Source organism: Lottia gigantea (assembly GCF_000327385.1).
Source record: "Lottia gigantea unplaced genomic scaffold LOTGIsca_71, whole genome shotgun sequence".
Classification (NCBI taxonomy): Eukaryota; Metazoa; Mollusca; class Gastropoda; family Lottiidae; genus Lottia; species Lottia gigantea.
The window spans coordinates 1157933-1230021 of record NW_008710397.1 but is presented as its reverse complement, the minus strand read 5'-3'; the positions used below and the strand labels follow the sequence as shown (position 1 = coordinate 1230021).

At 33.8% G+C, this 72089-nt stretch overlaps 7 protein-coding genes across 7 annotated transcripts in view; 4 read left to right on the top strand and 3 right to left on the bottom strand.

Moving 5' to 3' along the window:
• Window positions 1-28918: 28918 nt before the first annotated feature.
• On the top strand, window positions 28919-30765 carry LOTGIDRAFT_168042 (hypothetical protein; the record flags this gene model as incomplete). Its single annotated transcript, XM_009065900.1, has 2 exons — window positions 28919-29618; window positions 30218-30765. The coding sequence occupies 2 exons, from the start codon at window positions 28919-28921 to the stop codon at window positions 30763-30765; spliced, it is 1248 nt and encodes a 415-aa protein (XP_009064148.1).
• Window positions 30766-31872: 1107 nt separating this feature from the next.
• LOTGIDRAFT_130804 (hypothetical protein) lies at window positions 31873-32175 on the top strand (the record flags this gene model as incomplete). Its single annotated transcript, XM_009065899.1, has 1 exon — window positions 31873-32175. A coding segment is annotated over one exon (303 nt), but the record flags the coding sequence as incomplete, so codon positions are not given.
• A 1884-nt stretch (window positions 32176-34059) lies between these two features.
• Window positions 34060-34623, top strand: LOTGIDRAFT_69227 (hypothetical protein; the record flags this gene model as incomplete). Its single annotated transcript, XM_009065820.1, has 2 exons — window positions 34060-34239; window positions 34486-34623. Coding segments are annotated over 2 exons (318 nt in total), but the record flags the coding sequence as incomplete, so codon positions are not given.
• A 4189-nt stretch (window positions 34624-38812) lies between these two features.
• Window positions 38813-53562, bottom strand: LOTGIDRAFT_168040 (hypothetical protein; the record flags this gene model as incomplete). The annotated part of the gene is made up of 3 exons (XM_009065898.1): window positions 38813-38916; window positions 44324-44474; window positions 53440-53562. The coding sequence occupies 3 exons, from the start codon at window positions 53560-53562 to the stop codon at window positions 38813-38815; spliced, it is 378 nt and encodes a 125-aa protein (XP_009064146.1).
• Window positions 53563-55372: 1810 nt separating this feature from the next.
• Window positions 55373-55597, bottom strand: LOTGIDRAFT_88616 (hypothetical protein; the record flags this gene model as incomplete). Its single annotated transcript, XM_009065897.1, has 1 exon — window positions 55373-55597. A coding segment is annotated over one exon (225 nt), but the record flags the coding sequence as incomplete, so codon positions are not given.
• A 13030-nt stretch (window positions 55598-68627) lies between these two features.
• On the top strand, window positions 68628-69299 carry LOTGIDRAFT_73074 (hypothetical protein; the record flags this gene model as incomplete). Its single annotated transcript, XM_009065821.1, has 1 exon — window positions 68628-69299. A coding segment is annotated over one exon (672 nt), but the record flags the coding sequence as incomplete, so codon positions are not given.
• Window positions 69300-71065: 1766 nt separating this feature from the next.
• LOTGIDRAFT_195998 (hypothetical protein) overlaps window positions 71066-72089 on the bottom strand; it is a 9016-nt gene continuing 7992 nt past the window's right edge. Inside the window, exon 9 of the mRNA XM_009065896.1 lies at window positions 71066-71809. Within this exon, the coding sequence (XP_009064144.1) occupies window positions 71638-71809 (172 nt within the window). The 3' untranslated portion in view covers window positions 71066-71637. The remainder of the gene's footprint in view (window positions 71810-72089) is intronic.

Sequence of the window (72089 nt, the reverse complement as noted above, 5' to 3'; positions counted from 1 at the left end):
ACCAATAGATATTTCCGTTTAATCCGCAGTCTTCCTATGCGTTATTTTAGCTTGCCTTTCATCTGAAGTAAATTATGATTCCTTTTTCGAGAATATATTAGAAGGGCTGACTTTAAAAAGAAATATTTAATCAAAATGATAAGTGTAAACAATTCTTACAAGAATATTCTTCTAACCAGCGGCATTCACATTTTTATAGTTTCAGAAATTTAATAACCAGTCAAAAATGAAAATGAAATGAATGTAGTTTTACGTCCTACTTTTCTACAAAATAAGCAGTCAAGCAAGCTGAAGTTATTATAGTTACCAAATAGACTTACCAGTCACTGAAATAATGTACCAGTCACTGAAATATTTACCAGTGACTGAATTAATTTACCAGTCAGTGAAATACTTACCAGTCACTGCAATAATTTATAGTCAGTGAAATACTTCCAAGTCACAGGAATAATTTACCAGTCACTGAAATACTTACCAGTAACTGCAATAATTTACCAATCACTGAAATACTTACCACTAACTGCAATAATTTGCAGTCACTGAAATACTTACCAATCACTGCAATAATTTACTAGTCACTGAAATACTTACCAATAACTGCAATAATTTACCAATCACTGGAATACTTACCAGTAACTGCAATAATTTGCAGTCACTGAAATACTTACCAATCACTGCAATAATTTACCAGTCACTGAAATACTTACCAATCACTGCAATAATTTACCAGTCACTGAAATACTTACCAGTAACTGAAATAATTTATCAGTCACTAAAATAAATTTACCAGTCGCCGAAATACGTTTGTCAATCTTGCACTAAGGGTCACACATAAAACTACTAATATATTTAAATATTAACTACTAACTGAAATACGCTTACCAACTGATGAAATAAATTTCCCAGAACTTACCAAATGATGAAATAAATTTACCATTACCTACCAACTGATGAAATAAACTTACCAGAACTTACCAACTGATGAAATAAATTTATCAGCACCCACCAACCGATGAAATAAACTTATCAGCACCTACCAACTGATGAAATAAATTTACCAGCACCTACCAACTGGTGAAAAGATTTACCAGCACCTACTAACTGATGAAATATACTTACCAGTTGATGAAATATACTTACCAGTTGATGAAATATACTTACCAGTTGATGGAATAACCATTACAGTCCCTGATATTTCGTACTGTCGTCCTGCAACGTAAAATAATCATAATCATAATATCAGATCGGATCGAATCGAATATTCATAGTGTTCCGCCCTTTATATGTATTCGCAAAAACACTTTAAGGATCACATCAAATTATGAGGCCATGAGTTCGAAATTATCTGGTTTTTATATGTGAATGGGTCAGTCAGCTTTCAATCCATGCCAAATATTATGTTGAAGAGTGGTAGTCATATCAAATTTTTGTCGAGTTAGTTACCAATACTCGAAAAAATAGTTAAAATTAACAATATTGTAATTATATTTAACTACTAATGGTTATCTATACGAGCAGTGGTGGACAAAGAGGGCATGTTTGTACCCCTTAAAATATCGAAAGTATGCTTTTATACGTTTAGCCCCAAATTATGCGCAAGGGCCAAATTAATTCTATTTTCAAAGATATTTTCTCGAGCGAGAGTCCCCTCTGACGCGTCATACGCCTATGCACAATGTCGGAGTTGCCGAACTTTGAATCTCAATCTCGACATTTGTCCCAAAAATATTTCAAGATAATTAATTTTTTAAATGTTTCAAATCTAAACTAAAAGGATATACTTTTAAATCTAAACGGTAGGGGTTTTCAAACTTTTTCTTTGTATTACCACTTTCAGGGTCGTTGATCCCCCTCCTTTCCCTTCTAAATCATTACTATTTCTCTTAGGTTTTCCCTACATTCTTTATTATGTAAGAGAGTATAGTTTGACTGAAAAGAACGATTTCAATTATACCCCCTCATCCCACAAAAAAAAAATCAAAAATTATCTCCAGTTGGAAAATCCCTGACCTACGATATCGTTTGATTTTCATTTTAAGATATAGACCTATTTTTTTTTCAAGAAAACGTATACCGCAGTAGTTGCTTATCTTGTTAAAAGTCTTGAAATTTTTCCCACAACAATAGTATACCTTTTCTTCCTAAACCCACTACATTATATATCCAATATAATTTAATCAAAAAACTTCAAGGTGGGGCGGTACTGGTGTTTCTGGTTGCTAAAATTCTTAAAGACATTTTACCACCGAAATTATAATTTTCATCTGATATTCCAAAATTAGAAGAATTTTTGGCTACATGTTTCATCTAGAATTATGATCTAAATGTACTTAATTTTTTTGGCAAATATGTTTAATTTATTCGATGTCTCATTGTGAGATATTTCTAGGAATAAAGAGTATTATTAATTAAGACATACATCATTTTTAGTTTTTGAAAAAATTAAAGTGCGACTCCTCCTTGAAGATGATTACAAGAAAACATAACTACTGTTTGATAAAGCAATAATTTAATTAGAGACAATACAACATTAATGTTCAATTGAGTGAAAAGGGTGTTCTCTTTCGCTTCTTTCAACGAAATAACCGATGTTTTTCTTGATCTGAACATAGCTAATATCTCATTAGTACTTTATGAGGAGATTAATGTACTTTCGTTTCGTTTTGTATCCTACGGCCAAATTTTTCGACGCAACCGATGAGAATTTAACTATTGGATAGGAGTCGCGTGTCTCTAGTTATAATATAAGCTCTGAGATTAGCGTTTTATAGTCGTAGAAGGCCCGAGGCCATCGGCCTGTTACGATCTTTTCTTCATTTTATCAATTACAATCGATGGTCACTTCAAGTTGATCATACCGCCATTACTGATGTTCAAAATTATATTAATGTTTCAATGAGGCGAGATTAATTGAGGGATCACCGCCCATTATATGTTTATTGCGTGTGCGTGCCTTTGATATCCACCATGTTCAAAACAAAATCATTTACCATCGTTTTCACTCCATTACTTCTTTAAAACTTTTTACAAATTGATGAAGATCTCTTTTTAAATGTATACAATAACTTTTGGTCACTTTGAAACAAAGGCATATTTAGATGGCAACAACTTGAATATAAAAAAAAATTTAAGGTGCTAAAAAAACACCAACTGTTCAGTGATTGGAGTGAGGTCAGGACAGGACAGTTTTCGAACTTTTTTGTCGATGAAATATGCATCAGACGGCAATATAAACTAAGAAATAGTTTAATTTGAAAGGGGGGCTTCAAACCTTTAGAGGAGAGGAGGTGGGGGATGTCTGAACTCATATCGTGCTTAGGGTTGAAAGGTAACAAGTTAGGGGGGTTAAAGCAGTAGCGTTATTTTTGCTTGGAAACGCGGCATATCTTTGGAATGCCGATACGCGCAACTGAAGACAACTATCATGGCGGATTCCAGTCGTAGTTAGAACATCTTCACAATATCAAGCTATTACCAACTTTGTACTTATACAATATCCACCTTTTATTCTATTACGAAATCTATGTTATGATTAGATTGTACGCTAGCGGATACAGCCAATCAAAGACTTCGACAGAAAGGCTGTAAACTCTAATTGGCTGTTTTCGCTAGCGTACAATCCAATCAAATCGCTCCAATTACAATCTTCTAAGTTCTATACATATTATCTATTTCTTGTTTAGTAAACTTGTAACTAAGTCCTGTCTAACATTCAGCCCATGTGGGCAACAAATTGGGTTCACAGGGATCCTTTCTACCAGTTGGTTCTTGGCAAAACCTTTTGGCATTGATCGAATAATCCGTATCCATTTACAGCTGCGTGAGTAGACTGGAATACCGAGGAAATATGAGTTTTTAAGGTAACAAAATTAAGCACCCACGACCACCAATTGGTCGACGTCAACAAGCAAATGACGCTAATTCTGTCGACTAGGCTACAGTCTGTCCTAGAATATCAAATATTGAGTTCATAGACTGACTCAGAAGGAGTTATGCCACAGCAATGAAACTTGGTATACATTAAATTCAACATTTCCTGATAGTAACAGCATTTTTTCTTTTTAAATCAACAGATTGAGTGATTCTAGGCTTCGAGAAGTAGAAACCAGAGACATCATATTGATTTCCACCGCATCGACCGCCGTTTGATCTCTGTACCAGAGTGATGGACCCAACACTCATCTTAAGTGAAGAAAAGTTCACGGGAATTGGCTGGATCTACTTCAAAAAGTGCCAGAAACCAAACGGCGGTCAATTCAGTGGAAACACCCGTCAACCTCTGCAATAAACTGTGTAGTTTCAGTTTCCAATCGCTTTAGTTGAAAGCAACTGGATTTTAAACGACTGCTAGAGCCAGATTACCACCTCATTGTCTTTTCTATCAAAAATTGAGCCCCCCAAAACAGTGACCATACTGTTGATCATCGAAAAACTCTTCCTTCTCCTGTTTTTAAACCTGTTTTTTTACGGCGAACTCAGAACACATTTTCTGTGAATATTGAAAATGAAATGAAAGAATTGAATGGAGATTTACGTCCTACTTTTCCGTACCATACGGGCTAATGAAGACGGACAACGCCATGCAGGGTACAATGGGGAAATTTTTCTCAGGATATCGGCATTAGCCTGCTCTTTTACGATTTCCAACTGTCGACGAACATTTAATGTGCAGTCTGTTGTGAAAATTGAGTGGCTAAAAACCTGTTGACGAACCTTCGAATGCAACATGTATTTAAGGTAAGACAACTATACATTACGGAAACTGTAGAAAGCGATGATAAAATTTTTTAAACATCCTCGTTAATCATGTCTTAAAGAAACACGTCAGTTTTATGAAGACATACTTTAAAAGATATCAGAAATTCTATCCTATTATTACCATTAACATAAAAGCCATAATTTTCTTTACAACCCCATTGATTGGCGTGTGAGCTGAAATTTGTATTTTACGTGTTTGATATAATATAAGTTGACATCATAGCGCTAACGGTGACAATGGAAGGGGACAAAGTTTAAATGCTAGGTGAAAACATCTCAAATAATCCCCGCGGCTAATTATAGCCTGTGCACGTGCTCTAGACACGCTCGTCTCCCTTACCTCGTTATCATTCACTGACGTCAAGTGGATTCTTTTCAACTCATTCCCAAAATACTAGTCTCGATCAAAAAGGCATTAAATACTGCTTAAAGGCAATGTCGGAAATATGAGACTAGATGATCGAAATTAGACTTGATCAAAGAGAGGTAACTCATTCACGGGTAATTTTCTTTCATCAAGTACAGTGTTAATGTGAGGTTGTCAATACTCTTCGTATCTCTTCTCAGTTGATCAATTGTTTAAAAACCTCTACAATTCTACTTAATGAATTTTTGATTAGCAATATGATGAATATTTTATATGATTTAATGATAAAGTCTTTTATGATTTCTTAAAATCTAACTAACAGCGTTCGTGATTTTTTAACATCGCGATTTTTTTACATGGTTTATTTTCAATCAGAAACACCTGCTTTTTTCCGTGCTTCATTTTCTTGTCGTTAGAAAGAGAATTTAGTTGATATTTATAAGGAAATGATTAACTTTAACAATAACAGTTGCTACTATGATAACCATGTCCCCTGCAGTCCATCCCGCAGTTAAGGTCTAAAATAGAAAGTGCTTAGAAGCCCATAAAACTTTAATTTGAATCATATCTGAATATAAAATCTAACTTATTGTAATCAAATTTAATGAATTGAAAGAGATAATACAGCATTTATGACGATGCCCTTTTTACAACTTTATTTTCAGATACTTTTGATAATTTTTTGTTCCTTTTTATGGATATTATACAGAAATGTTTATCTTTTCCAGCAGAATTGGTAAAATCCTATTCCAAACGTCCCATTAGGACTAGTATTAGTTAATAAATAATAGTAATGATAATAAAAGTAAATGGATAGTTTTGATATACTAATGTCAGTATTTTCTTAATAAATAAAATAATTTTGATATACTAATGTCAGTATTTTTTTTTAATAAACAAAATAATTTTGATATACTAATGTCAGTATTTTTTTTTAATAAACAAAATAGTTTTGATATACTAATGTCAGTATTTCTTTAATAAACAAAATAATTTTGATATACTAATGTCAGTATTTTTTAATAAACAAAATAGTTTTGATATACTAATGTCAGTATTTTTTTAATAAACAAAATAGTTATGATATTCTCATATAAATATTATTAATGGCTATGGCCATGATATAATGAAATTATCATAACCAACAATAGTTATGATTACGAATATTAATATTAATGCTAAAATTATTTATGATTACTAACTTCAGTATTTTATTAAGAAAATGATATACTAACATTTTAACAACAAATAGTTATGATATACAACTTCAAATATACTAACAACAAATAGTTACGATATACTAACATAGTATTATTAACAACAAATACTTAAAATATACTAACATAGTATTATTAACAACAAATACTTAAAATATACTAACATAGTATTATTAACAACAAATACTGAAAATATACTAACATATTATTATTAACAACAAATACTTAAAATATACTTACATATTATTATTAACAACAAATACTGAAAATATACTAACATAGTATTATTAACAACAAATACTTAAAATATACTAACATAGTATTATTAACAACAAATACTTAAAATATACTAACATAGTATTATTAACAACAAATACTTAAATATACTTACATATTATTATTAACAACAAATACTTAAAATATACTAACATGGTATTATTAACAAAATATGCTGACACATTATTAATAACAAATACTTACTTATATACTAACTTATTGTTATCAATAACAAATAGTTATGATATACTATATCTAAAAATATTGTTGATAATATGATTGTCATGATAAACTTATATCAGTATTATATCCAAAAATACTTCTTATACATTGACTGAATAAGTATCATTAATAACAAATAGTTATGATATACTAATATAATAATATATAACAAATATTTTTGAAATACTAATATCAGTATTACAAATAACAAATAGTTATCCTGTATCTAAAAATATTTTATTGGATAATTATCATTTTTTAAAATGTGCTCAATGGCGAAAAACTACTTAGTATAAATAAATTTATTTAAGTGTTAGTATATCAATTTTTTGCATGTAATTGTTGCCACTTATATGTTTTTATCTCTAGCCAACTAACTCATAATAAATATAATACTCCTCCAAAAATTTGAAAGATGCCAATAAAATATAAGATAGATATTGATCTTTGAAAATGAATGTTTTGGCTGTTTGACATCAAAGGTTGAATTGCTGTCAGGTGTTTCAAAATCTCCTGGAGTGAGATTAGAATTTTCTCACACTTTGAAGAAATTGACCACTACTTAGGTTCATCGTTGAGTGATGGTCACTTTTTCTCATACAGAAACATGGATAGCATAAATTCACAAAGCTGGCTTTATAATACAAAATAACTGTATACCAAGCATAAAAAGAGTGTTTTCTGCTTGAATTAACCAAAAAGGGAAATTTGAACCGAACTTGTGTGAGTCCTTCATAGAGTTAATTCTATTAAACAGGCCATTGTGCTAGGGCCATAAAGCTGTTAATGTTGTCAATTTAATGGTCACTTCCATTGTCCACCTAGTTGTCACCAAGTGACCATGGTCAAGCTATCTCAATAGATTTATTTTGTTTTTACCTTTTGATCAGAGAGCGAATCTTGTCCCCGTCCCTTGTAGTTTGCTCTTCAATAGATGTGTGTTTTAATTTCTAACATGGAGGTGAAAGGGGTGAAAAATATGGATATCTATTCATTCATATTCTGCAAAGATAAACATGATAAAATCTTAAGACTAATTCGTGTGAAACTTGATATGCTATTTTTCTATTGTTGTTGCAGTTGTATTTTTCTGCAGTTTTAAATATCGACTTCTTCCTTGTCACAACATTCGTGTATCTCAAGCCTGAAGTACGAATACTTAAAATCAGATAACGGGTCGGTGACGTCACGAGGATTTTTACTGAGGGGCTAGTGACTTCATTAGGTGTATCCCATAAGGACACTGACTTGAAATTATTTCATTAGAATTACTAATATATTAAGGTTAAATTAGGTGATGGGTTTCAATGTACGCTTTATAAAATCTTGAACACTAGACACTGCTTCCAAAAATCAGCACTTTCGTCAACGCATTGCTACAAAATCGAGATTTTCTTCATAATGATACTGTTATGAGACTCTTATTCACTGGTTGAAGTTAATGTTAACATTATTGATGATTACAAATGAAGGAGTTACTTCCCTTCATACAGAGAAAAATAGCGAGCATTTCATTTCAATCTCTTGACAGAAAACTAATAATGCATGCATTTTGAGAGAAAATAATAAACAAAGGATGAAGTTTAAGTCAAACATATGCCATCCGATATTATTAAAAAGACTTGTAACTGCTATAATTTGGAGAGCAAATAGCATGAAAATGAATAGATTAGACGTTGAATGCTCATCAATAGTCAATAGAATTAGTAACAATATCGAACCCCCTACTAAGATGATCGCCTCATTATCGCTACAGATGGTGAAAGCAAGGCAAATTAACTTTTTCTAAAAAATGAAATAGAAATAATAATTTTTTCAAATCTTGTTTTCTTTGTTGAAGAAAGTCTCTGTTAGTCTGGATGAATATATCATCTTGAAAATCAATTGATAAAAAAACGGTAAAAATGATTTTTTGTTGCTTTTTGTAGGTAGAAAATTGAAGTGCTCAAATTAACGAAAATTATAGACAAATCCATTTTTGTGAGCTTTACCTTGTCTGAAAGTAAAAACGTAAAACATTCTGCCGAAACTAGTTTTACGTAGGTTTCCACCAGGATTACGTACACCTTTTAGAGTCGCTATGGTTTTTGATTGGAAAACTGATGTACGGATTTAAGCAAAGTAAACGGAAAATTCTAGAGAAATATGTCTCCTACTTATCCTAAAGATTTCAACTAAATTAATGGAGTTTTTATAAGACCAACACCAAAGTAGGCTAAAATTGCACACCGTTTTTAATTAACTCTTTCAAATTCAAAAAACAAATTCAGGTTGAGCAAGTAGGTACATAGATGTCAAAAACCATATTTTAGAAGCCTTTTTCATGTATAATTTACAACCCGCTAACGGATTCGTACTACTTCTGGCACAACTGTGGACGAAGGGAGTCTAATACTCGAACAATATGCCATAAAGTTGAATATTACCCACATCAGATATATCAGGGACAGATTTACGTTTTATGTGACTAAGCAGCTCGTTGGAACATTTGGAAGGGACGATGTCTTTTTAACTGGTATAGATTCCATTTAAAGAAATGACCTAATTATTGTTTAGTAATTGTTTAGTAATATTCTCAAAGATCATATTTATTATGTCTGTCCTTGGATAATTTAATTGTCACTTTATCGATTTATAGATTCGCTTAACAAGCCTCAAATTTATTGATAGGTATTTATATACTTGTAAATAGTGGTTTCTATGGAAGTTTGGGCCAGAAATAAAATAGTTTGCCCTCGAGGCGTTACTAAACGTTTTTATCTTAAGGTAAAAACAAAGTTGCAATAACAATCACTGTGTAAATAGTTAATCCGTGTATCCGGAAAATTAACAAAGAAATACTTAAATTCTTTGCAAACGAACAATTTTGTGCAATATCTAATTAATGAAAAGTTTAATTCACGTGATATAACTGCTAAAATATGGTCTACTGCTATAATGATATATATGAAACATTATATAACTGGTAAGATGTGGTCTACTAATAACATTATATAACTGGTAAGATGTGGTCTACTAATAACATGATATAACTGGTAAGATGTGGTCTACTAATAACATTATATAACTGGTAAGATGTGGTCTACTAATAACATGATATAAGTGGTAAGATGTGGTCTACTAATAACATGATATAACTGGTAAGATGTGGTCTACTAATAACATGATATAAGTGGTAAGATGTGGTCTACTAATAACATGATTTAACTGGTAAAATGTGGTCTACTAATAACATGATATAATTGGTAAAATGTGGTCTACTAATAACATTACTTAACTGGTAAGATGGGGTCTACTAATAACATTATATAACTGGTAAGATGTGGTCTACTAATAACATTACATAACTGGTAAGATGTGGTCTACTAATAACATGATATAAGTGGTAAAATGTGGTCTACTAATAACATGATATAATTGGTAAAATGTGGTCTACTAATAACATGATATAATTGGTAAAATGTGGTCTACTAATATTATGATATGACTGGTAAAATGTGGTCTACTAATAACATTATATAACTGGTAAGATGTGGTCTACTAATAACATTATATAACTGGTAAGATGTGGTCTACTAATAACATGATATGACTGGTAAGATGTGGTCTACTAATAACATGATATAACTGGTAAAATGTGGTCTACTAATAACATGATATAATTGGTAAAATGTGGTCTACTAATAACATGATATGACTGGTAAGATGTGGTCTACTAATAATATGATATAACTGGTAAAATGTGGTGTACTAATAATATGATATAACTGGTAAAATGTGGTGTACTACTAATTGTTCAAAATGTAATATTAAAGGTGGGCCGTATAACGAGTTGGATATAATCCCGAAAAAAATCAAGAATTGAATGTTGTTATGGCATAACTTGCCGATTTGTATCCTGCATAAAATGATGTTTACCTTAAATTAGTAAGGACAAGGGCAGAGAGGCAAATGCAGAAATTGCGCCTGAAAGTTTTATTTTATTAAAATCGAATCCTACAAATCACAAATCCTTACATTCAATTTTTTAAAAAAAAAAAACCGCGACGTGTCATACCTAATTCATAATGTCATTCACTTTTTGTACGTGACCCTCATACAAAACGACAAATGACCCTATATCTATAATTGACTTTTAAAAAACAACCCCAACCATTTGAAATACTTCAAGTTGACCATTCAACAGCTCTTAGTCAAGATGTCATCGTTTGTGCTCAGTAATTTGTATTCAATGGTAATGGTTTTGGTGATATCGTGATTGACATTCGTTCTGTACTCTGGGTCCCTTACTATATTTATCTCGGTCTATCTTTGTCTTCTGTGTGCTCATTAAAAAAGTTCATTACAATAGTTGCAATCTCTTTTTTTTATTTTTCTAATAAAATATTTTTTTCTGATCAATTAACGTCAATGAAGATCTTTTTTACAAATAAAAAGCAGAAATGTCTGGGATACCACCACCCAAAACATTTTCCGTCAAATTAGTCGATCAAAGAAACAAGTTTGACTATATTGCCATCATGTAAGAAAATGGTTTACTAGTGGCGGCGCCAGAGGGTTTACAGGGGCGGTGTCATTTATCTGTCTAGAAAAATAGTTTGTAGCCCTTAATATGTGTCAGAATGCATCAAATCAATTCTATTTTTCAAATGTTTTCTTGTGGAGAACCCTCACAGACGCTTCATAGGAGGCTTGTACATATGGTAACTATTTGCATCTGTTCTAGTTTCTAATTCTTCGGATGTTGGAAAGTGCAGAAATCAGATGAAACATGCCGTTTAAAAAATGTTCTGGGTCAGTAACATAATTTGCCACTTTCGACCTAAGCCCATCTTTACTGTCCTATAAAAGGGTTAATCTTAAGGTTTTCACGTGATCTGAAGACATTGCGTGTATTTTTACACGCACGAAAATTGTGGACCGAAAAATCACAACATAAATTAGTTTAACATGGTTAAAAATGAATAAAATGTTCATTCGGATACTTTAATATGGTACTCCCTAGGTAGGCCATTCATCGACTCTTTTATCAGTGAGGTACGAAACTGGCATCATGATGAATGTAGGGACCCATAAAACAAAGATGTCCGCCGTGAGATATGTCGTAAACACGTAGGTTATTGTAACCACGTAATTTGGCGTGAAAATGATGCACAGCTTGACCAGATGGAGGTTAATAGAAAAAGTAGTCGCACAATAGAAAAAAGTAAAAATAAACAGCGACTTAATGATGGGAAACTATTTTACGACATTCAATCAAGCCATAAAGAAGTATGGTTTTTGTCTTTGACCTTTTCCTGTCACCTGTCTCAGGTCGGTGTTAAAAATTATCGCGGTCTACTTTGAAGAATTGAAAGAAGACATCATAAACGTAATGTTGTGGTTTATAACAATAATTGATGAAGAGATGAGAAGATAAAGAACTGTATTGGGACTATCGTGCTATCATCCAATCATGACTGTTATATTCGACCACAGATTGAAATCTATATATAACATTATTCACGGTCGTGGATTTCAAAAGACCAGGTCCATGTTTTTAAAAGTGAAATGTAAGCCTCAGATTTTGATCGCATCAAGTATAGTCTGAGTTTATATACGGGATTCATTATTCTAAGCTAATGATAATGTTCTTGGGTCACTTTTTTGCATGTGCATCATTCTAATTTATCGCTCTAGAATAACATGACCAGATATTGCGTTTGTATTTTGCTCAAAGGGAAGGTATGCACATTTTTTGAGTATAATGATAAAACAAGCCATTTACTTTAGTAATGACCTGAACATTTTTTCAGTTTATCGATGTATAAACCGAAAAAATGTGTACACTGTTTAAATCACTGTATTGTCAATGCATGTCAGTCAACCTTAGGCCATCTTTATATTATGTTGTGAAGTGGCGGTGTCAACCTCTAAAAACTGGGGTCAAAATAAGGGGCAGACTGGCCTAACAGGGGACAACTGTCGAGGCGTCATAATCTAAGTGTCTAAGTGTACAAACCATTTCTCAGAAGGGGGAGGGGGGGGGGGGGGGGCTTTAAGCCCTTGTGCCGCCACTACCAGAGAAAAGTACTTAAAATGAGCATTAAAGTAACATCGATACTGATACGTGATGTTACTGGGAAAAAGTAAGCTTGTTTTTTTTCACTTTGCTGTAGTAATCAATAGCTCTTATTCGTACTTTGAAATATTTTTAACTAGCTTCTCAACATTATTGATCAAAAAATATCACGCCTTTGGACTTGTTAACAGTAATGACTGTTTTGTTAGTCCGATAAATCGATGTAATTCCTTCAAAAAGACTTGAGAAAAAACTGGTATTTCCACCTGGTTACAGGTGTCGGGCCAAAGCATTTTTTCAAACTTAGCATAGCTTTTAAAGATGGTTTTCCTTATTTTTAGTGTCAAATTAAGCAAACTATTTGATTAATTGGTGTTTTTAATGAATTATCATGTATTCTTAATCTTATCATTATGTTCTTATTGCATATAATTGCCAGTTTGGCACATTTATAGCTCAACGGGAAGGGAACGGGGTCGAAACTGCAACAGTGCCAAATGTCTATGTGTGAACAGTCTGGATAACAAAAACAAAAAATACTTTTTGACCTTTCTTGATCTGTCACTCATTGAAATTCTGCTGGTAATTCTCTTCTAATTTAGCTAATTATGAATAAATTATGGACAAGTGAGACAAACTGGTATTTTTCCGAGTCATAAGAACACCTCTACTTTCTATTCATATAAGTATTAGCATTTTCATTTTCATAAATAAAAATAAGGGAACCCATCTTTAACCAAAACAATTACTGATTGTATCAAAGAAACCTTTTTTTATTATTAATTTATTCCTTATGACACACAGTCGAATATTGAGCGCTATTTTAAGAGTGCGAATCTTAATATACGTCAGTGAATACGAGAATTGATTAACGTAACGAACGTTTTTCATGAATTCACGATAGTTTAGACTAATCGAATGCCTCCTACTGTTCAGTAACTTTCCAACAAACGCACGACTTGATTTGTATATATATATATAAGAACAATAGATGAAATAATTAGTAAAACAATCCGATAATCAACATTTATTGTCTTTTGAATTGGTCTTTAGAAAGCTACTCGAGGTTACCATTAGAAAGAAAATCAAATACGACAATATAATTGTAGAGAAAATGGTCTTTTGGTGCTTAGGTCTGTAGACAGTAAATCAACAGTTGGAAATCCCAAACGAGCAGATTAATGACGCTTTCGGGCCATTCTTCATTGTACGATAGCGTGAATCCCCATATTTCCTATACTTTCTGTATGAGTTTTGGAAATACTTATAGCATCTGTTTACACCTATTTTGTCCTCGTTCCAGAAATTCATGATCAGAAAATACCATCTAAGCCAAATATTGTCAGTGACAAAGACTATATCTTTAAAAAGAATATCTACTTTGAAACCATATGAGTTCTTTGGTACAAAAAGAGAGTCCGACCACCATTTCGCCCCGCGTCTCATTCAGTATAGAATTAGATTGAAAATACTTATATCGGTCACTGATCTTAGACATCGATTAACAAGTCTGAAAGATTCTATTTCTACTTTTATAGTAAAGTAAGACTAGTTGTTCGTCACATTTGTTTAAAGCCAAAATCGATTTGAATTTCTTCAGCACCAATTGTCCTCGGCTGTGCACTCGTGCATGAAAACAATGATTTCAAGATGGATTCTCCCGAAAAAATATTCTTGTTGACACGAAATGAATTTATACAAGATGACAAAGTCAGGAAGTGGGCAATGAGGAAAGTTTAAGCAGTATATTGGCACAGGACTATATTTTTCTAAATCAGTGTTTCTCAACCTCAGTGAGATCAATCCAAGTGTACTCCTCCCCAAAATAAAGCAGTCATTCTGAAACGTTTTTCATTCGAAAATGGATATAAAATCATACACCACATATCGAGATAGTTCAATGTAACCCTTGGGCCAAATGTTCGTTCACGATTTTCTGTATGTCCCGAGGTGAATGATGCCAATTTCAGTAGTTGATCACCATGCCCCCAGTTTCCACCCAGGTCTGACTATTCCTTCCCATTTCCCCCCTTCCCCATGGTCTTTCAATTCCCCCTGTTGAGAGGCACGGGCCTAAATATGATTATTTAAGACATCATTTGCCTCCATTAACTGATAAAGCCCTATTTTAGTTATTTATATCATTTTTAAGAATTGAAATCTGATGTTCTGATCTGATTTTTCGATTTATCAAGAATGAAGAGAAATCACCCTTTAAATATATAATATCGTATATCTAATATCATGCTCTTATATTCTACATCCTTGTGCACGAGCTAGAGCGATTGCTCTATTCCATTTTGGGTCTTTGAAATAGTGTTATAGGGTTTTATACTTAAAAATGATATTCCTCGGGTATGGACAAAACCGTTTAAGAAATTTCTGGAAATGAAATTATTGGAGTTTTACGTCCTACTTTGTGCACTTTTATTGGGGTAATTGGAAATTCTGTCAGGACAGTGGTAATAAGGTGGAAATAGACGATGTACGGTGTCCCGGGTGTCCGATTTACGGTGCGGAATGATCGATAGAGTAGAAAAAAGGAGAAATGAACACATGAGGTACGGGTCCCGATACGGTGCGTACACGATTCGTTTCTTCTATTTTCTATTGTATCGACAATTCCGCACCGTAAATCGCACCGGACATCGTACATCGTGTATTCACACCTTTAGTCTACTCTAAGGCCCGGGTCTGCTTAGAAATATCAATAATCTTCATTTTGTGATTTCGAACTTCAGCTTACAAAAGGAATCATACTGACCATTAAAATATGTCAATAATACATCGATCGGACTCTTATTGAGTAGCATGGGCTGAGAGTACTTGAGTTAAATAGAGTATATTAGTAGATATGATGTTATTTATACTGTATTTTTCTGTTTTAAGTGTTTTATTATGTGGATTTATAGAAAATATTGGTAAGATTTTTTTTTAATAAGAATTTGACTAAAAAAAAAAAAAAAAAAAAGAAGATATACATAAATCAAATTTATTAGTGAAAAGAATCTCGAGCGGTTGTATTAAGGGGATTGTAAAAAGGTTTTTCTAAAATTTTTATGTGTATCGGGGACATTGATAGCATCAATTTTCACCATTTAGAATGTCAATCAGACGTCTGTGGTTCCTGCAATGCCACTAAAACTAGATATTTGTTGAAGGGCCTTGAGTGATGAAACATTTTTGGTGATTTGTGACGTCGTCAAGTACTTATATTGTGTGGAATTGCAGAAACTACAAACGTCTGATTGAAAATTGGAATGGTGCAAATCAATGTCCCTGATACACATAGACAATTTAGAAAAACTCTTTACGCTTGATTTTTGCAGGTTGTGTTCAGTGTTACAACGGTTACTGTTACATGATAAGTAACGATAGTATTAAATATGACAGTCTTTTAACAGAATGTACTGATGGTTATAATGTTTTAGAGATACATTCTCCTCAAATGCAGAGTGATATCGAGGTAGTCCTAATTGGATATGAGTAAGTAAGCCTTCATGTATTCATAAGCATACCAACTCATTTCTGACGAAATACCTTTGAAATTTGAACTCCTCCATCATCTACTTGCATACTAGTTGGATCAACAACACCCTGTCACATAACAAAATCTTATTATATGAGCATTACGCTTTTTTGTAAAACATTTTTATTATCAAAAACGTCGTAAATTATACCTGAAAGTATGCTATTTATATCAATGTATCTACTTAATCAAACTGAATTTGAGAGAGACAACTAATTGTTAATTTAGCAGTTTGACCAAGTTTTGGTGTTTCGCTTTACAATGGCTCGATATTATAAGTTTAAACCTTTAGAATACGTGAAAGAAATTTTTTCTCTAAAATTGTGGTTTTTTTTACATATTGTTTTTAGTAGTTTTCTAACAGCTTCTAAAAAACATAACGAATTTTAAAAGTTTACTTAAACTTTTAAATAGCTTTGGCGTTAATAAATCAACAGCTGGATTTTTGTAGTTAAAACTTTAAGAAGCGTTAAGGGACTCATTTCAATAGATTTTGTGTATATATAGGTATAGGATTCACAAATTTGAGCATTAATTTTTTCGACCTATAAAAACAAACAGAATGTCCCTAGAAAACAAACGTTAGTGTATCTTGTTCTCAAGCCTATTTCCTAATCTTTATCATGTTCACAAGCAAATGTCCCAATCTGTATCGTGTTCAAAAGCCAATGTCCTAATCTTTATCATGTTCACAAACCAATGTCCTAATCTTTATCATGTTCAAAAGCCAATGTCCTAATCTTTATCATGATCACAAACCAATGTCCTAATCTTTATCATGTTCACAAGCAAATGTCCTAATCTTTATCGTGTTCAAAAGCCAATGTCCAAATCTTTATCATGTTCACAAGCAAATGTCATAATCTTTATCATGTTCAAAAGCCAATGTCCTAATCTTTATCATGTTCAAAAGCCAATGTCCTAATCTTTATCATGTTCACAAGCCAGCCAAAGTTCTTTTTTAGATTCTCCGAGTTTGATTTTTATATTGGATTAACGGATTTAATCATAGAAGGTACCTTTGGTTGGAAATCTGGAACTGCTGTTTCCTACACCAACTTTTCGCCATCGAACTCAAATTCTAAAGGAAAAGATTGTGTGTTTATATCGTCAAGTAATTCGTGGCAATGGTTTTCAACTCCATGTACACGAAACCTGAATTATATTTGCTTTACAGAGGGTAAGTCTTAAACTAATTATTTGATGACGTCATTAATCGCGATGGGCCTTATGTGATAAAGCATATTTTTTGACTAGTGGCGTCATCAAACACCTTTTTTTTTAATGGAATTGCAGGAATCACAGATGTCTGATCGAAAAATGGTGTAGTGCAAAAGGATGCTATCAGTGTCCCCGACACACATAAAAAATCGAAAAAACCCTCTTTACAATCCATTTAAGACGCTTGATTTTGTTCTGTCTGGAAAAACTCTTCACAATTTTCTAATAGCTATTTTGTTATTTCAAGTTCCTATTTTCAATTTATAAATTCTTATTTCTTTGAGCAAAATCGTTGTTACTCACAGAAGTTTTTCGGAGATAAGAATTATTAAGTATAATATGACGTGATCAATCAAATAACTTAAAGTCAACCTGAGAATAAAAATATCGTGTAATATATATTATCATATTTGTTTAAGATGGGTTCCCTTATTTTTCATTTATGAAAATGAAAATGCTAATACTTATATGAATAGAGAGAAGAGGTGTTCTAATGATTTGGAAAAATACCAGTTTGTCTCACATGTCCATCATTTATTCATGATTAGCTAAATTAGAAGAGAATTTCAAGCAGAATTCTAATGAGTGACCGATCAAGAAAGGTCAAAAAGTCTTTTTTTGTTTATCTAGACTGTAATACATGGACATTTATGATTGGTTAAAACTCTTAATAACATACAATATAAGAAAAATAATGATATGATTAAGAATTCATGATAATTCACCAGAAACACCAATTAATCAAATAGTTTGCTTAATTTGACACTAAAAAATGAGGAAACCTATCTGTAAAGATAGCTTGCCAGACAAAATAACAAACGCCCACTGCATCAGCTAAGAAATACAAATACAAAAGGCATAAATATCGACCTTCGATCGAACGGATATCTCAACGTGAACTTGTAACTTGTTCTAGATCTACGATTAAAAAGGGGTTTAATAATTTGAAACACTACCAACTTCTACCTCCAGCTAAACTCTTACCAATCCACATAAAAATACCAAAAATTCACTCTCGCCTGTATAGTTATAAAAACATCGTCAACTTCAAATCTGATCTAACTACGTGGTCATACCGAGTTTCATCTAAATCGGTAGGAGACTGTTCACGTGGGCGTATAAAAATCATCGACAGTCCACTATCAAGAGTCATTGTATCATGCTATATTGATAACGCACTTGAGTGATTTCTAAATACTTAATATTGATCGCCCTAATCATAATATGTATATCGACTGGCACAGAAAAAAACGTTTTTCATTTCAGGATATTTCATAAAGTATCAAAGCTAAAATCATAATATTTTAACCTTTTAATTATAGATATATAAGATATTTTATTTTTACAAAAATGAGCTTCATAGGCTAAAACAATTTGAAATGGCAGCATTTTCAAAATTCCCTCGAGTTTATAGGTCAAATCTTTGGATTGCCAACCTGGTTTACCCTTGTCAATGATGCAGGTCACAGGAGCTGCAGGCTGTGCAAGTGATCTCTCGACAGTTGGAAATCGAAAAAGAGTAGGCTGTCCTTGCAAAATTTCCCTTATTCCACACTGCATGACATTGTCCGTCGTCATTACTCCATACATTGCAGAAAGTAGGACGTAAAACTACATTCATTTCATATTAATTTTCTGTTAATTTGAAGGAGAGGTAAGATACCCCCTGACATTATGAGGTTAATTTTGCAAACGAATTCAAGTTAAAGAGATTGTAAAGAGATTTTCTAAACTTTTTATGTGTGTGGAGGACACTGATAGTATCAATTTGCACCATTCCAATTTTCAATCAGACGTCTGTGGTTCTTGCAATTCCACTAAATCTTACACGTTTTATGACGTCACTAGGGTGTTACCGGGAGCTACTATTAATATAATTATGCAGTCCTCTAGTGACGTCATGAAACGCGTTAGTTTTAGTAGAATTGCAAGACCCACAGACGTCGGAATTGGAATGGCGCAAATTGATGCTATCAGCGTCCCCGATACACATACAAAGTTTAGATAACCTCTTTACAATCTCTTTAAAGAGAAAATGGAAATTCGTGAATTATTTTTAATGTAATTGTCAAATGAAATATTGTAATGCAAACGTAAGAGATAAAACAAATATCATCCTTTAACTGCTGCACAGTCTATAAATATATAATAAGTTACAGAATGAAAGGTGAAAATCAAGGTTGAAGTTCTATTGTGAGAACAATGGTATGATAATTTTGTAAAAGTGATTACAACTAACAATGTCATGTTAGATGGATTGTAAAGAGGTTTTCTGTTTGTAATTAAGTACCAAAAATATAACATTTTGGTTTCAAATATCTTAATGGTCTTTTGCATTTAAAGGAAATGACACCGTGCTTGAAACAACAACATCTACTGAACCGGAAACAACATCTACTGTGGCAGAAACAACATTTATTGAACCCGAAACGACCACTTCTGAACCCGAAACGACCACTTCTGAACCCGAAACGATATCTACTGTGGCAGACACAACATCTATTGTGGCAGAAACAACATCTACTGTGACAGAAACAACATCTACTGAACCCGAAACAACATCTACTTTGACAGAAACAACATCTACTGTGGCAGAAACAACATTTACTGTGGCAGAAACAACATCTTCTGTGACAGAAACAACATCTACTGAACCCGAAACAACATCTACTGTGGCAGAAACAGAATCGGAAACAACATACACTGAACCCGGAACAACATCTACTGTTGCAGAAACAACATTTACTGTGACAGAAACAACATCTACTGAACCCGAAACAACATCAATTCTTCCAAGTACATCAACACTTCAAATTTCAAATGTAAATACATCTTCAATACATCTGCAATGCGCATTTAAAACAATTACTTGTAGGTGTGGTCGAAGTGATAACGAAACTATCAGTGAAAAACTTCGAACTCTGTATTCAGAATTATACAATATGAGTATATCTGCTAGGCAATTTCAAAAAAATAAAAAACTCTACAGTAGACAAGACCATCGGACATCAAGCCAAACTATAGGTTATTTGGGTGCTGGAATATTAGTGGTTCTGACAGTAATATTGCTTATATTGGATATATCTAGGCTCTGTATTGTTAAAATAACACCGGTAACGTGATTAACGAAATGAAAGGTTACATTACTTTTTATACACCCACACAATGTGGGCGTATAAAGTCGTCGCCCCTGTCTGTCCACAATTGTTGTGGAAACGATAGAGAGCTGGTTTCTTGGCGGATTTTGACACATTTTCGTGTGAGTGTTTCTTAACACTCATTGATGAACCCTATAGAACCTCAGACAAATCGAAAAAATATTGAATGAGTTATTGCCCTTGTTCTTGAATATTTGTTGTGGACACCATAAACAGCTGGTTTCTTGGTGCATTTGACAAAATTTGGTGTGAATGTTTGTTACCACCTAAGGATAAATCAAAAAATATTTAGTATGAGTTATTGCCCTTGTTTTTGAAAACATGTTAAATCGTTAACCCATAGATTGCACAGATTTGGCCGGGACTTAGTGAAATTGTTTATTATCAAATCGAAACAAATCGAAAAATAGTTATTGCTTTGAAAACACTTGTAAATATTGTAGAAAGCGCATTTCTCTACAATTTTGAAGAAACTTGTATATAATCACCAAAGGATAAACCCTATTGAAAAAAATAAAAAATCGAAAAATATTCAATATGAGTTATTGCCCTTGTTTTTGAAAACGCATTCAACTACCATTACACTTGTGCGCTAATCAAGATGTGCATCGCTATTATTACCGGGATGCCAGGACAGCAGAATTACAAGTCTGAAGAAATATGGTGTGTGTGTGGTAAGACATTGGGTTCAATTGAAGCGGTTTGGGAGACAAAATGAGTCATTTTGCTATTTCCTATGGTACTCAAAATTCATAAGTATACAACCAGAACATTTGGAATTGTTACCGAACTTAATGAAATGCGACTCAAATAACTGAAATTTGTTGTGATAAATTACTTAACGAATTTTTCAATCTAAATTGAACACTCATACCAAGAGAGTTCATGTTAGATTGACAAATTTCATTAGCAATGTATTGCACCGAAATTTTAGTTTTGGCTAATCAAGTTAAATTTTGATTCGCATTGCTTTGAAATTCGGTAGCAATTCTAAATATTGATTTGCAGCTCTTCATTATAAATTAAAAGAAATAAAAAATTGGATCATAAAAGATGCGAACCCGAACCGCTTAAATTGAACACTGTTTCACAGCACTCGCTTGGAAATAACCGTCAAGAAATTTCAATTTAAAAAAAATTTTCTTGGTACAATTTGAGATACGAGCGTACTACGAGAAAAAACAACTTGAAACACGAAGAAAAAAAATTCTTTTTCCGACTCGAATTATTGTTAAACTAGCAAATTATGTATGAAATGAAATGAATGGAATTTTACGTCTCACTTTTCTGCACCATGCGGTCTTATGAAGACGGGCAACGCCATGAGGGTGCATATTTTGTCAGGACAGCGGTATTAGCATGCTCTTTTTCGATTTCCAACTGTCGAGGGATCTTTAACTTGCACAGCCTGTAGCACACGGGGCTCCCCTTTATTGTCCCATCCGAACAACTAGACGCTTTTTCCATGTCAGCCCGCCTTACCTGTATCACTGACAGGGCGAAACCGGGTGGAAAAATCCGAAGGTATTATCTCAACCTATGAGCAAATGATGTAAAAATAACTTGTTCTAAAAAAACTCACTAATGAAACCTTTTACAATTGCTGGTTAAAGTTTTATGCAACGTTTCGACGTGTTTCCCCCGTCGTCCTCGTGTTGTTCCATAAAGCTGTGTCTATATATTGTACTCACAATTGCTAAATGCCATTCAAAGACTTTTACAATTGGTTTCAGATGTCTCAATTTGGCACCCTTTGATTGTAAACTGTCAACCTTTGCATAATCACGAGACAGCATATAAGTATCCTTTTGGCGTTTAAAATTTCTATCAATAATGCCTCCAGTTAAATGGTTAAACAGAAGATAATGGATTAACGAAGTTTTTGTTTTATATTGAATTTTCTGGAATAATGTCTCTTGAAGGATATTGCGAACATCTAGGGTATGTAAAAGTTTGACTGAAAACTAGAATTGATTTATCTTTATCGATTGTTATATTTTAATGTTACAAACCAAACGATAAATTATATTCTAACAATAGTGTGGGATTATTTTATTATTTGTCGGTAGATACAGTACTATCATATCAATACAAATTGCTCCCACTTTCCCCTTTACACCTCAATAATTACCGTCCATATGTCAGAGGTTATGCTCCTACACATGCGCGTAACGACACGTGCGACGTGATATGGACGCCGTCTGATGGAGAACAAAGGGGAGATAATCATGTTATTATTGATAATTGAGTCTAACTTAAATGATTTAGAAATAGATTTTATTGATTGTAATTTTGTCAATTATTTCGTCTTAAAATTTTCAAGACATCTAAACATCTGTAATTTTCTCTATCTTTCGCATCAGTTTGGAATTTAGTCAATTATTGATATTTAAACGATTTAGAAAAAAGTTATAAAGACAAAAGTTATTTAAGACGGTTTTTATGTTTTGTCGTTTGTCTTATCAATGAAAGATAACTAAAGGTGGTCGTGGATTTTAATCTGGATCGCCGTGAGAAATTCCTTTTAACTGACTGAATGAAGTCGCTCATTCTGACCACAGAACCGTTGAGCCACAGAACTGAGCCAAGCACAGTTCACAATTTCAGATAGTTAAAGTTAGATTTAGGCAGAGGTGGATCTGAGTGGATTAAAATACATAATACGTTGGTCGTCATTTTAAAACATATGCCTTCATAAGACCTACTGTGCGGCCTCGAGGTCGAAACACTTGGCATCAGGCGTACGTCAAAGGACTCGAACTTCGCCCCCATTTATTTATCAAAACGTTACTTCTGCCTAATACGAGTTTCTAGTTGCCACCACTTTTGGGGTGAACTGTTGAATTGAAAATCAAACGGCCTATCGTGAAAGTTAGGCTAGCGCTCTACAACATATAGATTCAGCTTTACGGAAACTGCCGAGGAGAGTGGCCAAATCAATGAAAATAACAATTTCAAGTACTCAGTTTCAATTACTCACAAAATCTTTACAAAATGTCGATTTGTGTGCAGGGACAGTCATACGGATGTTGATTACATGTTATGGTCAACTTACAGTTTGGCTAGTTTAAGATTTAACACGCAAACAGATTGCAAATGAGTTACCGGTCTCAGTCCATTTCAGGTAAAATGTCACTGAATCACTGTGATCTATCACCTATTACCTCTATGGATCTGCCATAACAGGGGAGGCAACTTCAATTAAGATTCGAATCTTCAGACCACAATCGTTATTCTGTAGCTATGTATAGGTTAATTTGTAATCATATTTCAGGTTAGGCTTAGTCGTGTGGTTACTTCGTTAAAATGATAACATTTCACAAACCTTGAAAATCTTGTACGAACATCCCGGAAACTGGATGGTTGTATAATAGCCACTGACGCCATCCTGACCTCCATTTTGTAGAGTCGGGGAAAGGGGGGATACATTACTGTTGTTGGGTGGGGATACATTTCTGTTGGGGGAAAAGGTTGGTCGGGTCAACTACTGTTGCAAAAAGGTAGCCGCGAGTTCGGTTCCCCCATCTAACTAAACCTTATCATTCATTTTTAAAATTTCACCAGGTTCAGTTACATTTAAAACCACGAAAAATGTGAAGTTTGGTTTTGTCAATCAAATATTTTTTACAGAACAAATCAATTAAAATATATGGTTTACATAACCAATGCTCACAAATGAAAATTGTGATGATGTAAGGTAGATAACTCTGTTTAATTTTACAATTCATCCGACAAAAAAATATTGATTAATTTTCTGTCCCTGTTACACAAAAATAACCGATCTAATATTTATTACGATTAGCCAAAATTAAATTTTTCACGTTGACGTGCGATTCAAATCAAATTGTATATTTTTCAGGATAATTTTTTGCCAAATCCAGTAACTTTAGATAACGATCGATTGTCTCTATAATCCACGAATAACTATTAACCGTTTCGTCTGGAAATAGCGGTATATTATCTTACAATATTACTATTTCCTTTAAATAATTAAATTATTTCAGACGCCATTGTTGAGATCGATCAAGAGTCTACAATAGTAAATAGTAACGTTTTATATACGTTTACCTCTAAGGGAGGGAATTCTCTGCAATATTGTTTGACCACTGTGGCTCCTTGTGATTTTTTTTTTAAATCCAACTTTTTTAACCTTGTACAAGTAATATTCAATCGGGTATAAAAATGGTGTTATACAGCCCATAATAAGTCTTCGGAGTACTGTAATTCGAAGCATTGCATGGATGTACAATAAGTACTTCTCAATATAACAGAAGATCCCATAGTCCCTATCAATTCCTCACTCTCTTCGCTTTCCACTTCTTATCCCCACATCGTCTCTTTAACCTTTAGTATACATACTACTCCATGTTTCACACTTTCTGCCTACATCCCCTGTGTCGTCATACCTTCTTCGTCTTCTTGTCCCATTCTACCAAACATCATATTTTCCATTGCATCTTGCTGTCTACTTTCCCTGTCTCCACTTCAACCCAGACCCGTCGCAACAGGCGAAGAATTCATTGCATCTTTCTTTTAAAAAAAATGTTTGGTTATCCTATATCGTCACCTACCAGTCATGTTTCCATGATAATAACTTAGAAGCGATACAAGATAGTATTGTTGATGGAAATAGGTAGACAACTCAAGTTAATATTACTCTGATCAGACAACAAAGCATTAGTTGATTTATTTTCCTTCGTCCACCTTCCCTTACTCATACCTTTTTAAAACGTTTATTTTATACTAAGCTGGAATTTAGACGCGATTGGCTCGATCTCTGAAACCGGAAACATTTTGAATTGCTTCCGAAGTTTGATAAAAGCGATTCTATATCTACTAACCAATACTGAAAATTGACAAATTGCTTATTAAATTTTACAATCTAAATTGAACACTGCTAAATCAAGCTCGCCCCGTTAATACACCAATCAGGGAAAGGTAGGCCATTTTTTTTGACCAATCACACTGTATTCTCATGAACTTTTTAGCTGAGCTCATCAGTAATAGTGTTCACAGCTCGCCGTCGAAATTTGAGCCTTCAAATCCATGTGTGTCGAGAATTATCCGCGTTTGAATGTTAAAATGACGACTTGTCAGTTTAAGATACTCTGTGATGTATAGAAAATACATATATAGAAATAATGAGGAAAATTCATAGTTTGAGATATATTTGAAGGAATTATGTGATTTTCGTACATTTCTAGTACTTCTGAAGATTATTTACATATATTCAATACAATATAAATCAAACCCAAAATGGCACATCTGTCTCTTCTTTCTTTCTTTCTTTCTTTCTTTCTTTAAGGTAAAACTTGTAGGTGTAGGGGAGTTGACTCGTTCTTTATTTCAAATGAGTTCAACATAAAATCGTAGACAAGCGATCGAACGATCTGTATTGCACTATCACTGTACGTATCTACTAGTATAGATAACATAGATATCATTGTATAGGCAGGCTTAATCAAATGGATAGTTCGATTTTTAAACATAATAAAATTTGTTAACATACTTGGACTTAATGATCGAAGCTTCTTTAATACTGTTAGAAGAATCTGGATAATCGAATAGTCATTGCACAACCCCATATACCTTAATATACAATGACCTGGATATTCACGATCTGGTGGGTCAGGCTTAGTCAAATGGATACTTCGTTCTTAAAAATAATAAAATTTGCTTTAGCAACAAAAAATGTACCGAAAGGTTATATTCATTGACGCAGTCCTGATTTTTAAGACACAGACCATTGATATTTCGGGGTTTAATTCTTGCAAAATATTTGGAACCGTTGCTGAATTGGAAAGTCATTGATCGACGTATATATTGTGTATTCACATTCTGTTATGAACTGGACAACACCTATATTGAGACCTAAGCAGTACAAAATATCACTTTAAAAAAACCAGTCTTAATGATCGAAGCTTGCTGCTGTTAGAAGAGTCTGGACAATATATTCAATAATTATTGCACAACCCCATACATTAAGTATATTATTGTTAGAAACTCAGTAGAGAGTGGGTCAGGCTTGGTCTAGTGGTTACTTCGTTTATAAATAAGTTTATGACTCGATTGAATTCTAACACGAAAGTGTAAGAACTATGGACGCTACCCTGATCTTTTTCCGTATTTGTTCAGCAGCTTCTTCGGTATCTTATTAGCTTTTCGTAAGTTCCGGGAAGTCATCTCGACTTTGTACATATTTTGTCATCATGTCCAAACCACGCCCCATTCCCATATCAAAAACCCGTTTTCGGGATACGAACATTAATGCAGTTCTTAGATATAGAGATATTGAAATTTAGAACTAATTTTCGAAATATGTACAGTTTTTCAACATTGTCAGCAAATCTTGGCGGATTAAATTTAAAGAGCTCAACCGTAAACTGGATACAGTTTAAACTCTGGATATTCAAATAAACATATAACTATATATAAATCCTTTAAGGGGACAGATTCGCCAAACGTTTGACCAATCGTACCTTCGTCTCTGGATTTTCTTTTTAGCTAAGCTTATCAGTATTAGTGTTGGCAACTCATCACCGACATTTGAACCTTCAAATCTATGTGTGTCCAATATTATACGCGTTTGAAAGTTAAAATGACGACTCGTCTTTTCTTGAGACCATATAAAAATACATAATATATAGAAATAGAAAGTGAAATTTTTAGTTTGGGGTATTTTTGAAGGAACTATTTTATTTTGGTACATTTCTAGTACTTATGAAGACATATTCAAGAATCAAATCCAAAAATGCCGAACCTGTACCTTTAAGCTTGTTGTAAAAATATGTATGTTCTTTTGCATGATTATCACAATTAGCAAGATTATGTATAATAATTAAGTAATTAATCTACCACATCTATCACACAGATACTTAACTTGTCTATCTATTTGTGCCTCAGACCACAATCGACATTCTGTATTTATAAGTTAATTTCTCACTATTTTTCAGGTTAGGCTTAGTCGTGTGGTTACTTCGTTAAATGATTACATTTCACAAACCTCGTACGAACATCCGGGATTCTGGATGGTTGTATTATAGCCACTGACGCCGCCCTGACTCCCATTTTGTATAGTCGGGGAAAGGGGGGGATTCATTACTGTTGGGGGATGGGAATACATTTCTGTTGGGGGATAAGATTGGTTGGGCCAACCACTGCTGCAATGAGGTAGCCACAGTTCGGTTCCCCCATTTGACTAAACTTGATCAGTCTTTTTTTTTTTAATTTCACCAGGTTCAGTTACATTTAAAACCACGAAAAATGTGAAGTTTGGTTTTGTCAATCTTATATTTTTTACAGAAAAAATCAATTGAAATATATGGATTACATAAAAAATACTCGGTAGCGATAGTCCAGTTGATACAAGGTACATAACTCTTTTTACGTTTACACCATATCAGACAACAAAGCATTTATTGATTTATTTTTGATCCGTGTTATAACAAATAAATCATGCTCTCCCCATAAATTATCTGACCTTATCACTAACTCTGCTTATTCTCATTTCACCTTAACATCATAGCAAAGGTAACACTGGGTTGTTCTTTTTCTCACTTAGATATTCAGTTTCGATGATCGAAGCTTACATAATGTTTTTAGAAGAGTCTGGATAATCTAATAGTTATTGCATAATAATAAAGCGAGGAGGGGGTAAGGAGAAGCATATGTTGTCAAAATTTGGGCTACGTTGTTATTTACGACCATTGATCAAATGAAAATCGAAAATTTATTCAGAATCACAATAACTTCAGTTGGGGTAAGTCGCTTTAACTTTATAAAAAATATTGTATACATGTACAGTAGAAACTGTATTAAGAGGCCACTCAAGGCAATAATTCAAAACCATCTTTAACAAAGGTTTTCGGATCAGCATAAGAAGCAAGGATGTTTTTTTTGAATAAAAAGTGCATATAAAGAGGGACTCACAACTAGCAATTTTCAAGAATTTGAGAGCATCAAGTTTTTCGACGACTGCTAACAACTGCTTGATTTAGTCGACCTGAACGCACCGACGTTTGAAACAATATCTCCCACTTTTTCCTTGGCTTTCCTATTTTCAATTAAAAGCTATTTTCACATCTTATGAAATATTTTCTTTCCAGAAAAATGGATTCCCCATTATGTACACAGCCAGTCGGTTGTAACTTTCGTTACCAACAAATCTTGAAAAAGTGCGTCCAGTTCCTGTTTGTATTTGCTGCAGTGCTGATTGTTTTCAGCCATTTTCCAGTCAAACATCGTTCAAAGACGATCAATAATATCATCACAGTCATTGAATCTAAAGCTAAAGGTCTTGACAATGGTGGCTATGGAAAATGTCCAAACGTACTGGAATGGATGCAGACAGGTAAATGGAACTTAAAACCAGCCACATGGAAGCAGAAACGAGACCAAGAGAAATTCATGTCCATTAATGGAATCAATATTATGACTCATACAAGGAAAGATAACTTATGTGGAAACGTGTCGGCTGACGGTATGCATTACTTCAGGGCCCTGTGTAGTCCAATCGGACCCAAACCGTGTTGCTACAACAATGCATGTCAGTATAAAACAGTACAAGAATGTCAATGCCCAGACTGTTACGATATTAGAGAACTGAAGCATGCCGAACTTGGAACTTGGGAATCCAATAATAAGGACTGTCCATTGAAGGAGTTTACTGTTGAAGAAGCTTGTGAAATAGTTCGTGGTTCTCAGATTCTATTTATGGGTGATTCACTGATGAGACATTTTCATACTGCAATGATGTTGTTTTTATCTGGTAATTATGATGGTGGAGCTTTACAGAAAGGTACCCCACAATGTAAGTATTCATTTTTACCAATATATATACAGTCAAACTTGTACCAACGGTCACCAGGCCCGTCGCCAGGGGCAAATAACAAATCGTCAGAGGGCCAATGGTGTATGGTGTTTAGATAAATTAATGGAATTGGTCGGTTGTCTGAATTTTTTTTGGGATGGACATGCCCCCCCCCCCCCGCCCTGTAGCTATAGGCCTGGTGGTCAGTTGTATTCAGCACCAGCCTCCAATGAACAGCCTCTTCCCCCCCCCCCCCCCCCCATTTATTTTTGAATCAAATTTACCTCTATTCAACACCAAATTTATATTTATAAGTAGATAACCGCGACTACATTATTTGAATTAGTACGGAAGTAGACTCGGATGATCAGGTTTGTGCTTTTAACCCCGATTGCAGATGTCAAGACCTCTGAAGATGTGAAGTTAACATTTCTCTATCTGATCTGTACACTATGTTGATGTTTTAAACATTTTTTTAAAATACCAATGATAATGCCACAAAATTCACTTTTATCGACAAAATTCTACGTGGGATGGCTACTTTAATTGCTGTATTGCTGTTTCTTGCTTTTGAATTATAATTATATTCTATTTTTCAGCAATCAGAGACAAGTGTAAAGGTATTTTCATGTATACAGAAATAGAATGTCGTTACTACGTCAGAAACAACGGTGCTGTTTGTGGTGGTACCGCTAACCTGACCATGGCATACGTCTTTTTCGCTAAAGATGTACCAAAGGCTTTGGATTATCTTACACGCCAGGCTGACAAACCAAGATCCATGGCTATGATTGGGATAGGCCTACACAACTGGCTGAACTTCAATCTTATTGAAAGCTTCGTTAAAGGCATACATAAGGAGATGAAGCATCACAAATGGCCCAGAATCGTTTGGCATGGTCAACATTACCAGGGCCTGCTGAAAAGTCCCATTTATGTCTCCCAATCCAACGAAAACGTGGCCATCTTTAACAACAAAATGAAAGACATTCTTCCGGATTACAATATGGATTTTTTTGAAACGTTCAGAATGACAAAAGGTTTATTTAGTTTTGATGGTACGCATTACGGTATTGGAGCCAACAGAATGAAGGCCATTATGTTATTGCATTATATTAAGCAATTAAAAGAGAGGGGACTTTGGTAGAAATAATTTACTCTTGTAAACGCACATGTTTAGTACTTGAGCTTCTTCACAATGGGGAACTTCGTCTTATACCTTGACTTTCATAGCCACCTTTCTTGTATCACGGAGTGCATCGATTTGATTGGATTGTACGCCACCGAATACAGCCAATCATAGCCCTCGACAGACAAATAGTAAACGCACTTATCGTTTACAGATTTTCTGTCGAGGACTCTGATTGGCTGTATCCGCTAACATACAATCCAACCAATTAGCGGCATTTATAAACTTACGTAATACAAGAAAGTTGGCTAATTGCGTTGGTAATAGCTTAACAATGTGAAAATGGTACTTGAGTTTTGACAAATTTTGGCCTTATTATATGCACTGGGAACACCGATTAAATCAATTTGCATAATTTTTATTTTCTGTACTTGCTAAAAAATAAGTGTTTTATGACGTCACTATCGCAAAGGCTCTTAGATATTGTTAGCAGCTTTTGCATTAGTGACGACACAAAAGGTTTCGCATATGAAAATTGGAATGGTGCAAATCGAAGTCATCAGTGTCCCTGATAGGAGAAATCTATTTAAATGAATATAAATTAAGCAATTCAACTTTATTAACCTAGAAAAAAGATATTATATATAGAGCCGATTGGTTAAGGTTTATAAACATGTTAGTATGAGTAGATTCATTTCATACCCATAGAATAAAATTGATGCCAAAGGAGGCAAAAATGTAAAATGTAGAAATAAAAGTATTTATTATGGAATGTATTATATTATAATTTATAATAAATGTATCTAAATTATTTGAATTAATTTATTGCTGGCCTTTGTGGAATGGATATATACGAAGCGTATTAGGGCCATTCATTTTTTTTTTTTTTTTTTTGAATTTTCAAGTTAGTATGTTGAATTTTCAAGTTAGTAACTTGAAAATTCGAGATACTAACTTGAAAATTCAAGATACAAACTTGAAAATTCAACATACTAACTTGAAAATTCAAGTTACTAACTTGAGAATTCAAGTTACTAACTTGAGAATTCAAGTTACTAACTTGAAAATTCAACATACTAACTTGAAAATTCAAGTTACTAAATTCAAGATACTAACTTGAAAATTCAAGATACTAACTTGAAAATTCAAGATACTAACTTGAAAATTCAAGATACTAACTTGAAAATTCAAGATACTAACTTGAAAATTCAACATACTAACTTGAAAATTCAACATACTAACTTGAAAATTCAAGTTACTAACTTGAAAATTCAAGTTACTAACTTGAAAATTCAACATACTAACTTGAAAATTCAACATACTAACTTGAAAATTCAACATACTAACTTGAAAATTCAACATACTAACTTGAAAATTCAACATACTAACTTGAAAATTCAACATACTAAATTCAACATACTAACTTGAAAATTCAACATACTAGCTTGAAAATTCAAGTTACTAACTTGAAAATTCAAGTTACTAACTTGAAAATTCAAGTTACTAACTTGAAAATTCAACATACTAACTTGAAAATTAAAAAAAAAATTGAATGGACCTAATACGCTTCCGTAGATATATTATATAAATTGCAGAAATAAAAGTATTTATTATGGAGTTTATTATATTATAATTTATAATAAATGTGTCTATATTACTTGAATTTATTTATTGCTGGCCTTTGTGGAATAGATATATTATATAAATTGCAGAAATAAAAGTATTTATTATGGAGTTTATTATATTATGATTTATAATAAATGTGTCTATATTATTTGAATTTATTTATTGCTGGCCATTGTGGAATAGATATATTATATAAATTGCAGAAATAAAAGTATGTAGTAAAGAGTTTATTATATTATAATTTATAATAAATGTGTCTATATTATTTGAATTATTAAATGGCTGGCCTTTGTGGAATAGATATATTATATAAATTGCAGAAATAGAAGTATTTATTATGGAGTTTATCATATTATAATTTATAATAAATGTGTCTAAATTATTTGAATTTTTTTTCCGCTGGCCTTTGTGGAATGGATATATTATATAAATTGCAGAAATAAAAGTATTTATTATGGAGTTTATTATATTATAAATATAATAAATGTGTCTAAATTATTTGAATTTATTTATCGCTGGTCTTTGTGGAATGGATATATTATATAAATTGCAGAAATTGCAGAAATAATTTATAATAAATGTATCTTAATTATTGGAATTTATTTATTGCTGATTATTGCGCTTTTGACGCATTGAATAAGCTTGTATTATTTTTAAGTTTTAAGCAATCTTAAAAGGTTTCGTTTATTTTTTTTCTTGGGCTTTACACCCGCCACCAATGGTCTCCAGAAATCCTGTCATGTGCGTCATTGCGTCATTATTTCCCAGCAATAATGTGCGACATTTATGACAATCTAAACGTTGTACGCCGTTGTTAAGCGGCATCACTATTTTCATGCCTAGCAGAATAAAAGGGGTTACCAAAATGATAAGTCAAATTTTACACTTTAACCAATGCTTCATAAAGTAGAATATATGCCTACTAAAAAAACTAATCTCGCTAAAAAAAACAGTCTTGGTGACAAAGACTATGAAACTGGATAACCACGAAACAACAGAAAGCTAAAAAGTAAAAGTAGAGTTATATAAATTTGTTAGTCTTGTATCAACCGTACAGAAGATCACACAATGTCTACGATTCAGGCATTGTTACGTGTATGTCCGAGGTATCGTTTTCGGGGCAGTAACGTTTTACAACTAAGATACTATTCCAAGCAGATTCCATTACCAAAAAGCGACAGTAAAACTTCTAAGGTAAATAATATATAGCTTTGTTATAAAACTGTTCTATTTATAGAACACAGTAACCATTTTGTGTTGGATACACAGTGCAGCATTCGAATCCATTGAATAAAGTGTGGTCATGATTTTACGTCTTTACTTTATCTGATCTTTTATTGAACAAACGGGGTTCGACGGTGGTGAAATCTCCCAGGCCGACCCTCGAAAGCACTGGCCATGTAGATACATGCATTGTGAAAGAAATTTTGATTTGTGGAGTCAATCTAACACGATATTAAACTGTGGATGAGTTTTAGGTTGCCAAAGGAGTCAATGAATTATAACATAGGTGGAAAATGAGAGAATCGGAGAAATCGCTGGATTCAGTATGACCACGGCGCACCACCGACATCGATACCACTTTAGAGGTTTTCTCTATTCATTTGTTACGGAAGCTATAAAATTCTTTGAATCTCTAGCAGTCGAATTGGATAGATATCAGGTTAAAGTTTTCTCATGTTTCAGATACTATATGACGGTGAGTGTTCGATATGCCAAGTTGAAATTTCACTTTTAAAAAGGTTACCAAGTCGTCAATATGTAGATTATGTGGATATTACTAAAGCGGATTATAAACCCGAACTGTATCACGGTGTTACGTACGAACAGGCTATGAAAGAAATGCACGTCATCTCCAATGATAAGGTAAACCGATTATAACACAGTAAACATTTTCATTCGTGGACATAGGGTCAGTAACTGACTGGATTGCAATTAATTAATTGCACCCCGATACAAATTTTGAAAACCCTTTTACAATCCCTTTAGCACCCCACACAGACTTAAGAACAGTCTTAGACGTAATCGCCTATATTGCTTTTTGAGGGGAAGGGGGATCCCAAATTTACTGATGCTGGGTTATGCAATATTACAATCTACTCTTATTTTCAGGTTTACGTCAAAGCCGATGCAATTAGAAAGATGTATGAAGTTGTTGGGTTAAAATGGTTAGCCGATTTTTCAAGACGGCCGACCATAGCTCCATACTGTGACAAACTATACATCAAATTTGCCAAGTATCGTCTAGAACGAGCTTTGAAGACGTGTGATACTGATAAATGCTCCATTAAATTGAAACAATTGAAAGAGGCCAGCAAAGGCTGAGACGTGAAGTCGTGGTTAATGACCGCATGCATCTTCACAATGTCTTATTCACACAGTTATTACAAGCTCAGTCTAATACCTTGACATTTAGGCAATGTCCTAGAAAGTTTGAAAGTCGTACGAACCTGTTAAGCTTTGAATATACGATTTATCTCTCTTGTGAGGATTGAATACATGTATATAGCCAACCATAATATTCCTTCTTAGAAAGCACAATCAATGAAAAGTGCTTAATGATGCCAAGGTATAAGACGCATTGTGATAATGTATTTGGGTTCCATATTATTTATTGAAAGGTGAAATATTTTTTGTCAATGATGGTGAGGACTTTTGTGAAGTACGATCATTTATAATATTCAACCCGGCACTCGAGTGTGATGGTGTGAACAATTTGGGTATATTAAGAAAAAGTGCGCCCTATTATCGCGTCGTCTGTCTATCGGAAGTAGAAAAAGTCAATAGTTTTTTAAAAGAACAATTGATGACATCACTATTATGGAATTAAAGATGTTTTCAATGTGACGAAATGAATAAATATCACGTTTTGTTCTGCTGCATGGTCTAGATGGAACCGTAGCTTCAGGAGGGCAAAGGTTGCCGGTTGGGGTTGTAATGTCCTGCCGAAAAAAATGAATTGCCCATTGCCCCTCTGGATTTATTACTTGCCCCTCCGAACAATCAAGTCTGGTCATGGGCCTGGTGGACTCAAGAAATTATTCCTCAAAATTCCAGAGTTTTGGTCGGTAGTGTCAATGATATCATCCCAAATATTTGTTTGCCGGTTGGTGGCGTTCAGTGGTTTCCATAAACATTGTATGTACCAATCCATCTTTGATAGTAAATGAACTATGAGTCTCGAACATCTTCTGTAGTATGTATTTTATGTTCAGATTGAAATAACAAATAATTTACGTTTATCAGTTAACATTTTAAGAGTTGCCTACCCTTGGTTGGTGCAGAGTTAACGGTCTGTTGTGAAAGAATTTATTAGTTTATACTTAATTGTAGGCGAATCCCTTTTCCAATATCCATTCTGGACAGTGATCTGACTTCCGTTTAGGATTAGTCTATAAGAGTACAGAGGAATAAAATGAGCAGCAATTTAATTAAGTGATTTCATTATATTAGTTTTCTTCTGCTATTGTTAACAAATCAACAGGTTTGAAAAAATAGAACAATTAGACGATTATATTAATCGTATAACGAGTAAGCAGTTGAGTGCATTTTATCTTTGTCTGATCATGCAAGTCTTAGAATGATATCGTAAAACTAATGACTTGTACAAATTCTGCAGTTCATCATGAACATTTCATTGACGAAAGATAATAAAATTCTCTGAAAACATGTTTACCATCGAGTACGGTAGTATAGTCTGATACATAATACATATGCACAATGTCAAGGTTTTACGAAATCCGCCCATTACCTTGACATCATTTTATTGTATTACGGTAGTTGTAGCGATTTGATTGGATTGTACGTTATCGAATACAGCCTATAACATCCTGCGACAGAAACACTATTAACAATATGACTGTGCGCGTGTGCTATTACTTGTAGGCACCATTGTGCTTTCTAAAAAGGCTTTTCATTGGCTATCTTCATCAGAGATATATCGTTAATTAAAAGCAGACGGGTGTGGCACGATTTTAAAACGAAGTGATGATGTCAAAGTATTAGTCGGAGTTACTAATATCTTAACATTGTGAAGATGAGTTCTAGGTTAGATAACGTTATGCCATCTCTGATTTGTTTTGTGATAATTTTCGTCTACATTGTAATAGATTTCTACAACCCCGTTATCGCGACGATGTATTTATCCAATCAATTCGTGTCATATTAAACTTTTTTTTGAAAACAATGACGAATTGTGGGAGAGCGAAACCCAAATGAGGTTGTCATATCCCCCATTTGGGTTTTGCTATCCCATTATTAGTAATGTTATAAAGAAATAAGATCTACAATATTATCATTAGAACGGAACCGCGGTAGAAAAAAGAAACGAAATTGTACTCTTATTTGAACAAGATTAAATTATCATGGGATGTCCCCTTTTAAGGATACACTGACATTTAATGACCCTTGCTATTATCGCTATATTGAAGATTTCGAAAATTACAATGCAGAGTAAAATGCAGTTTCTCGTGATATGTCAATCTATTTTTATCTATGATCATTTCTCGCTATTTCTCCCAAAATACACCTGTGATTCTCGGTCAATTTACCCTAGATATTTCGAAATGGTGGTTGACTATGTAGTAACGTGAAAAAAAAAATATTTTCTTCAGATATGTAAATGTCAATGTATGTATACGACCATTCTTTCTGAGATTCGTATCATTTCTCTCTATTTCCCCATAAATTCAATTGTGACTCTCTGTGAATTCCCAAGAGGTATTTTGAAATGTTTACTATGAAGCCTGGTAACGTGAAAAAAAAATGTATTTTCTCTTGATTTGTTTATACGAAATTTCTTTCTGAGGTTCGTGTCATTTCTCTCTATTTCCCCATAAATTCAATTGTGACTCTCTGTGAATTCCCTCGAGATATTTTGAAATGTTTACTTTGAAGCCTGGTAACGTGAAAAAAAAATGTATTTTCTCTTGATATGTAAATGTCAATGTATGTATACGACATTTCTCACTGACATTCGCGTCATTTTTCTCTATTTCCCCAAAAATTCAATTGTGATTCTTCTTCAATTCCCACCGTTCTTTAACTATTTTTCTTATTATCGTAATTTCTCCTTTTTTTTCTAGATTCTCCACTTTCATTCAAAGTCATTCACGTCATTTCTCTCGATTTTCGACTTCATTGAATTGCACCATTTCTCACCATTTCCCCTATATAAATATAACGCGATTTTCTTAATTCTCCCATCATTCCCCCTTAAACCAATGTACTTTACGAAACTTCTCTCATTTTTTATTTAAAGGGACAGGTGCCCCATTTTTTGACCAATCGTACTTTAATCTCAGAAACTGGAAGTTTTGAAGCTAAGCTAATCAATAATAGTGTTCACAGTTCACCGTCGAAATTTGAGCCTTCAAATCCATGTATGTCCAGAGTTATCCGCATTTGAAAGTTAAAAAGTCGTCTTTTTATGAGACACTCTCAGGGAAAAGGCATGTTGTTGGTGTCAAGGAGCCTATATTCAATTGTTTATTCCTAAATTATGTACAGAACATAATTCGTCACATCGCCTCTATATAAATTTCTCTAAATGTATTGATTAATAAGACGATTTAATTCTTGATGATAATTTAATTTGACGTATTTACAAATTCTAAATAAAGGCTCCATTAACAAATCTTTAAGAAAAATTGATTTTCTTTTATCAAAATATACTTAAAACATTAAATTCCATGAAAAATTATTTCCTCGAAGCCATTGTTTTTCAAGTTTCTAACATTATGTAGGATATGAGAGTATGTTTTGTATATCTATGGACATTCATCTGTCTGAATGAGACATACACGTAAAATTCTGCCCAAGGTGCTGTATCATAGTTTAAAAGACCCTTTTCCAATGAACAATAACTTTTACGCGAGTTTCATTTTGTATTCTCCGCTATGTACTTTACATATCCCTGCCAAGAACACAATAATCTGACATGTTATCACCTATAAATGCTCGACAGATAAAATCCATGGACTCGTTTCATAACAATTAGTATTTGAATAAAAATAAACTTTTTGTTCCGTAAACCTATTTATATGCATTCGTTTACCGTTTATCGTTTTGTTTTTGTAAATAGTGTATATTTCTTTGGGGGTTTGTAAAAACAGTATATGATTGAAATTACAAAAGCACAGGCCGAGAAGAACATTTCTTTGGGAAAACGTGCATATAAACAGGTCATTGTATCATTAAAGGCAATTCTGAATACTAAATTTGATAAATTATACTAAATATAATAGACTTAACTAAATATGATAGACTAAATTGAATATAAACGACTTAATATTTCTAAATAATGCATTTATTAAAAGCAAATCCTTACAAACTCAACGCTTCACGGACTTTGTTTTTTTACAGCTGGAATAAAACCTATTTATTGTTCTGATATTGTATTAAGATTTGTCCAGTAGAGTTATATATGATAATGGATAATTTATTTTCCTAGCATGTTGTTCTTGTCCCATGTCTTCTCAGATCGTTTGGACACTAACCATGGTGCTGCTGGACAAACTTTCCATAAACATAATGACATTCCACCTGAAAAGATGATAATGATAATAAGATAATAATGATAATAATAATAATGATGATAATGATAATGAAGATAATTATAACAATAGTAACAACAAAGGTGATATAGTTCCGTTTTTATTATCTTTTAATTCTTATATATCCACTTCAGTTAGGGTCTAATGACAGCCTTCTTTACCATTCGGATGAGCCAATTCTTAGCTTTCCGGATCATTTTTCATCTTTGTTTCACTACTATTTAACAAAAACATACTATCGATATGAATACTGACTTTAACGCAATATATCTTGGAAAATACCGAGTCGCTTTAAAATCGTACCAAGTTTTTGTTAATCACAAATAGCTTAAAGATAGTATGATTAAAAAATTGATCAAGATTGGTCACAAATGTCATCGTAGTTATTATGGGGAGGGAAGGTCGCGAAGAGGAGTGGGGGGAGGGGGGGGGTATAAGGGGCTCATGTAAAATCTGAGAGCAAAGTAAATTATTATTGACTGATAGAGATCACCTAGCTGAGCCACTGATAGCAATTTTGAGCATTTTGGAAAAATTGTTCAATCGTTGGATACAGTCAGCCAGGGCACCTTAACGATTTAAAAGCCGTTAAAAGGATACTACTTATTAAAATGGGCATATTCTCAAACTTGGTCAACTGGAGTATATTATATTCATCAGTTGGACTTAACAAGTGCCATGACTAAAGAATAGTATCTCTATATAAGACATCTATATTTACATTATATTTAAATATATTCATTAAACTGAGTAATTATTGAAACACACTTATAAGTCAGTTTCAAAATTACTTAGCTTCAGGAATTATTACAAAGTTGTATGGATTTATTGGATTATAGAGGGATTCTGTTGTACAGTTATGACACAGGTAAGTTCACTGACGAACAAAGACAAATTTTAACCAAGTTTGAAAAGTTCACCTTAACTAGTTTACCTTTAGATATGCAGTTAATCATAGATTTTGCCAATCCGAAGGTTTAGCTTAGCACCACCCTCCCCCCCCCTCTCCCCCCTTAAAAAAATACCAGGTCAGCTGGTAATCGAAGAAATTGAATATTATGTACCACTTTAACCTGCACGAGACGACACTGATATACCTAATATCGATAGCGTGCAAATAAAGTCGTATTAAACAGTATTTTAACAATTTTCCTATTAAGGTTACAATAATATACGCTTTAATCCACGCAAATATTGGACCGCTAAAAAAAGCCAACTCGACTTTTATCGGCTCGGGAACAATAGGTGGCTTAATGAAAAAGAGAAACATTGTTTTAGATTGAATTCAATGTAATGGGATGAAAAAATGCCAGGAGGCATCCATTACTTGCAATAATAACTTGATTTTACCTTGCCCACACAATGAAAATATTCAAAGGCTTTTAACCGATTTTAGTAATAAAAACTTTTATTAAAGTTTTTAAAAATAAAACTGAAAGCAGTTGCTGTCGGCCATCTTAGATCCATTTGGTTAAAAATCTAACAACAAAAAACAGACCAGACACAAGAAAAATGATGGCACTATGCTGTCCACATCTTCACAATGTCAAGCTATTACGAACCTTTTCTTATACTTTGACAACTTTGGGCAAGCGAAAACAGCCAACTTTCTTGACAGAAAGACTTTATATGACTATTGGTAGAGTATCATCCAATCAAATAGCTGCATTTACAAACTTCTATGACACAAGAAAGGTGGCTATAACAGTCAAGGTATATGACGAAGTACATAATAGCTTGATATTGTGAATATATACCGTCCAAGGACTTCCACTTTAGCCAACATAGCCGAACATAACAACAACTTAAATGTATCTAATTGTTTAAAAATTTACTTCCTGAACCACGTTTCAATATAAAATCGTGCTAACGCATTGTCTATAATTAGATGAATCCCTAATGCTTTTTGAATGGTAGAAGTTGGAATTGAATTGAATTGAAAAAGCCCGTTAACATTAATTAGTAGGCGTTTGGTTTAAAAATGGAAAGTCCTTCAGTAAACTAATTACGCTTTTAAATTTGTAGATCAAGTTTATAAGAGATGCAAATTTCCTACTATTCATAAAAAATATTTGTAACATAAGATAAAACGTAGTGTATTGTCCTTGGCGGGATTGTCAAGGTACTTAAGAGAGAAATGGGGTGGCCGGGGGGGGGGGGGGGGCATTTCCTGGAGGAATTTGAACTAGAGACGAAAATGAATTATTTACGTCGTACTTTTCTGCACCTGATACCGCATTTGGCATTGACTCACTCATTTTCGAGTTCAAACTGTCTTTTTGGGCTCTTTTATGTCCATATTATAGCACACGGGCCCTCGGTTAATATTCCGAACAAATGGATGCTTTTTCCGTATCGTTTCTAGATTGCCTGCATTAGCCCAAAAAGTCCAGAAAAAAGTAGGACGAAAAACTCTATTTCATTTCATTTTCATTTCTCGAAGCGTCCAGGCTTAGATCAGATCAGGCCAGACCAAACTTGATTGTTTGGCGGGGCAAGTAATATATCCGGCGAGGGTAATGTATGGTGTTTAGTTACAGGAAAGGAATTGCTCCCATGTAGCAACGGGCCTGGATCAGATATCCCAGCCACAGGCAGTCTGGGACTATTAATATTGTCTGTTAACTAGAAGTGGTGAAGTAAAACTATTTTATTGAAATTTAAGTGTCGATATTTAAAATAGACTGCTCGGTTATTGGCCATTGTGTCATGTTTATGTCTTGATCAATCCGCATCACTTAATACATCATTAATAATTCAGTATTCATTAGTACCAGTAGCTATTTACTTCCAGTGACTATCAGTGGGTTACCACAGTAATTCAGCGCGTATATCAGTTAACCGGAAGTATTGACGTGACATGCTCGGTGAGTACTTCCGGGTATGAGTAATTGACCAGATTGTCTTTTATAAACATGTGAAGATTTCCTATGGTTAAATTGTTGATGTCATTTACGTTAATGTTAATTGCTCACGAAATTTCAATTAAAAATTGATAGAAATCTTTACGACATTCTGAATTTCATTAATTTAACTTATGGGGATAATGTCTTTTGTATCACAATGATTACATACATTCTTCTATTTCATACTCTCTTTTGGTCTTTTCCCTCATTAGTTTATAGCTTCGATTAACAACGCTCACGCTTACATATTTAACAATACCTGATATCCTTCTGACCCAAACACGCTGAAAAATTTATGACACGCCCACTTAATGATTGACAGGTACAGGTGAATTGAAACAATATCAAATTTTGATATTTTAAATTATAAAAAAAATATTGATAAAGGTAGATCAAGGCAGGCCTAAATATAAGGAATGAATCTAGTTATAGTTTTGATAAATAATTTTTTTTTGATATCTGAAAAAGTCCATATAAATCACTCACTTATGATTTTACATTTTTCAAACTATAATTTACGTTTTTCAAATTGCAATTTAATATTTCTACGTAGTTTATTTGTCGTTTTTTTAATTTACTTATTTCCAAAAAAAATTTACATACTTCTACTTATTTTAAATTACAATTTACGCATTTCAAAAATTATAATTTACATACCTCTACGTATTTTATATTACAATTTACGTATTTCAAAAATTATAATTTACATACCTCTACGTATTTTATATTACAATTTACGTATTTCAAACATTATAATTTACATACCTCTACGTATTTTATATTACAATTAACGTATTTCAAAAATTATAGTTTACATACCTCTACGTATTTTATATTACAATTTACGTATTTCAAACATTATAATTTACATACCTCTACGTATTTTAAATTACAATTAACGTATTTCAAAAATCATACTTTAAATACCTCTACGTATTTTATAATACAATTTACGTATTTCAAAAATTATAATTTACATACCTCTACGTAATTTAAATTACAATTAACGTATTTCAAAAATCATACTTTATATACCTCTACGTATTTTATATTACAATTTACGTATTTCAAAAATTATAATTTACATACCTCTACGTAATTTAAATTACAATTAACGTATTTCAAAAATCATACTTTATATACCTCTACGTATTTCATATTACAATTTACGTATTTTAGATTATAATTTTTTCTAAAAAATATAAATTGTAGGAAAGGCGACATGATAAGTATGTCTGACTATTTATGTTCTTGTTATGAGCTCATTGTGTTACTTACCCTAATTAGTTTGAAGGAGAGATGAAACACAGTCAAGAACCTCTTTCGCCTTCAGTTCTTTAAGAAACGTGCCATCACCAGGCAATGTGAACCGTTTTGACGTTAGTAAGACGAACGTCCTACGGCATTTATGTAGTCAATCTTTAGAACAAGAGCTCGAGTGATGATTCCTGATTTCAGAATGAGCAAGCCGAAAAGGGCGAGTCTAATATCTGATAGTCTAATACGCCTCGGAATTCACGTATTATTCGCGTCACATTATCCCGTCGCTGGAAAGAGCAGCCAAGTGATTGGTTAAAACAGTGGTCAAGCAAAGGTTAACAGAACGAAAAGACAAGACAAGAAGGACAGTGTTAGACCTTACTGTAGTGGTTACGTACAAAGCTAATAGCTAATAAAACATTTGAAACGAAACTAATAAAATACGAACGGAAGTTAAGTCTAATTTTAATTCGACTGTTTAAACCCAAAATTCTTCCTAAATGTTATTTTTATACAAAACGTGTGTCAGAACAAATTCTATTTTTCAAAAGTTATTTATTGGGGAAACGCTCTCAGACGATGACGACCCATGGGACGCTTGTGCCTTTGTGTTTCCATTGACAATTGTCCCCGTTAAGTATATCTCTTTTTGTACACATACTGCGACTTATACCGAGATTATTTGTACTTCAAACTTAGAGAGTAACATCTGCTCCCTCGGTGTGTGGACATTTACAAGAAATCCCTTTATTACTTCGTCAGTGTGCTTACAGTAAGGTCCGCGCTCTGGTGTATGATAATACTACACAACACCAAAATTTCTTCGAGAAGTGTGCTTTCTTATCTGATTTTGATATTTCCTTTCCTATTGTGCATAATGAAATGAATTCAGTTTTTTTAACCAGTGATTCAGGTCGAAGAGACCGAAATGGAAAGTTTCTAATCTTTCAGATGGGACGATAAATCGAAGGTCCCGTGTGCTACAGACTGGAAATTGGAAATCGAAAAGGAATGGGCTTATTCTTCCATCCTCATTGTCCTCACACTTCATGGCGTTGCCCGCCTTCATTAGCACTTCCACGAGCACAGGACGTAAAACTCCACTCCGCTTCATTGTTTTTCTGGATTGTCATCTTGGTTAAGGATTTGAAGGAGTATGTAAAGGTGCAGGCACAAGACCGCTCGTGTGCCTGTACCTTTTATGAATAGAAAGCCGGCCAATGAACTTACCGGATCTGCCTTGCATGGGTGGTCTGTAACGTTTTTGTTGATTACTGAATGGTATGCTTGCTAACTCGGAAAAATCTAAATTCGAACCTTCTGGTTTTGTGTTTTTTAATCTATCGGACGATGACAACAGTCTGGCAATGAATAAGGCTTTCTGAAATATAAAATTCAACACCGAGTTTAGCACGATCATCTAGTAATTTCAATATACTAAATTCTTTCAAGACAGCTTGCCAGGCAAAAGATACGCCAACTACCAGCTGTCGGATATGATAACAGAGACTTTAGTGGTGTGTTTGTTTTGGGTCATGGGCAATAACTCCGAAACTGTTCATCCGATTTTTACTAAATTTGAACTTGACCGAGTTCCAATCAGTATATACATACATGTACATACCAAGTTTCATCAAGATAAGAAAAAACTACAGCTTCAATTGTGCCTACAAAAAATTTTACCGGACGGACAGACGTATGTGGGCTTATAAAAATACATTGCATTTCATCAAAAACACACCATGAAACATTAGCCAATGCAATTATGAATTTAAAAACAAATAGTAATAAATAATACATTTATAAAATTTTATGAAAATTGTGATTCAAAACTTTCTTTTATAAATTATTTATTTTTAGAGTATCATCCGAAAACACTACTATTACGAACTTCGTCTAACTTATACCTTGACTGAAAAAGCAACCATGGCTGTTTGCAAATGCAACAATATGATTGGATTGTACTCTTGTGAATACAGCCAATCAGAGTCCCCGACGGAATGTATGTATTATATAAACCTTACCGTTTACAGACTTTCTGTCGGGGGCCATTGTTGGCTGTATTCGCTAGCTGTATTATCCAATCAAATCGCTGCATTTGTGATACAAAAGTGGTCACTGCAGTCAAGGTATAAGAGAGAGTTCGCAATACTTTGATCATTGTGAAATTTAAGAGAGACTGCTTTCCGAACTAGTACTACATGACGTCATCATCTTCCAAAAACTATGCTACAGTTGCTATTTTTAGATTGGTTGTTATCACACAGTCAGAATATTCTTCAAGTTGATAATTTGTAATTGATCAATTGAAATTAATTATCAGTATGTTAGAGAGAATGGGTTAATTTTGGTGACCTATTACGATTAATTGCACCATAATAACCTTAATCATGTGATAACACAGGCCGTCCGGTCTTAAATACCATCTTTAACGTATCAAAACAGTCTATTATACACCAGTGAAATAGATGTTTTTACCATCTTCCGGTCAATATCTTCGTAGGTTTTCAACCACAGGGATCATACGAAACTACTTATGGTTCTCACATGGAAATAATACACACGAAAGTAGGCCTAGTTAACAGTCATTTGAGTCGAATTTTGAAAAAGGCTATAATATTTCAACAAAGCCTTCAAATAACAATTAAAGTTTTAGAAATGGCTTTACATATGATTCTTAGGCTTTGTTGGAACATTATAGCCTTTTTCAAAATTGGATTTGTTAAGTCGAGGTAGATATTCAAATTTTGCGTATTGCAAATAAGAACCATGCGTAGTTTCGTGTGCCACAAGGACATTTCCCAAGTGGAGATATTTGCACTTTTCTGTACATTTGAAATTTGAGGTTTTAGGGGCTAAGAATAATAAATGACTGCACGATACACGACCTCGGTTGACATTATTCTCTGAGTACTCCAAGATTTATTTGCAGTATTTTGTGCTCCATACTACCCAAGAACATGTCTGGTATCCAATCCTATTTTCACTTGCGATATCCGGGAACATCATTTTCATTCTGATATGATTTTGGCAAACATACAAAACAACTACTGCGTAATATGGACTATTTTTACAATAGACCTCGGAGAGGAACGAATATGAATTTTTCTCATGTTAATGGTGCGGGCACACAGCGATTTTTGTCACCGAATAGAGTCTTGTTAAGAGTCATTAATCTGATTGGATGATGACGCTCTGTCTTGAAGACGATAAAATAATCGGACACAAATGTATATATATATACAATATTGATATGATAAATCATGTCGGCAACGAGATAATCTTGTCGCGGAAGCGCGCACCATAAGGACCATTCTGGGTTTTTTTTCGGTACGTTTGGAAATTTTGAATTAATGAATCTATAAACCAAAATCTGGAAAATGTGCCCCTTATTTGAAAATTTGAATTAAGGTATCTTGCAGTTAATACTTAGCAAGCCGTTACTATATTTAAAAGGCTTACGTTAATCATATACGCCTTCACATTTCGAAAAGTCAAACACTTTTGTCTCCAAAATCTAGTTTTCGCAGGTTATATTACCAAGCCTACACTGTTACACTAAAAGCGACATAAAGCCCCGCTTCGATATACAACTATATCATTTTATGCTTTAAAAGTCACGTATTTCATTGCTTTTTTCATTAAATAGAATACCTTCCGACATTTCAATTAGAACTATATTGTGTAATGAGTCGTGTCTATCGTCGGATGAGTTTTAGTCCCTAGGTTCCTATTAACATCTAAGAACATTCGATTAAAAGGTATACAAAAAATAGAAATCAGGGTGTTTTGGAGGAAAAATACTTTTCAACGGAAGGCACTGGAACAAGGTTAAAACAGTGTTCTGTATGTTAAGGTTAATATTTTTAAAAATGGAAATTCATGATACTTTTAAAGGGGCATATGCGCCATTTTCGGGAGTTGATTTAATTCTTGAATGTAATCAAATAGTCTTCAGATGTACTAGAAATAAACGAAAATCACACATTGCATTCAAAAATACCTAAATTTAGGAATTTATCATACTATTTCTATATATCTTTTCCTAAAGAAATGACGAGTCGTCATTTTAATATTCAAATACAGATAACTCTGGAGACACATGGATTTGAAGGCTAAAATTTCGACGGTCACCTGTGAACACTGTTACTGATTAGCTTAAAGATTCCCGTTTCTGAGTGTTCAAACAGGTGGCGAATCTGTCCATTTAACGAAAAAGATAAGTTCAGAAAGATTATTGTAATAATTATGCATGTTACAACTCGTTTCTGAAACTATAAATCAACAAACTGAATAAATTTCTCAAAAAATTACAAAATATATGTAAACCAATATGTAAAACAAAATTTCCCTTTATTTAGATTGTACCCAAGAAAATACAGCCAACCCGAGTTCTCGATACAAAAGCTGAGGTTGCCTATATAACTACTGGTGAAGGGCTCTGATTGGCTAATTAGCTGGCGTAGAATAGAAATTCAATCAAATCGTTACATTTACAAACTTCCGTGATACAAAAACGTCCCAAGTAATGTCAAGGTATTAGACGAGTTCGAAATAGATTGAAATTGTGAAGTAGGTGTTGTTTTCTCTTTTAAGAACCAAATTTATTTTCGTATTTGACCCGTCGGTGATGCGGGTAAAAGGCGCTGATAAGGAAAAAGTGTCTAGTCGATGGAACAATAAACCGAGGCCCCGCGTGTTACAGGTGTGCACGTCAAAGATCCCCGGACAGTCGGAATGGCGTTGCCCGTCTGCATTACTATGGCGCAGAAATGTAGGACGTAAAACTCCATTCATTTCATTTCATTTCTATCGGCTAGCAATGATCAAAGAAAAAAAATCAAAAGCTAACGATGTCAGTGTACAAACAAGGCCCACTGACAATGGCGAGAAATTATGACCTTAGTTATTCTGCAATCCTACTGTATAATTTAGCTAATTTATATGATATTTGCTCCAAGCATCATACTTGTTTAGAAATAATATTCCCTCTAGGCATTAGTACTGGTGATTCAAAAAGAAATAATGCAATCCTTTGTTGGAATAAGGAGATCCCTTCCTAGGTTTTTTTTCGAAAACCAAACAATGTGATCTGTCAATTATCAGTTGGGAATTAAAAAACGTAAGGTAAATTCTTCAAAAATGAAGCAAATAGCGTTGACGGTCTTCAATATCTCAATGTGGTACAGATCTTATACTATCATTTGCGACAATTTGAAACAAGTTTGGGTTCAAAAGACAAAAACTACCTACAAATAATCAATGTAACCAAATAAATCGTAAAATGTACTTGATCTGGTTAGTTTTGGCGTTCCTGCAAAAAGTTCCAGAAGAGCCTATTTACTGCAGTGCTTACTGATGCAAAGATGCATAAAGGAATTCTCTGCTAAAACAGCTAACCGACACTGTGCCAAAATCAAACCGTTAGATCAATGGTGCTCTACCCAGCATACACTGTCAGCATACCATTGTCTTAAATGCAAACATGTTCAAAACATAGGAAACGGAATCCATATCGTTAAAGGGACAAGTGCGCCATTTTTTTTACCAATCACACTTAAGTCTTAGAAACGGGAATTTTTTAGCTAAGCTAATCAGTAATAGTGTTCACAGCTCACCGTCGAAATTTGAGCCTTCAATTCCATGTGTGTCCAGAATTATCCGCGGTTGAATTTTAAAATGACGACTCGTCGACCTTGAAGGTAACGTATTTGACGAAGAAATATTTTTGATAGTAATGAAAATTTTCATACATAATGAAGACTGAGACAAATTATTATGATAATTCAGTGAGTCCCTAGATAGTGAAATTAAATTAGTGCTAGACTCGTGCCATCTGTTGGTGATTTATTAAGTGATATTTTGTGGCATCATTATGAACAATATGATGATCATTATTGTCTGATATCTACAGGAGAAAAACACGAGGGGGTTTAACAAGAGTGTGATCAAAATATCTCACACGTCTAGATTGTTTCTGATGTCGCATGCTCACGACAGAAAATTCAAGAAACACGGAAGTTCAATGTACTTAGAGTGTCCTAAGCTGGGGGCACAAGGACGAGTTTTGTCGTCGATTTCTGTCGCCGACTTAGAGTCTTGTCATGAGTTTCGCCGACGGTTGTGGGTGCAGGTGGAGACAGAAAATCTCCAATCGGTATTTTTACGCTTATTTTTCGCCATTTTGTGAAGTTATAATGTGTCATGTGACAGAGAATGACTTTGATTTGATTAGTCGTCCATGTTACTATTTATAGTTCTGTGTCAGTCCAAAAATTCTGCTGAGCAAGCTCTATTCTGAAAGACGTTGCCCGTTTTCATTGAAATTTTCATCTACAACAAAAACGATCACATTTAATTCAGAACGTCCAATAAAAAAGAGTGTTCTAATTTCAATTCTAATGGACTTGATAAACTAATCTTATGCTTCTGGGAATACAAATTTTGTTCGAGTCACAATATCCAAGCGCAAGAATTTGGTGGGTTAGCTCAGGTTATATGAGATGAATATACAAGACCGCCATCGTAAGGTCCTACCTGTAGTGGTTACATTAAAAATAAAACCTAATAACAAACGAAACGAAAGATTTATCTATTTCATCATGGTCACTTCATTCAATTTCATCATTTAAGTCCATCTTTGTTGCGTTATTTTATCATTGATCCGTTCTTGCTACGTTATTTCATCACTGCTGAGTTATTTCATCATTGTTGCGTTGCTTCATTATTGCTACGTTATTTCATCATTGCTACGTTATTTCATCATTGCTACGTTATTTCATTATTGCTATACGTTATTTCATTATTGCTACGTTATTTCATCATTGCTACGTTATTTCATCATTCCTGCTTTATTTCATTATTGATAATTTATTTCATTATTGATAATTTATTTCATTATTGTTAAGTTATTTCATCATTGACTCGTTTTTTCACCATTGTTTTCATATCAACTGTGAAAAAAGAAAAATCTTACGATCAAAATTGATCGCCTGTGTAAAAAATATCACCTACATGATGACATAAAGTTCGTTGACCATTTATAGCCTATAATGCCGTAAACAAAAACAAAAAACACCGTTTAACACCAAACTGTCAATACAATGAAGTATAAAGAGACAAACTTTGTTTTGTCTACCTTTATTTATAGCTGCATACAGTCGGAAATCCACATATGGACGTCAAGCATAATATATAGTTTCTACTGAAAGCTATCATTATACGTAACGACAGGCAATTATTCTACTGACGGAATTGCGGATACTGAACATAGAAAAACTTTCTAAATGTTTAAATAAAATGGAATCCATTCAACAAAGATTTATTTTATTGTAAAGTACTGAAATTGGAGATCATAAATTACAATTTTTCTGTCTAAGATGGTCTTCGACAAGGTGACGTATTTCATCCTACCTTAAACAAGTCACGTAATTCCCGTTTTATTTATTGATAATAGTCTACTTTAATCTGTCGTCATGGGACGTTACACTGAGTAGTAGTAGAGCCGGGTCTACCAATTTTTTATTTCCATTTTCACGGTGATATTAAAAAACATTCGCCAGTCAAGTTCGTTTTTAATTTCGGCAGCGTGAAACAAAATGACAATACCGTACAGGGGGCGGGATTGGCAATACTGTAGAGCCGTGGTCATGGGAGGCTCCTTAAGAAAATTTAGAACCTCTACTCCACCAACTCGTCATTCCATTGACTCAAGCTCAGCTATCTCATACTCCCCTTAACACTGTAAACTGATCTGTGTAATTTAAAACAGCGATCGCACGATTACAATTTGGCTACGCACCTGAAGCCAGAAATGTGTTTCTATTCCGAATTTTGTTTGCATGATGAAATCTAGCATTTGAAGTGCAAAAAAAGATTTTTGATAGCTTGAAGGAGAAAGTAACCCACGTCCCAAACGTTAAGTTAGCAATTATAACCAGTATTAAATATAAAGTATTAATACATATAATTTTCTTTAGAACTATGTATTTTTATGCATGAAATAATTAAATTCAGTTTGAAGAACAAGGTTCATTACTTCTAATCATCATGTTTTGATGTTTCGGTAGGGTTAATTCTTAAGGGTTTTTTTTATTATTATTTATTATATGCTGAGATTTAGTCGTAATCTCGTCACTACTAAAATGTATGTATCATTTTTGGTCGCAGAATACTATTATTAAAACAAACATCTTTCATAATAAAAGAAAGAGTATTATACGAATACACAAAAACAATCTTAATCGCCATCCGTTTGACTAATCGTACCTTAGTTTCCGAAACGAGAATTTTTATCTAAGCTAACCAGTAATAGTGTTCACAGCTCACGGTCAAAATTTGTACAGAATTATCAGTGTTTGAAAGTTAAAATGACGACTCGTCTTTCCTTTAGACTATACCATAGAAAAGATATATATATATATATAGAAATAGAAATTTCAATTTCTAGTTTGAGATTATATTTGAAGGAATTATGTGATTTTTGTTCATTTCTAGTGCGTCTCAAGACAAATCAATGCCCGAAAAAGGCGAATCTGTCCCTTGGATGCCCTGACACCATAGCCATTATCAGTTGCGTATGATTGCAAATAATAAAGTGCCTTTAGGTACCGAACTCACCACTCAGTTGCATAAGAGTTGTTTTCGAAACTTATGATCGCTATTTTTAATCACCCCTTTAATGTGCTAATCTCTACATAATTTATTTTTAACGATTTGCTTGTTTTTTAACATATATTTTTCTTATCTGCCCAGCTGAAGACCTTCGAGTTTTTTTAGTAGGCTTTTTGATTTGTGATAATTGACAATTGACATGGCGAGAGATATGTTTATACGCACATAGTAATTTCTTGTTAATTTTCAATTAAATGTGAATTTACATCAAACAAACAAAATGATTATATTGTAGATCACTCAAATGGGGCTCGTGAAAACGAACTGATCTCTTAGGGGATTGTAAAGAGGTTTTCTAAGTATCTATTGTTAATCGGGGACATTTATAGCATCAATTTGCATCAAATTTTCAGTCAGACGTCTTTGGTTCCTGCAATGAGTCTTCCTATCCACATGTATCCATAATTATCCTTGTTTAGAAGATTTTTTAACGATCCTCCGTTTTGTATCACGGAATTTCGTGATTTGGTTGGAATCAGACGGTCAACATATTATGTCGGCAAACACCAAATCAATTCGATTTTTTGAAAATTGGCGGCTACGGACTCAATCGGGGAAAACTTACTGTCGAGGCTGAATTCAAACTACGACAACTCTGTTGAGTCGCAAGCCTCTCATAGAGTGGTCGCAGTTTGAATTCAGCCTCGACAGTAAGCTGTTCCCCGATTGAGTCTGTCTGCCTGCCTCTATTTGTAAATGTTTATTATTATTTAATCACCACTAGAAATCCTCGAAAGATCGCTAAACGTAAAGTGTGTCTTCAGGAAATGACTCGTGAGTAAATCGTAGAGCAGAACAATATACCCAGATCAAAAGATTCTCACACGTTTAATACGCAAAATTTGCTAAAACCCAATATATAAGTAGGTATACGAGAAATGCAGAAAAAGGTGATGGCACACTATTTAAAAAAAAAAACGATTAAGAAACTGGTACTTCCCATTTGAATTGTCCAATTCGAAAAATGGTTTGTACCCCACATTGGAAAACTCTGTACACGTCAATACTCCTATCTGACGCTGGGCTAGGACACTGTCTCTTTGAGGCAGTGGAATAGCTCAGTCGGTAGCGAGTTGGGTTGTTGTCTGCAAGGCAATTACGTGCCGTGGGTTCGATTTCTCCTATAGGTAAGAAAAATACTGATGCCTGTGCTATCGAGCGTCGACTCGGTGTTGGCTTTCACCTCGTTATACCCAATTGTTCCCCTACATGTATTTCATTTCTTACAAATTTAAATTTTCTACAAAAATGTTTGAGAATGCACTAAATCAATTCATGTTTTCAAAAAGTCAGGTTTTGATCTATGCGCTTCCATAGAAATGCCGCATTTAGAATCATTCGACAGTCGCCTAACGACAAGTACCCCCAGTTCTCGCCCCGGGAGGCCACTGAGAGTAGTAGAGAACCTTCAGATTTTCTAACCATGTTTTTCTCTTGTTATGGTCTGTGATGCTGGAAATCGCTCAGAAATAAACAGAAGTATCGTTTGTTTTAAAGACCATAAAATGATAATAATAATAAAATAAATAGAATAAAATAAAAAGAATCCATAATACCGAGAAACTGGTAAAATGTGCGCTTTAGTGAAGTATCATTTTAAGAAAAATACTACATGAACCAAAGTAGTAATCAAAATTTTTAACAAATACAAAAAATCCAAAAATATCACTCACCCTTAAAGCTTCATTATCAGTTTCAAAATCATCTACTGGAGCTGCTTGTGTACACGTTAAAAATAGAACCAATAAAAACACTGCCAAACTTGTTGCTAATTGAAGATATCGTGTTCCAACCATTTTTAATCTCAAAAGTTACTGTTTCAAAACTTTGCTTGTTTCTGCTGACGGTCTGTGAATGCTTGACGAGATCGCAGGACCTTTTATATTGTCACGCGCCACGAAGAAATACTTCCGCCGCGCAAAAGTAATTGTCATCTGTACATTAAGAAATCATGTGATTTGAAGATAAACTGTTCCTAAATGAATCAATATTATAATAGCAGATAGTCACTAGAAAATGGCTTATAATATAGGCTTACATTTCACTGCCATTAATTGTCCTTGTCGCTATTAACGTAAATAGCTTGCAAATTGTTTTACACGTTTTACCGCACAATATCTGTACGCAATTTTTTATAAACGAAACTCGCCATTTTGTTTTTTAACTTATAAATTCCACCATTGACTAAAGGATAATCGAATTTCAGTTTTCAAAAAAAAAAAAAAAAAAAAAAAAAAAATTTTGATCTTTAGTTCGATCACGATAAGTTTAAAGTTACAAGTTCTGCACTGTTCGAACCTTTATGTACAATCGTAGGCTTCAGCCAAAGAAAATTCAGATTGATGACAATTTTTCCCAGAACTAAATGTTAAAGTAGAATTGTCTTCAACTATGTTGCCATTTGTTGTCCGTAAAGGTAATCGTAAAGATTTTGAACTCAGCGATAAGTTTGACGTTATTATCAGTGCGTATTTAGGCAGTGTTTTGTGTGCGTGTGGTGGGGGTGGGGGGGGGGGGGGTGGCGGTCCTGCATTATACTCTGACATATTCCTACAGAAAAGGTATTTAAATTCCTAGTTTGCGGTCTATTTGAAGGGATTTTGCGCATAGGCGTACGAGCCGAAGATTTGTTGAGGGCTGGTTTGAGACTACAAAAATACTACTAGTCTGCCCGAGGCATCTACGATCACTGCCAAAAAAAAATATGTTTGAGGAGCAGCTGCCTCCCCCCTGACCACCCAATCATCGCCGCCAAACTCATATAACGTATTGGGGAAAAAAGATTTTTGGTACGATTTCCCTTTTTGATGAGTCTCGCACAATGCCCTGCTATCTACACCATTACTAGCGACCACATTACTTATGGATAGCACTTTAAAATGGCTCATCTCGTGCTGCCGATATGCAAAAATATATTTTACTTTATTTACATCTAAGAAAACCAGTTAATTTAAGGCATACGATTGAACAGAATAATGGACATAAAGTAAATTGACCACTTAATCAAAATTGTATCAAATTATCGTTTCTTATGGGAAAAGAATTATGAAAAACAGAGTTATAGTGTGCTAAAATAGCTAGTCTTTGCTTTCCATCATTTTTTTCATGTTATACTTCCAGTTGTTTTTTACTGAGATGTCGTTTTCAGGTAGCTTGTGTCGGAATCCCCCATGATAGGTTATCAAACATTACTATTAGTCATGTGGGAGTCCTGAATGACACGCAATCATTCATTTGACGAAATGCCCCAATCCATAGAGACATAAAACCACACTTCAACGTCATTTGTTTTGTTCGTGTATTCAACCTAATAAAGATTTTCAGCTTTACATTCGACGCATTTTTTATCTGTAGAGGAATCGTGCAGAAATTTATCTGTAATTGAAATTCTGATACACCTAGATGGAGATCGAGGGTGTGAAGGTGGGGGTAGAGAGGGGGTAGGAAAGGGGAGGTGGGCATTGAAGTTTTTGAAAGGTATGGGATAACGAAGGAATAAGAGAATGAACTCTAAAAGAGTATAGGGTTGGTGAAATCTTAAAGTGGAAGGCTGATGATATTTCAATAAGGAAGTCTGCTGAAGTCTGAATGAGGAAGGCTGATGGAGTCTGAATGAGGTAGGCTGGTGGAGTCTGAATGAGGTAGGCTGATGAAGTCTGAATGAGGAAGGCTGATGAATTCTGAATGAGGAAGGCTGCTGAAGTCTGAATGAGGACGGCTGATGAAGTCTGAATGAGGAAGGCTGATGAAGTCTGAATGAGGAAGGCTGGTGAAGTCTGAATGAGGAAGGCTGATGAAGTCTGAATGAGGAAGGCTGGTGAAGTCTGAATGAAGAAGGCTGATGATATCTGAATGTGGAAGGCTGATGATAAAATCTAAAGCCTGATGAAGCCTGAATTGGGAAAGGAAGGTAGAGATGGGGTCTGAATGAGGAAGGCTGATGGAGTCTGAATGAGGAAGGCTGATGGAGTCTGAATGAGGAAGGCTGCTGAAGTCTGAACGAGGAAGGCTGATGAAGTTTGAATGAGGAAGGCTGATGAAGTCTGAATGAAGAAGGCTGATGAAGTCTGGAGGAGGAAGCCTGAAGAAGCTGGAAGGAAGATAGAGATGAAGTCTGAATGAGAAAGGCTGATGAAGTCTGAATGAAGAAGGCTGATGATGTCTGAATGAGGAAGGCTGATGAAGTCTGAATGAGGAAGGCTGATGAAGTCTGAATGAGGAAGGCTGATGAAGTCTGAATGAGGAAGGCTGGTGAAGTCTGAATGAGGAAGGCTGATGAAGTCTGAATGAAGAAGGCTGATGAAGTCTGAATGAAGAAGGCTGATGATAAAATCTAAAGCCTGATGAAGCCTGAATTGGGAAAGGAAGGGAGAGATGGGGTCTGAATGAGGAAGGCTGATGGAGTCTGAATGAGGAAGGCTGATGGAGTCTGAATGAGGAAGGCTGCTGAAGTCTGAATGAGGAAGGCTGATGAAGTCTGAATGAGGAAGGCTAATGAAGTCTGAATGAAGAACGCTGATGATGTCTGAATGAGGAAGGCTGGTGATAAAATCTAAAGCCTGATGAAGCCTGAATTGGGAAAGGAAGGGAGAGATGGGGTCTGAAGGAGGAAGACTGAGGAAGTCTGAATAAGAAAGGCTGATGAAGTCTGGAGGAGGAAGCCTGAAGAAGCTGGAAGGAAGATAGAGATGAAGTCAGAAGGAGGAAGAGAGCGATGAAGTCTAAATGACTTTTCCAAATATCCTTTGGATTTTGGATTGTGGACAGAACGATTTTATCAATATTGCCCAATGCACAAAAAAAAAAAACACGAATTTACGATTTTCTCGGAGGTTGTTTGATTTGTACGAAGCCATCGATTACCACGTTTCTGACGGCTGTTTTGCCGATAAATATACCTTCGAGGTTTGTCAGTGAAACCGACCTCTAAATGGGTTGTTATTTGAACATGGCCACCTGTAGCTTTACACATTAGCACGTGGAATCTATTTGCGTTTGCAAACTATTATATACTATCTTGTGTAGAGATTTTTTATTTGACCGTTTTAAAAAGACAGGTGTGCCGTATTGCTCAGGTTGATTAGAGTCTTGTAAAGTGTAAATTTGTAAATAGTCTTCAGAAGTTCTACAAATGTTCGAAAGTCGAATAATTCCTTCAAAAAAATGTCTTTTCTATTTCTATTTTCTCAACAAAAGACGAGTCGTCATTTTAACATTCAATCGCGAATAATTCTGGACATACATTGATTTGAAGACAGTGAGTTGTGAACACTGTCTTAGCTAAAAGAAATTCCTGTTTCTGAGACAGGAGAATTATCGACATACCTGTCTCTTTAAAGAATTCTTATAGTGGGTTTGAATATTTGTTTTTGGGACATAATGGAAGGTTTGTAACAAAGACCTTTAAAAACGGGGGGAATGTTTAGAAATTACATAGACAATGTAATACGAGGGTTGGTCGGGATACGGATTCAAAATTTTCCCAGTATAGAAGCATTATCATTGTCCTTTTACCAGACCATCTTGTGAACCTACCAATCTGCAGGATAGGCACCATGGCCCCTGTCAGCGGATCAGAAACGTGTCAGAGTTATGCCCATGCTTTTATAGCATAATTTGGCTGAGACTCGCACCTGTTTCCAAAAATGAAAAAGGAATTAACTGGTCGCCATTTTAATACAATGATATGATTTCTATAATAGGCATAACATTTAATGAATATATAAATATATATATCTATGGCATTAAATTACGGCACTAATTCCCTTCCATAATCTTTCAGTCGCCTAGTCTATGTTTTATGGAATGTTTTTCAGTGATAGGGCTATCATAGGTACTGGTTGAACCAAGTCCACGAGCCCCTCGCCCCAGGGGGCCCCACCCTACAAAAATGTCTAAATAAAATATATCTATATAAAATGGTACAAAACTTATGCTGGGATGAAGAAAAATATTATGTCCTTATAATTAAACATATTGGGGGAAGGGCCCCAACCCACTAACGTCCACGGGTCCCGGCCCCTACTCATCTGGTTTGACGTCCCAACACAAAGTCTCGACGTTCTGGTTTCATCTTTTATATTCACCATCCATACTTTCTGCATAGCTTGAAAATAAAAGCTATGAATATCCATTTCTAACTTAATTGGCCTATTGAAATAATTTCTGAAAATACGCAAATTTTATGCAAAGACCACCCCTTTTCACTTCCAGATTACGCCCCTTGAATAAATTTAAGGAAATTCAATACATGTATGTCTCTTTAAGAGTTTGATTACTGAATTGTGCTATCTTGATTTTCGATATGGTTTTAATTTTGAATGATAAAGTAAAACTATATCAGTCTCGCTTCAAAGGCCTGATAGGAATAATATAGATTTTCTGTGGTATGAATAGGATTAACGAAACCATATCCTTTTGCTTGTATTTACCAGTCAATATTGCAGGACGTGTCTTGTCATTTTGTACCTGATATTGACTTTTAGTCAGATAACAATTGTAGTTAAATAGTTAGATCTCCGGCCTCATTATTAATAATTATATTCTTACTGATACAGCTCTACTAGTCTAATTATTCAATTGATAGAATTATCATTCGACAGGTCGTTTCGTTTATGTTGATGTTAGTTAAAGGGACAGATGTGCCATTTTGGGTGGCTTGATTTCAGTCTTGAATATAAGTAAAAAGAAGTACTAGAAATGTACCAAAATCGCATAATTCCTTCAAAAATATCTCAAATTAGAAATTTTTGTTTCTATAAGACGACTCGCCTTTTTATCTTTCAAACACGGATAATTCTGGACACTCATCGATTTGAAAGCTCTATTTTCGAGTTCTGAACATTAATTACTAATGGGTTTAGATAAAAAAAAAATTGCTCATCTGGGCCTTTAAGCTTTGATATCAAGAAAAATCTCCACTAAATGGCTATTGCTCACCTGTTTGCATAAAAGAAGCTCGTAAATAATATATATGCAATAAACATAAAGACTTGACAATAACGTCGCAAATTATTCATTGTTTACCACAAAGTGGCAAAGCGTACCTTGCCACAGTTTAGTTAATCATATACCGTCCACCTCATACTGGCAAACTATGTTTAGTTTATCACAGAGTGAGAAATCATACTTTGTTTACTATAGTTTGACCAAACATACGTCATTTACAACAGAATGTCAAATCGCACAAGAAACTACGCATGGTTCTTACACGGAAATAACAAACACTAACCTAGTTCGCAACCATTTTTAAAAATATTGCAGCCTGTGAACTACGTCTGTGTGTGTTATATTGACGTAAGAACCATGCATATTTTCGTATGTGGCAAATCGTACATGTTTGGAAAAGAGTGACAATTACTTCAATCACCACTGAGTGACCAGTCGTTTATTTCAGAAAGACCAATCATACGACGTCTACCTTTTAGTGGCAAATCATGCATCTTATACCAATTCGTATTCAAGAAGCTTTTTCAGTTATGATATTTAGTCGAAAGCGAAAAAAATCGAACGATATGTCGCCGTTGTCAATGGCTTTGTGTTGTGAAAGAACTGATGATGAACAAAGCATGGTCAATCGAACTGTGATTTTTTTAATGGTATCAAATTATGATGGATGGTTAATTAATTAAGGAAAGAGGGCTGTAAATGATAGCGGAAACAACAAGAATTTTACCGTAAAGATTCAATCATGCTAGTCTCTGGGGATATCCTATTTCAATGATCAAAGTGGATATTTGAGAAACATGATCATATCCGTTATTGTGTGATGATTTAACGGCGATGTGGAGATGTGAACATCAACTGAAATAAAGTATTAATTAAATACAAGAGTAGGCGGTTACAGAAGATTTAACTCAATTCAAACTTTGATTAGTGTCTCGGGATTTCAATACAATACGTTGTACTGTTGAAATAAAATGGCATTTGCCTCCTAAATGATTTGTTTTGAATAGTAAGATAAGGAAGTAGGTTCTAAGCTTTTTCAAATCTTGAAAACTGACTTCAAACAAAGTTTTATAAGGATACGATTCTTTAATCTTTTATAGATTTTTTACCCTGTCATTCGTGCAATCAGTAAAATGCTTCTGTAGATAAATTAAACTATAACAAACAACAGTAGATAAATTAAACAACTATAATTAACAACAGTAGATAAATTAAGCAACTATAATAAACAACAGTAGATAAATTAAACAACTATAACAAACAACAATAGATAAATTAAACAACTATAACAAACAACAATAGATAAATTAAACAACTATAACAAACAACAGTAGAAAAATTAAACAACTATAACAAACAACAGTAGATAAATTAAACAACTATAACAAACAACAGTAGATAAATTAAACAACTATAATAAACAACAATAGATAAATTAAACAACTATAATAAACAACAGTAGATAAATTAAACAACTATAATAAACAACAATAGATAAATTAAACAACTATAATAAACAACAATAGATAAATTAAACAACTATAATAAACAACAGTAGATAAATTAAACAACTATAACAAACAACAGTAGATAAATTAAACAACTATAACAAACAACAGTAGATAAATTAAACAACAATAGATAAATTAAACAACTATAATAAACAATAGAAAAATTAAGCAACTATAACAAACAACAGTAGATAAACAAATATAACAAACTTAGCCCTAAACATCTGTCTCGATTCCAGCTTCTGGTGGACATTCGACAGTTGTCGGCTGGAGTATTCTCAGAAAAAAAGACCCTGTTAAATGTAGATTTTACATTATACCTCCAAAGATGCGTTTTTTTCTAACATAACATTATTACCTTTACAATGACTGTAAATTAGTTTTGGGCATTACCGTAAATTTCGTTGTGATAGTATCACGTGACTCTGTGACCTTTAAACTTTTGGTGTGCACGTAGTTTTAGATGACCGATGCGAGATCAGTTTCGTTTTGAAAAAAAATTTGATGGAACCGGAGACGTGACATAAATGGTGTATGGAGAAAATGATGGTATGACTGAACTACTAAAACAATCATCTTTCCAAATATATTTGTGTCTAAATACACTAAATAGGTTTAAAAAACCACACATACGGAGATGCGAAAAGTCTCCTTTTAACATGGCCTATTTTTTCTGTTTCTACACCAACCGATATCTGTCCAAATTGCTATCAGAGGCTTGAAAAGGCTAATAAACTAAAACAGCAGTAGCAAGATTAATCAAACTATAAAATGGACATACAAATGACTTGTGAAAATTTCTTGGTTATGCTGTTTAAGATACTTACCATTCAAAAACAATTTTTCATTGGTTCATATCATAATGAGTATTTACAAATATACGAGCATTCTGACCTTTAAAAATTGCCCTTATAACACAAATTCAAAATTTTCTGTGATGAAAATGCAGAACGATATCTGTGTTGATAAACCTTGTCCGTTAATGATAACTGATACTCGAACACGTTCATGACAAAGGCATTAAGTTTTATGTCTACTCATTAATTGAAATTAACTATTAAAACGTGATATTTATTTGTATTTATTTATAAGTGGTCAGTTTAAGAAGTAGCCAACGTATTCTAGACTAATCATTAATTAGTCAATGACGATATTGATGGTCTGTTTCGTGTTTCTGAAGTAAGCTGGTGAAAAAAAAATACGAAACAAATAATCTAGATGTGTATTGGAATGAATGAATGAATGAATGTTTTTAAAAATGATAGCTTTGTAATTTGGTCAAATAAACTATATTAACAACTATATTCAGTTTTATCTCTATTAGGGCCTAAGTCGACATTAGTGAGGTAGCCTATAGACCTACAGATCAGACTTGTAGGATTGCCTACAGGTAACAGTCTTATTGTTATTAGTGAGGAGAATAAAGTTTAATTGTTATTAGTGAGGCCTAGAGAATAAAGTCTAATTGTTATTAGTGAGGCCTAGAGAATAAAGTCTAATTGTTATTAGTGAGGCCTAGAGAATAAAGTCTAATTGTTATTAGTGAGGCCTCGAGAATAAATTCTAATAGTTATTAGTGAGGCCTAGAGAATAAAGTCTAATTGTTATTAGTGAGGCCTCGAGAATAAAGTCTAATAGTTATTAGTGAGGCCTCGAGAATAAAGTCTAATAGTTATTAGTGAGGCCTAGAGAATAAAGTCTAATTGTTATTAGTGAGGCCTCGAGAATAAAGTCTAATAGTTATTAGTGAGGCCTAGAGAATAAAGTCTAATTGTTATTAGTGAGGTCTAGAGAATAAAGTCTAATTGTTATTAGTGAGGCCTATAGAATAAAGTCTAATTGTTATTAGTGAGGCCTAGAGAATAAAGTCTAATAGTTATTAGTGAGGCCTCGAGAATAAAGTCTAATTGTTATTAGTGAGGCCTAGATAATAAAGTCTAATTGTTATTAGTGAGGCCTCGAGAATAAAGTCTAATAGTTATTAGTGAGGCCTAGAGAATAAAGTCTAATTGTTATTAGTGAGGCCTAGAGAATAAAGTCTAATTGTTATTAGTGAAGCCTACAGAATAAAGTCTAATTGTTATTAGTGAAGCCTACAGAATAAAGTCTAATTGTTATTAGTGAGGTCTAGAGAATAAAGTCTAATTGTTGCCAGTGAGGCCTAGAGAATAAAGTCTAATTGTTATTAGTGAGGCCTAGAGAATAAAGTCTAATTGTTATTAGTGAGACCAACAGATAAAAGTCCAATTGTTATTAGTGAGGTCTAGAGAATAAAGTTTAATTGTTGCCAGTGAGGCCTAGAGAATAAAGTCTAATTGTTATTAGTGAGGCCTAGAGAATAAAGTCTAATTGTTATTAGTGAGACCAACAGATAAAAGTCCAATTGTTATTAGTGAAGCCTAGAGAATAAAGTCTAATTGTTATTACTGGGGTCTACAGAACAAAGTCTAATTGTTGTTAGTGAAGCCTAGAGAATAAAGTCTAATTGTTATTACTGGGGTCTACAGAACAAAATCTAATTGTTGTTAGTGAGACCAACAGATAAAAGTCCAGTTGTTATAAGCAAGGCCTACAGAATAAAGTCCAACTATTGAAGCATACAGGAAAATATCAATTGCTCTATTATCAAATAAACGACGAAATTTTGAGAAGAGGAATTCAAATTCATATTCCTCGAACAGTTAGTCCATAGGTTTATACTCTGTAGCATGTAAAAATGTATTGTGATTGTGCGAAATCGTCTACAGAATAATATCGGCCTGGCTGAATAGCTGTAGTCTGAAATTGTCTGATATCATAGTGATTATCTGCCCTTGCTGAAATAGAGGTCACGTGATTTTGAAAAAGGTTTGTTTGTCAGACGCGAGTCAACTTGACGATTATTTTTACATTTTCCTCTTCCCCTTCGGAATTCAGGTTTTTATGCTAATTGCAATTGATAAACAGTACCTCCATATGCCGACCTTTTTACCACCTGGTTTGTTAATGCAAGATATTAACTGATAAAATATATTTTACTATTTTTTAATGTCAATAAGGTGGAATGTGCAGAGTTATGTTTCTTGGTTTCTTATCGGCAGTGCAAGCATCAACCAAACTGCCCTAATGTGGTCAAATCGACCATATCGTTGAAAACTTGGTCGTTTAGACATGGGTTATTCTAAAATCGAATTGCACGGGTGATATTGTTAAACAGCCTTATTAAGTTCCTGTTATGGATCAAAGCTTTATGAATCTATTATCAGAAAAAGCGTAGACTGGTGCCACGGTCCCTGCAAATTTCCCCTGATTGCACACTGCATGGCATTGCCCGCCTTCATTTGTCCATAAACTTCTGAAAACTCTTTTCATTTCATTTCCTAAACTGTTAGTTTCAAGTTTAAGTTAATTAACAATAGTCTACCAGCTACCACTGTCAACAGGAGAGATCTAGGCACTTGCTGTTTAGGAATTAATGATATTTTATGTTAATTTCAGGCTAGTTGATATCATAAACCATTAAATAATGCCTCCTATCAAAAAAATATCAAATGTTGCCAAGACCACAGGCAAGTCAGCTACGCCAGCTACCAAATCAGAAGTTCTACATAATACTAGAAATAGAAGAGTGCCACCAATGAAAGACAATCAAAGAAAAGGGTAATTTGTTTTATGTATTTGAAACATTAGACTACAAAAAGAACTTTTATTAGAGACTACAGCTCAGATCATGCAGTAACAGATCTTTCAAAGTCATTTTGAGTAAGCTTATAGTTATAGGATGGGAACAATATATTTGTTTTGAAACGATTTATGAACTTTGGGTTTTCCTCAATTTTCCCAAAACAAATGAAATTGAAATCTCGAGTCTGTATTCTCAAGTGTCAGAGGTCTCCTTAAGATATAGTTTCATCAAATTCAGATGAAAATGTCAGCTTCTATCATGGCAACATATTGAATTTTGAGGTTGTTTGAATGAGGATAAATAACTCAAGAAATCTTCAATTACATCTTAAATCTTAATACTCCACATTGAAAGAAAAGTTTCATCTTTTTCAGATAGAAACACCAGTTTATAATATATTGAGCTGATTTTGATGAGTTTTTTTTTTTGTCCACCTAAATCTGTACTTATTTATTGTCTTTTTTCAGAGTCAAAGCTGACACAAAAGCGCCAGTTTCAGCAACTCCATCAACAAGAAGTACAGGATCTCTACGTGTAAAAAAGGTGGTAAGTACAAAAAACAAAGCTGTTACTGTTATAGCTAAAAACAAACCAATATCATCCACAATAAAAGCTAACAGTAGGCCTCAAACAGGAACAACAGCTAGAATCTCAACCAATGTTGTCCAAACAAGGAATCAACAATCAAAAAGGGGAGTTGTTAGCAAACCAAATTCTGTTACCAAAAAGACTGTGACAGCCAATCCAACCATTGGTAATGGTAATAAAAGAAAACAAATTGATAACAGCAATGTTTCTAATCAAAAAGCAGCAAAGATACAGATACCAAAAGTCACAGCTGTGGAAAAAAAACCACTAGATCAAGGTCCTCCTAAGAAAGCACGAACAGGAAAATCAGTTACCAATCCAGTACAACATGGAAGCCTTACAGATAATCCCATTCCAAAACAGGTATCAAAAACTTCGGAAGCTGTTGCTGATGGTAATAATGTTGAGTATCTGTCCAACCAGCAAGGAACTGAGAATGTTAATGTGGTGGTTGAAAGAGTGGTTGAAGACAGTGTCCAGAATCAATCTCTTTTTGACTCTGAGATGGTTGCTACGGATTCCAAAAGCTCTAACATGCTGGCCAAGATGCTTGTTGGTGACTCTTCACACTCTATTGGACAATCTGAAGTACATGATAGTCAGATCTTCATCCAGACAGTTGCTGCCAGTGTAGAAGGTGGTCTGCCCAAAAACTTCATCCAGTCTGATGATGTATTTATAGATCAGAATACTAATCAAAATTATTCTGTTTCTAATAAACTCAGTGAGGAAACCATCATCAGCTCTAATGAGAAATGTTCTGGAACTGTTGCAGAAGAAATTTCAAATCAACCTGTTTTGCTGACGTCGAGCACACCAATAGCTACACAACCATCAACCCAGTCTGGTTCCTTACAACATCCTGATACCACCACTGAAGTCATACGTGTTGAGCCCACAGACTTGAAAACACTCAAATCAGCTAAACAGTCCAGTGATAGCAAAACTTCTAAAAGCAATGAATATGATGAAGTAAGTATTTAGTTCCAACACCAATTAAGTCTTCAGTGGTTAGGAAATTCAGTTTTTAGGCTGATACTTGTAAAATAGAAGAGTATGAGAGGTTTTCTTCCAATTGTCACATGGGTGACCTCCCTTTTTTTTTTTTTTTGCTTTGATCAACAGAACTATCTATTTCACATTTAGTCTGTAAATAATAGTGCTGGCACGATATATCGGTGAATCATTGTATCCAATATGATATGCTATGATACGCGTATTGTATCGCAACGTCGTGTATTGATACTTGAAGATAACATTCATTCCATAAAAAGTGGAGATTTTTATAAGTTGGTTTATGATATAACAATGTTTTTTAACTGAAATTGTTAGAAACTTTTTATAAGTCAGTGGACGATAACCACTTCTATTAATTATATTACCAAATATCACAGTTATAAAGTTATAAATTAATATATATTGAAACTTTGAAGATAAAATGTTAATTTTTATTCCATTACCCCATATCATGATTATGTATCGTATTGTGACCCTTGTATCACAATACATATCATATCGTGACATGATTGACGATACTCAACACTAGTAAATAGTGCTTTTTATTCTGCTTCTGTACTTCGATTCCCCTAACATTGAAACATGGTTACAGGGCAATCAAAGTGTTGAATTTTATCTTGGAGACAATTTTTATATTTGACTTGTTTTGTCTTTTCAGGTATTTGACAATGTATCTGGTATAATTAAAGATACGATATTATCAATACCTGGTATGAGATATTTTATATTGTCTAAACTACCTTCTATTACTGGTATTTTAGCTTCACAAACTGGTAATAAAGTGGCTTTAAGTGGTAGCTTGATGGCTCTTTTGAGCTCCTGGAAATTACTTGAAAAGGTATTAAATTATATTGAGCTCCTAGAATTTATATATGGTATTTATACATGTGCTTGTTTTGGCTCATCTTCACAATGTCAAGCTATTTCAAACTTGACTGAAATAGCCAATATTCTTGTATCTCAGAAGTTAGTAAATGCAGAGATTTGATTGGATTCTACACTAGCAAATACAGTTAATCAGAATTCTGAAAGTCTGTAAATAATTAAGCCATAATAGATACAGTCTTTAAGTCGAGGGCTCTAATAGGCTGTAATCACTGGAGAGAAGGTTGGGATGTAAGGGTTTAAAACCAAGGCTGCAAATGATTCATATACAATCCTGACCACTTAGATGTCATTTTAATAATAAATAATAAACTCTTTATTTTACATGGGTCAGAATTAGTCCCAATACTCAAAGACAGGGTCCAGTCTAACATTCAGCCCATTGGGACAATAGAATGAATTAATGAATGAATGAATGAATGAATGAAAACCAAAAACACACGATGGACAACCTGTTTAACAAGTACAGAAGTACATGTGTATTAAATGTACAGACTATGTTGCTGTGATCAAGTATATGACCACGAAAGATGTACAAACTCTCACAGTTTAACAATATATATATATACAGAAAAATACATATACACAAGTACATGTGTATGAGATGGACAAGATGTAAATGCACTGAAATACATATACATTCATATGAAAAAAAAACCCCAAAAAACCTGTAAGCCAAAAGTCAGTTGCAGGCCAATGTTAAAAAATGTGGATCGTTTATAAGAGCAGAAAAAGAAATATAATTTTGTATTCCTAGTCAAAAATAAAAATAACAAGGTTTTTGTTTTCTGATTGCAGATGAGTAAATTATTTGGCAGTTTATGTAATGAAACAAGCAAAGATCACAGTTATTCTGATAAAATATTGGGTATGTTCTATTATTTAATTCATTAGCTATTAATATATCACATATAACAAGTGACAACAGAGTACATTTTGCTTTCTTAATAGATGCAATTTGAATTCTTTTTATTTCTCATACTTGAGATAGTCTTTTCAGAGATTAAAGGGATTGTAAAGAAGTCTTCTAAAAAAATTGTTTACGTATCTGGAACACTGATAGCATCAATTTGCACCATTCCAATTTTCAAGCAGATAAATTTGCGATAAGTGACATCATCAAACAATTAGTTTTGTGGACCACAGTCGTCTGATTAAAGATAGTGGACCACAGCCATATACGCCCACCACGGCATGCGGATGGTAAATATTAAAGATTTTGGGGCAAGGGCAATAACTCTGCTTCTTGCGGTCGAAAATAGCTCAAATTCGAACTTGATCTTCGTTTTATGAATATGTCTACACATACCGAACTTCATTTGTCTAGTTTTTAGAGTGTTTACAAGCAATTGATGTTGATAGAAGCACTTACTGTATAGATGTTAAAGGGGGATAACTCCTCAAAACTGATGTAAGAGGCCTAAATCTTGAAAAAGCCTTTGATTTAATCAGATGTAAATTAAACTTTCTCAAACTTTTTGATTTAGGTCCAATAACATCCATTTTAAGTTTCATCAAAATCAGTTGAAAACTAAGAAAGTAATAGCATATTCAAGATTTTGGGGCAAGGGCAATAACTCTGCTTCTAACAGTCGAAAATAGCTCAAAATCGGACTTGATCTTCGTTTTATGAATATGTATACAGATACCGAATTTAAAATGATCCCATCAAAAACTCTAGTTTTTAGAGCGTTTACAAGCAAATGTTGACGGACCGACGGATGGTCAGGGGTGCTGACAATAAACTTCCACATAGAGAGATGTGGGCGTATAAAAATAGGAATAGTGCATATTGATGCTACTAGTGTCCCCAATACACATAAAAATAAAAAGTTTTGAGATTCGTTATAAGCACTGATAAAGGGTATGAATGGAGCAGACCTGACTTACTCTGTTTGTCAACTCTGAGATTCCACTGTTCTATATTGTTTGCTATATTTATAACAGCAGTATTATATTTTTAGGCTATGGCAATCGTAAGAAAGATAGTACATTAGACAATATGTCCTCTTTAGCTAAATTAACTTTGGTTCTACAGCAGCTAATAAATGATGACAATGTGCCAGTAGATGATGCCTTGGATGACAGATGTCTGCCAGATGTTATCAAGATGGTTAAACAGAAGATTATTCAAGATAACACCAGAAATACTGAAGTAGAACAGCTATCTCCTGTGGTGAAACAAGAAGAAGTGGCAGAAGATCAGGAATCCCTAGATGCTGAAGAGGACACTGAAGACCCTCAGCATTATGTTTGTAAGATTTGCTCCAGAGATTGCCTCAGTCAGGTGTCTTTAGCCTGCCACATGACCATCAGCCATCCCAGCTCCACCAATGCATGTTATATTTGTCAGGAGATCTTTAATACCCAAACTGAATTACTGATTCATATTAAAGATAACCATGAAAATAACCTCGGAAATGAATCTTTCAAGTGTTCTCTTTGTAATAAAACTTTTTGCAAGCAACGCTACCTTAAGACTCACTTAAAGCGACATACTGGTGTCAAAAACCATGAGTGTCCTATATGTCAGTGGAAATTCTTTGAAAGGACGAAATTAAAGTGGCATATGGAGACCCATAAAGACGTCAATCAGAGAAATTTACCTTATAAATGTAACGTCTGTTTGAAAAGTTTCTACAATCGACCAGCATGGAGTGATCACATGAACATTCACTCTGGACAGAAACCATTTAAATGTCAAATTTGTGAGGCCAGTTTTGGACATCGGATGGGATTAAAACGTCATGAATTAGTTCACAAAAAAGAATGTGAATTCAGTTGTAACCATTGTGGAAAAGGGTTTAAAATGGCTTACAAACTCAAAGAGCACATGGTACGTCACACTGGTGTTGGAGATCATACATGCCAGTCTTGTGGCAAAGTGTACACTACCAGCAATTCTTTGAAAAGACACATTTGCACCTCAAGTAAAAATTTGTCCAATGAAGATGTAAATTATGTTCCTGTGGCTGAAGAAGAGGCCCTCCAACAACCTGCTGAAGCTGAGCCAATTCAATATATGTGTAGTGAATGCAATGCAATGTTTGTGAATCTAGAAGATGCAGAAATTCATGCATTTTCACACAGCACCCAACCTGGAGGTCACCAGTACCAAATAGATTTAGGTAATTTATTTTAAATTTCCTTGGGATGTAACATGTAAGTCAGTGATTTTTCTGTCAGTAAGTCAGTGATTTCTGTCAGTAAGTCAGTGATTTTTTATGTCAGTAAGTCAGTGATTTTTCTGTCAGTAAGTCAGTGATTTCCCTCTCAGTAAGTCAGTGATTTCTCTTTCAGTAAGTCATTGATTTCTCTTGCAGTAAGTCAGTGATTACAAGTCAGTGATTTCTCTTGTAGTAAATCGGTGATTTCTCTTGAAGTAAATCAGTGATTACAAGTCAGTGATTTCTCTTGCAGTAAGTCATTGATTTCTCTTGCAGTAAGTCAGTGATTTCTCTTGTAAGTCAGTGATTTCTCTTGTAAGTCAGTGATTACAAGTCAGTGATTCACTTGAAGTAAATCAGCGATTTCTCTTTCAGTACATAGATGCATTTCTATGAATTTGCTTCAAGATGATAAGTGTGATCTTATTTTTTAGGCAATGGAAGCTCTAAATTAGTATATATAAAAAATAACGAGGAAGCAGGAACTGCTGTGGATGCTTTAGCTGCTATTGATGGAGGTTATATTACCTATCAAGAAGACCTGTCTACTGTAACTAGTACTAATAAAAATGATGAACAATTAGTAGCTTCAACACTAGCCCATTTATCATCAATGAATAAAACTACAACTTAATGGAGATTCCTTTTGAATAAATAGGGTGTCTATTTCGTAATTATATGGTTTTCTGTTAGTGATGCTAGCAGTGGACACTTAATTTAATTGCTGACACTAACCATTTAGAAAGTTGGCATTGTTAAAAAGTCTTTGGCCAAATGAGCAGCCAATCTCACTGTAAGTTTATATTGACAAGAAATCGAAGAAATTTTATAAATTTTGAATTAAATTTCTTTTTTAAATGTTTGTAAATGCAGTGATAGAATACAGCCAATCAGAGTCCTTGACAGAAAGTCTACACAATAAGCTATAATGTTTACAGTCTGTTCAGGGCTATGATTGGTTGTATTCACTGACATACAATCCAATCAAATTCCCTGATACCAAACTCGAAAGGTGACTAGTGAAAATAAAGGTATTAGACCAAGTTTGTAATAACTAGACATTATGAAGATGTCTATTGGCAAAAATATTCTTGTCTTATACATCCATTACAACAATCAAATATATAATGAAAGATATCAAATAGATTATTTATTTTTATTAGCATGATATTTTTGTTTATTTCATTGTTATACATTGCCTTGTTATTTTCTTTAGGAAATAAATCATTTCAGAGGAGGTGTTGTTATATGTAGGTTATCCAGAAAAAAAAAAAGGTTTCATTTTGCCTGACCATGTCCCCCTCCAGTGTAATCCATCTTGTGCATCAAAAGCTGAATTATTGATTTCCTTCCTGTTATTCAAATACAGATATTACTTTCTGCTGGGTGGGCATAGACTTACACCAAATTATTAAGCATTTATTCTACATTGCTAGTAATGCATTAACCCGTCTAATGGAAACAACTCTGATAGTGATGTACAAAATCAACTGTTCCCAACTTAAAAACAATGTTTTTTGTAAATAGACACCTTTATGGGGGTTACTTTAATTCTATAAATAAACAATATTTTACATTAATATAACAAAACACAATCAAAATAATTAGATTACTGTCAATCATTTATTTTTGTAGGCACCAAATTTCATACATGTCTCCTGGCTGGCTGCCTGACCCACGATCTCCATAAGGATTTAGCCCCAAAATTATCAACAAAAACTAAGAACAATTCAAATGGTGCATGCTTGACTTAAGCTAAGTTCACTGACCAAAAATATCAGGAGCATTTATCCCCTAGACAAATTTAAAGATACCATTTTTTAAAGCTTTGTCCCAAAATATCTGTCAGAATGCACCAAATCAATTCTGTTTTTCAAAACTTTTCCAGGAGTAAAACTCTTTCAGACACTGTACTGAGATGTATTAAATCTCAACCTGAAAGTAATGTTCTTTGTGATGGCATACACACACATTCAAGGTTATATTGTAATGTCGCTAATACATAACGGTGGGTACTATCAATTTAATCACAGTTAATAAGCAGAATATTGCAGAAAGTGGTTTCTAAGCAAAGTTATTACAAACACTAGGCTAACGGTAAATTTGGCTTTTATCATCCAATTCTCCACTCTGCATACCTGGCACTAAGGATGAACGACATAAACCCCAGAATTTCTCTGGAGACAGTTTTTTATTTTTGGCTGTAAATCTCCATCCAATATGATTAGCACATTCTTTACATTGAGCAATTGTCCAGGCATATCTGAAAAACAGAAAAAAAAAACATATTTTACAAGGCTAGTAACATAGGTTGGTCTGTAGATGACAAGTTAAAGTTCACTTCCAGCGGATGCTGATATCACAAACTCTGTACCTGTCGGTAGTCGTAGTAGTTGGTAGTTAGACTGGTTCAAATTGGATGATCCTGTGTTGTTGGTTTGGTTGTTGATACTTTATGACATGGTGGTGAAACTCGGCCCTGGATGGTGTGGCGCGAGTTACTCGATTTCCTTCATTCTTCTTCTTCTTCAACTCGTTCTGAT